The sequence below is a fragment of the Hibiscus syriacus genome, unplaced genomic scaffold (assembly GCF_006381635.1).
Source record: "Hibiscus syriacus cultivar Baekdansim isolate YM2019G1 unplaced genomic scaffold, ASM638163v2 tig00000132_pilon, whole genome shotgun sequence".
NCBI lineage: Eukaryota > Viridiplantae > Streptophyta > Magnoliopsida > Malvales > Malvaceae > Hibiscus > Hibiscus syriacus.
Genome location: NW_024061764.1, coordinates 1,240,064 through 1,312,152, shown reverse-complemented (window position 1 = coordinate 1,312,152; position 72,089 = coordinate 1,240,064). Strand labels below are relative to the sequence as shown.

Below are 72,089 nucleotides of genomic sequence, written 5' to 3'. Positions count from 1 at the left end.
CATGTTTGAAGAAGCCGGCGTTGTTCCTATACATCTCAAACACCATACCGACTTGTCCACCGTGCTCCAAAGTGTTAACAGCTGAAGCTAAAGCTCCTACAGCAGCTGCCATTATTGCTGCCCAAGGAGCATTGGACGAATCCATAAAGGCAGATCCTAGAGCTGCAATTCCAGTTAGTATGGGCCCTGAGGAAGCTAAAACTTTGTTCATCTTCAAAGCCTTGTTGCCTAGTCTGTCGTAATCTTCACTGTCTTTTCTCTTAATCACCTCAACCACTTGTTGCATTTCCATTTCCAGCTCCTTGCTCCATCCATTGCTGTCAACAACTTGTTTGTTTGTTTTCTGAGATTGGATCTTAGGCCACCAAACAGCAGGCTCTAAACTTTCCGGGAATTTTTCAAGCATTACGCCTATCAAGGGAAGAGGGTAAGCTTTATCAAGGGCCAAGACCTTCTCCATAGCATCTTTTACATCCTCTTTGCTTGGGGAGCCAATGGCAAGGAGAGTTTCTATTTGTCTCTGAAGCTGCTTAAACAATCTTCTCGCATTACGTTGCTCTTCCACAAGCTGCGAGGGTTGGATTTGGTTCATCAACACCAACATTCCCGTGGCTGCAGAGAACAGGAGAGTCGATGCAAACTTCAAACCCAAAACAGAAACCCCAGCGCCGCAGGTTGCCATAACACCAGCCATGGTAGCGGCGGTGAGAGTGATCATGTTGATGGAGTTAAGAAGAAGGGTGTTCCAGTTTTCCCGTTGTTGCCCGACGTTGTTGTGCATCTCCACTCTATCGGCAATAGACTCTAAGATAGCATAAAGTTGTATAGTAGCCATTGAAACCGATGAGCTTTCTTCAACCAATGGTGTCTCAATAACATTCTTTTGAAATGGGATTGTGTTGACGAACCCATCCCTGGTAGTATTCAAATCCACAGACAAACCTTTGGTTGGTACTTTGGGAACTGACAACCTAACCGATGGAAGCTTTGGCACAGATAGAGCTGCACGGATATGCTTTGAAGACGAAGAAGAAGAGAGTAAAAAACTAGAAGCATGTAAAGAAGCCATGTGACGCCGTTTATTCTCCAAGATATCGTCTGCTGGTGAATTTGTATAGGAAGTAAGTGATTTGTTTGCAGATGTAATGGATGAAGGGATGTATTTATAGCGGCCAACATAGCGAATAGATTTGAGGAGATCAAGTCATGCTCCGAATCGTTGACTGAGTGATTGAATTGACCTATTCGCTTTTTAGATTATTTCCTATTTGGGCTCGGGAAGTGGTAAAACAACTATTCATTACTTCAAATGAAATTCTCAAAGGCAAGGCTACTCCATTACCACATTTTTCCCCGGCCCGATGTTGCAAAAATTCCTATTTGATAAATTCGAATTAATCAAAACGAAACTTTAAAAAACTGAGAATAAAAAGAAAAACCTACGGTCAATAAACGTTTATGCATATGTTCTGCCAAGGCTTTGCTTTTGGTCTATAAACTCCATGGTTATATATGTTACGATGGCTCAAAAAGAAAATTAAACCTCAACAAAGACTTGAAAACCATCTTTTGAAATAATACTATTCTAAATTTCCCCCTTTTTGCATATAATTTGAATGAGATTAATTGATACCCCGATGGAGTTCTTTGGATAATATTTTGACTTTTTCCTTCTTCTTAAGAAAAAGAGAAAATCGCCTCAGTGACCAAAAAAAGTTATAATATACGATTTTAACCAAATTTTTTTGGATTTGCCAAAATGACCAACAAAATCGCAACGCGAAATAAAAATCGCAACGCGATCCCCAGAATCGCAAATCAGTTTCCAAAATCGCAACGCGATTCTTGAAAATCGCAATGCGATAGTACAAATTCGCATTGCGATTTTCCAAAATCGCAACGCGAATATGAAAATCGCAACGCGAACACATAAATCGCAACTCGTATCCGTAAATCGCAACGTGTATCCGTAAATCGCAACGCGTATGGGTAAATCGCAATGCGTATCCGTATATCGCAACGCGTATCCGTAAATCGCAACGATAATCCGTAAATCGCAACGAGAATCTGTAAATCGCAACGATAATCCGTAAATCGCAACGAGAATCTGTAAATCACAACACTGAAATTTTGGGTATATAACACTGAAATCATAAACTAAATCCCTAAATCGCAACTCATTCCATCTCCATCTATCACTCTCTCCGGCGACATCCGTTCCTATATCCAACGACATCCTTCCCAATCCGGCAACAAGTTTTAGTTTCGCAGCTCGTCTGTTTAGTAAATTAATTTACAACCATGAAATCATCTAATGTTGATCATGTTTGGATAGATTTGTGTTTTGGAGGGTCATGGGATAATGTTCATGGTGTTTTACAATATATGCCTTTACCCATGAATCTTCAACTAAAATTGTCTTTACAAAAGTTAACTTATGAAACTCTAATGCTACGTGTTTCAAATAAATTGAATTTAGAGCCCCTAAGTGGATTTAGGCTATCTTATCAGAGAAATGGTAAAGTTTATTTGTTAACCGACAATGAAGATGTTGAACGATTCATTGCTTACATTAGGGTTTCACAAGATGATGTTACATTGTATGTTGTTGAACCTAGAAGTAGTATTGTTGGGTCAGTAGCGGGTAGTAATCAACTAAGTTTTTCTCAAAACCCACAACCTTTCTCTAATCCAAATCCCAATCAACTTTCAGCACCAAATTCCGGTTTTCGTATTGACCAGTTAGACGATGATGAGCCAACAGAAAAAATTGTGAGTACTAGTCAGTATTCGAAATTTGGTCTTGGTCAATATCCAGACTTTGATATTGGTCAGTACACGGATTTTGATGATGTTTCAGAAGAAGAAACAGACCCTGCGTGTAATGATTTTGATATTGGTCAATACCCGAATTTTGATGATGAAACAGTCGTTGCCGAAGAAGATATTGTTGATGATAATGAGGAGGAAGTTACGACTGTGAATGAACATGTTGAACATCCATTCTGTAATTCATATAATCCTGAAGAAGAAAAAGAAGAAGAAAAAGTCCCCGAAGAAAAGAAAATGCCACGGGCGTATAACTGGAATATGCCAGAATTACTTCAGATACCGGAAGAAGAGTTGGTAAAGAAAGCAGTTGATTGTTACACAAAAGTTATTCGTATCAAGAAAGATGATTGTTTTGATACAAAGGAAGACTTGAAGATAGCTTTGTATACGAAATGTGTGGAAGATGGCTATCAACTAAAAGTTAACAAATCAAGCAAAGATCGTTTCGAAACAAGGTGTATGATTGACAAAAACTGTACGTGGCGTATGATTGCAAAGAGAATAAAAGATTGCAAAATGTTTCAAGTTAAGACTTTTATTGATAAACATACATGTTTAAGAACCCAAGTTTTTCCTCACCATAGACAGGCAAACAAAAAGGTGTTGGGTGGTTTTCTGGCTGAGTTAATGTTTTTGAATGGCAGGGTATATCGGGGACATGAAATTATGACTGACATGAATGCTCGGTTCAAGATTAGTATATCATATTCTCAAGCTTGGAGAGCCAAATGTTATGCCTTGGAATTGTTGAGGGGGTCGCCAGAAGCATCGTTTGCCCAACTGCCGGCTTATTGTCACAATTTAAAGCTGAAAAATCCTGGGTCGGTAACTCATATCAAAACAGATAGAGATGGACGCTTTGAGTTGCTGTTTATCGCCATTGGTGCTACGGTTAGTAAATCAATATAATTTTGTTGACTCATTTTTGTTAGTTACATGCATTTCACATTTAAATGATTATATTTCTTGTGTATATTATTTTGTAGATTCGTTCGTTTATTACTTGCATGCGCCCAGTTATTATAGTTGACGGAGCACATTTGAAAGGTCGATACCTTGGAGTAAACTTATTAGCAGTAGCCATGGATGCTAACAATGGGATATTGCCAATAGCTTACGGGGTTGGCAAATCTGAAACCTCTGATTCATGGACATGGTTTATGGGGCATTTTAGGGATTGCATAGGTCCTATTAGCAATCTGACAATCATATCCGATAGGGCAAACTCAATTGACAACGCTGTTAGAAGGTGTTTCCCAGATGCTTTTCATGGACTTTGTGGTGTTCATTTGTATAGAAATCTAAAATCAAGGTCTGCTGGTATAAAAAAGCACAAATGGACATACTGGAAGGCTGTAAAAGCTTATCGGGAAGTGGATTTCAATAAGCATATAAATTGTTTAAGACGTGTTTTGCCTCAGTGTGCTCAAACACTAGAAGATGTCGGGTTTGAAAGATGGTCAAGAGTACATCAACTTGGAGCAAGATATGGTTTCATGACGTCTAATAGTGCAGAATCAATCAACGCTCTAAGTCGTCATTCCCGGAAATTACCCATTACTATGTTAATGGAGTTTTTTCGAGCCTCTATTCAACAGTGGTACTACAAGAAAAGAAACCATGCAGGTATTATTTCTTTGAATTCGTAACTTATCATATTTATATATTTTACTAAGTATTGTTTATTTAAATTTACAGGAACATTGGAACATCGTGTTACACCATGGACTGAAAAAAAGATAACGAAACGTGTTGTGAAGTCAACGTCATGGAGAGTTGAACCATGTTCAAACACTTTGTTTCAAGTACTGGATAATAACTTAAATGGGCTAGTCAATCTAAATGCAAAGACGTGTAGTTGTATGAAATGGCAAACATCTGGTTATCCGTGTGGCCATGTTATAAAAGTTGCTCTTCATTTAAACCAAGATGATTCAAGCGCATACGCTATGGATTGCTACACTACAGAAGTTTATCGACAGACTTATGCCGAGATTGTCTACCCTATTCCACATCCTTCTGAGTGGGACATACCAGATGACTTACAAACAGTTTTGCCACCAGCCATGGACAGAAGGCTACCTGGCCGACCAAAAAGTCACGATCGTATACCGTCTAAGGGTGAAGAGAAGAAGAGATCGACATGTAGTCGGTGCAAGGAAAGTGGTCATACAAGGTTGACATGTGGATCACCAGTGCCATCAAAATCATCTTTTCCTCTACCAAAATATGGATCCTCATCAAAATCCAAAGCTCATATGGTGTCAAGCAAAAGGCAATCATCTTTAAAATCCCAATCACAATTGGCTTCACCTTTTGGGACTGTTAACTTAGGTGATTTTTAAATGCAAACGTTGTATTATGTGGATTTTATGTGTGAACTTTTAACATTTTCAGTTGAATTAATGACTCAGGCTAACCATTTTGACTTAACCAACTCTTGTTATTCAGTTGTTATCACTATTAGGCATGCATTTGACTATCGCAACACGGAAATTACAATCGCAACGCGAAATGAAAATCCCAACATGAAAATCGCAATGCGGAAATGAAAATCGCAACGAGAGAATCGCAATGCGAAATGAAAATCGCAATGCGAAATGAAAATCGCAACGAGAGAATCGCAATGCGAAATGAAAATCGCAATGCGAAATGAAAATCGCAACGAGAGAATCGCAATGCGAAATGAAAATCGCAATGCGAAATGAAAATCGCAAAGAGAGAATCGCAATGCGAAATGAAAATCGCAATGCGAAATGAAAATCGCAACGAGAGAATCGCAATGCGAAATTATAAACGCATTGCGATTCTCTCGTTGCGATTTTCATTTCCGCATTGCGATTTTCATTTCGCATTGCGATAGTCATTTTTGCCTTCAACATAATGCAGATTGAAATCAACAAAATCAACCATTACATTTCAATCAATTAAACAAGCACAAATAAGAATTATGTTCGCATCAATTACACAAATCAACTTTTACAAATCATCTTTTACAAATCAATTAAACAATCAAAAAATAAGCAATAATTCTTATTTCCGATCATCTACTATTGAATCAACTTTTACAAATCAATTAAACAATCAAAAACAATCAATTAAACTATTGAATCAACTTTTGCAGCCATACATCATTTTCACGCAGTTCACTTCTGAGATTAACCTGCAGAAACCAAACATTTGCTCAAACAACACTTTCTACACATCTAAAACCTACAAACAGCAAATTATTGAATTCTAGGTACTTAACCAAACATTTTCAAACCAAAAGTATATAAACTTACCAATTGTTTATGGACATTTTTATAACGCGGATGCAGGTAGGCAGCGTCTCGTATATATCGATTTAGCCATATAATGCCGAAACCACAAGCCTACTGCAGCTCTATCTCTATCGGTGGGAGGTAGATACTTGATGCTTCCCGTCGTCAAACGCTCCAACGCCAAGCATACGAGAGGACCACAATCTCCTCTGGCTCCGCTCGTTTGTTGTGGCGCGGTCTTGTCTCTAATAACTGTAATATTGAGCTTCTTTGGCTTCTTGTTTCCAGAACGAGTCCAATAATTGATCGCATCCAAGAATTTAGCCAAATGAGAGCTCCATCCCTTAATAACATCTCTTAAATCAGCCAATGATATGTAATTTATCATGCTGTCATACACTATTGTCTTAAGGGATGGGAGCTGAAGCTCGACGAGAATCCAATGTTTACGTTCCAAAACAGGGATAAACACCTGCAATCATAAGTAATAATTCATTCATTTGCGTACTTATTTCATAAAACCTTTAAACTCAATCTAAAATAAATACTAACCTTATCGACCTCCCACCATGCAGGATAAAGTTTAGCTTGTCCATTGCCCAAATCAAATGATTCATCTCGTGCATTCTTCAAGTGAACGGCGTGAAAAGACGTCGGCATAATTGTATATCGTATATTTTTATTTTTCTTAAGTTTTCTTATTATTAGAAGACGTGTCACCCACGCATCGATATGCTGTTTTACAAAAAAAGACATATATTACTGACTTACATAAATTTAAAAAAAAAATTAATCAAATTGAAATATAAGAAAAATATAAGACTTACCCCCCCATCGAAATAGCCATTGTCTTCAACCCCTAATAATACGCCCCACCAAGACCGATCAAGCAACAAATAGATATCATCGGTGAGCTTGCATATGTCAGTGAAACACCCCTGGCTCTGCTCATGTAGATAAAAATCAACAGCGGTCTTAGCCCAAAGGGTGTTATCCAGAATTGTGTCCGGTAGTTGTTCCCTCTCCTCTTCAGATACAGGTATGGTACTGGCCGGTAACTCATACGAGAGCCAACTTGAATCCATCATGTCCGGCACGTCAGAGGGTTTCTCAAGAAGCCTACATATGACGCCATGTGAATCGGGCTCTTGAATGGTGGAAGGGACCTCTTCAATGATGACAGTATTAAAGAATACACAGTTTAGCAGAATTGGCAGCAACCGAACAAATTTACTTTCAACCAAAAGACAAAACAAAGACAAATACTATTTCACAGTGTTAAAGAATACACAGTTTAGCAGAATTGGCAGCAACCGAACAAATTTACTTTCAACCAAAAGACAAAACAAAGACAAATACTATTTCACAGTGTTAAAGAATACACAGTTTAGCAGAATTGGCAGCAACCGAACAAATTTACTTTCAACCAAAAGACAAAACAAAGACAAATACTATTTCACAGTGTTAAAGAATACACAGTTTAGCAGAATTGGCAGCAACCGAACAAATTTACTTTCAACCAAAAGACAAAACAAAGACAAATACTATTTCACAGTGTTAAAGAATACACAGTTTAGCAGAATTGGCAGCAACCGAACAAATTTACTTTCAACCAAAAGACAAAACAAAGACAAATACTATTTCACAGTGTTAAAGAATACACAGTTTAGCAGAATTGGCAGCAACCGAACAAATTTACTTTCAACCAAAAGACAAAACAAAGACAAATACTATTTCACAGTGTTAAAGAATACACAGTTTAGCAGAATTGGCAGCAACCGAACAAATTTACTTTCAACCAAAAGACAAAACAAAGACAAATACTATTTCACAGTGTTAAAGAATACACAGTTTAGCAGAATTGGCAGCAACCGAACAAATTTACTTTCAACCAAAAAGAAAAAACAAAGACAAATACTATTTCACAGTGTTAAAGAATACACAGTTTAGCAGAATTGGCAGCAACCGAATAAATTTACTAAGCAATCTAAGTGAAATGGCTAATCTAAGTGAAATTACGAGTAAATTTATCATTAAGTTAAATATGGAAAATCTTAAACTTACCTCGTTGCGTAGAGTATGAACCTCATTCTGTAACGATACTATCATCTCACGTAGAGCGGCAACCTCACCACGTAAAGTTGACACCTCCACACGCCATGCACCATCGTTATCGCGTAGAGTACCGATCTCCTCACGCAAGGCATTGACCTCATCACGTAACTCCCTTGACTCATCCCGTTGAGGTGGAGGTGGAGAACAGGGAGATAGGAGTCGTGGCATCTTTGCCGGTCGCCTATCATGAGGTGATGGTGGAGAAGAGGCTCGATGATGTGACGAGATAGGTGATGGCTCTCGTTCTAGAGGTGTATAGTCGGGTCGATCGGGTGATGGCTCTAGGTGAGGTGATGGCTCTCGAATTGGAGGAAGTGGATGCTGCTCATCATCCGTGCCATCAAAAAAACTTTGACTAGCTTGCCACCAATCAGTGGCAAGCTCTTCCTCCGTGGGTGTCAGTCTTTGTAATGGAATGTTGGCCTCCTAAAATATAAAAACTCAAACAAAGTTAAACGTCTACTATTAATAACTTGTTTATATATTATATGAAAGTATTTGTGTTAACTTACATTATTTATTGTCGCATATGGTATTAAGTCTTCCCAATCCAACAGAGTTTTCCTCTTCCAGGAAATAGCCCTGGGAATATCATTTGACGTTTTTATTGCATATGTACGCATGCTGGGGAAAGCCTCGAATATCCAAATCTACAAACAATATAATAACAAAATTAGTAATTGTTAAATAATTAATTATAATTTTAGAAACATTATATAGAAATTCTTACCTTAAAGGCCCAAACAAAGCCTGACAAAGTGTATTTGGACCCATCGCCCCGCAAACTTTTGCGGTCATCAAAGGCAGACGACAACTTAGTCCAGGTAGCTTTCCATATATACGAACCCCACGGAAACAGATTCCATGCATTCAGGTCCTCTACCAATATTATTAGCTCCCGATGAATAGGTTGTCTGGCCTCTCTGCCTAAAAAGCCAGCATACACAAGTAGTAGAAGGCATACTCGGACAACATCGACGTCATCTATCCGAGTGAAACCAGCTTTCTTATTAAACAATTTCTTCAGGTCGTCGACATGTAGGTTCGGCTTCTCCATTGACTCATCCGGAAAAACCCGGGATAACCATGATGGGCGGGCGATATGACGAGTGTACCGGCCTACATCATCGTGTCCGAATCGTAGACCAGTGATTAAGCAGAACTCCTTCCGCCCAAAACAAGTATACGCTGGTGGAAAATGAAACCATATCTCTTCCTCACCACGTTGTATACTGTCGGGTAGATTTGATGTTATGGTCTGAAGCCACAAATGGGTCAAATTAGCATCTCCACCCGGATGCTGTACTCTCAGCCATGGCCCGAAGCAGGTTTCCTCAAACAATTGTCTTTGAGCAGGTGAAAGCTTCGAAGCAATTGTAGTGGCCAGGCTGACTTTATTTCTCAAGGTCAATTGAGCCGAAAAAAATTTCTACAAAAACAATAAACATACCAAGTTAGATATACCAAAAACTACACTGTGAAGATATACCAAAAACAATAAACATAAAAAGTAGTAGTTTATTCTTGAAACTAAAATTTGCAACACTGTTTTGTCTTTTGGTTGAAATGAAAATCGCAACGAGAGAATCGCAACGCGAAATGACAATCGCAACGAGAGAATCGCAACGCGATATGAAAATCGCAACGAGAGAATCGCAACGCGAAATGAAAATCGCAATGCGATTTTGGTTTCGCGTTGCGATTCTCTCGTTGCGATTTTCATATCGCGTTGCGATTCTCTCGTTGCGATTTTCATTTCTCTCGTTGCGACAGTCATTCTCTCGTTGCGATTTTCATTTATCTCGTTGCGACTCTTCTGCAAATTGAAACTTGAATGGATTGCATTACTTCAACCAAAAGACAGAACAAAGACAAAGACAAATACTAACTTGAAAATCGCAACGAGAGAATAGCAACGCAAAATGAAAATCGCAACGACAGAATCGTAACGCGAAATGAAATCTAAGTGAAATGGTTAATCTATTATTGAAATGACCAGTAAACTTATCATCAGTTTCAATATGAAAAACCTACAATAATGCAAACATTTCAAAATAAAAATAATTAAAAAAACTAACCCTCGGAGGTTGAATTTCCATTTCTGAATATTGTGAGGGATTTCTGACCGTGAATGGTTGTGAGGGATTTCGCCGGAGATGGGGACGGAAATCTTCGGAGATGGGGACGGATTTCTTCGCCGTAGAGAGTGAGAGATGGAGATGGGACTGAGTTGTGATTTTAGGTTTTAGGTTATGAGTTGCGATTACGGGATTTTGTCTTAATATTCGTTTTTGTAATTTGAAAATAAAATACGCGTAGCGATTATAATGGCGCTTTAAATATCGCGTTGCGATTTACGGATACGCGTTGCGATTTTATGTATTATCGTTGCGATTTACGGATACGCGTTGCGATATACGGATACGCATTGCGATTTACCCATACGCGTTGCGATTTACGGATACACGTTGCGATTTACGGATACGAGTTGCGATTTATGTGTTCGCGTTGCGATTTTCATATTCGCGTTGCGATTTTGGAAAATCGCAATGCGAATTTGTACTATCGCATTGCGATTTTCAAGAATTGCGTTGCGATTTTGGAAACTGATTTGCGATTCTGGGGATCGCGTTGCGATTTTTATTTCGCGTTGCGATTTTGTTGGTCATTTTGGCAAATCCAAAAAAAGTTGGTTAAAATCGTATATTATAACTTTTTTTTTGTCACTGAGACGATTTTCTCTAAGAAAAAATGTTTGACTTTTTCTACATGTTTGAAAATATTTCTTGTCAATTCAAAATAAATACCCTGTGACGAAGGGATACATTACTTGAAGGGAAGGGAAGGGAAGGGAAGGGAAGTTTTTCAACCGGAAGGAAAAACGGGGATTGAGATTTCTACGTTTTAATTTAACACCTCTGACAAAACAACAATGTAGATTGCTCCAAATTATAAATACCCGAAGGCCAGATACTTTCTTATTTGCGTCTTTTTTAGTGAAGATGTGTTTACAGGCCTAATTTCGATTTTTACCTTAAAAATTGTTTAGATAAAACTTTGTTTTTTTTAATAGATGAATACAACTTACATATGGTTAAGAATTTAGGAGATAAATAGACTTTAACTAGCTCCACAAACGATAAAGATATAAATAATTTACTATAAACGTAGATATCATAAAGAATATAAATATATGATATTTCATGTATCCCTCAGCCATGTATATACCAAAATACTCTTTCAATGTCCTTCAGCTATATATATATATATATATTAATTTTACATAAATTTAGGACAATTAGAAGAGTGAAAATAAAAGACCGAGATTAACTTTTTGTTTCAGTGAATATATTCTTATTTCCTACTATTAATCTCAGTATTCTATTTTTACTCATTCAATACTCTCAACCATTTGACAATCTCAATCACCCTTGCAGTCGCTGATGTTTGAACTCTTGACCTCTAGAAACAACAACAATTCATTTAACCATTGAAATAAGTTGGTTCGTACACACATATATATATATATATATATAAAACCTAAACTCCAAATATAACATAAATTTCAAAAGTTGTAGTGATTATAAAACTAATATATCTCTCTAAAATAATTCTTTATCATAATTCTAAATACTGTGACATATCCTCAACAAGAATTATTATTTTATAAAAAAAAATTAATTTAATAAATTTAATCATCAAATAATTTAATAAATAATAATTAATTTCTAATTACAATTTTAATGAACATCTAATACATATAAAAAGAAATGGGTTAAAATGTGTTAAAACTTCTCCAGGTTAAATTAGAAGTGTCATAGAACTTTGGAACTTCGTTGACCTTCCAAAATTCCAAAATAACCCTGGCAGTCCCTAAAAGCATCGAAACCGAAACAGCCCAAACACTGAAGGACAAAATGGGGATACCGAATATGCTAAGTAAAATACTGAACCGTTGGGTTAAGCCTAACTAATCACAAATTATATAGAGTACGCCGTCTCCTACGCAAGTATTGGTTGGAAAATATCACAATTTCTCAGCTGAAAACACAACTGAGAAATAATCAGCTGCAAAGAAAAAATGGGTTCGGTAGCAAAGGCAGGATTGCAGAAATACTTGTTACAGCTTCAACATCACCCTTTGAGAACCAAGGTTTCTTTTCTTTTCTTTTCTTTTCTCATGTGTGTGCGCTCTTGCGCGAAACATCTTTTGGGTTTTGTGGGCCAAAATTGAACAAATTTGAGGAAATTTGGTGCAGGCAATTACGGCAGCGGTTTTGTCAGGGATCAGTGACACTGTTTCTCAGAAGCTTTCTGGAATACCCAAACTTCAGCTGAGACGGATTCTTCTCAAAATGGTAAAAGATGCTCTTTGTTTCATTTTGCCCTCTTTTGTGTCCGAGATTTAACCAATAGAACTGATGGGTTAGAAACAAAGTTCGCCTTACCGTTCCTATGTTTAGAACATTTGAGTTAAAGGGAAAGATCAATGTAAATGAGTGAATTGTGAATTGGAACCACGGCTTTGTTAAGTCTTAAGAGATGTTTTAAGGAATTTGGGTAAAATTATATTGTAATTGGGAATTTATTTATGTAGCACCAAAGAGTTGGTAATGAGAAGAAGGGTTGACTTTGTAATGTTATGAGTTCATCGGAAGGGATAATATGTACTTTTCCATCATCTAATACTGTGATAGTCATATGCAGCTCTTTGGATTTGCCTATCTTGGTCCCTTTGGACATTACATATATATGTTACTGGATAAAATTTTCAAGGGGAAGAGGGACTCCAAAACTGTTGCCAAGAAGGTATGTTACTCAATTTATTTCTCCTGTTTTCCAATAAAATCCACTTTCAAATCCTATTGATTTAAATTCGGGGATCATATTGAATTCAATCTGTCAACTTGATTCTACTTGATAGGAACTATAGGAAAAGGGTCTAATGCTGATTAAAATTGTGTCAGGTGGTGCTGGAACAATTGACAACTTCTCCTTGCAACAACTTGCTTTTCATGATTTATTATGGGGTGGTTGTTGAGGGTAAGCGGCGTTTGGTTATGTACATATTCTTGGCAAGAAAAGAGTGGATCTAAATCATCTCTTGGAATTTGGAATAACTTGATTTTATGTTAATTTAATATTTGTGGTGAAATTTTTAGATATGATAAAGTATTTGTTAATATTTAAATTTTAAGAAAGGCAATTGGACTCGATTTAGTTTCATCGCTTCTTCTTCTGATAGTTTAAATGCAAACTTAAAATGCAGGAAGACCCTGGATGCATGTGAAATCTAGAATCAAGCAGGAGTATCCCAAAGTACAGATGACTGCATGGACGGTATAACTTTGTTTCCCATTCTGAGTTCTATAGTGTAATAGTTTATATATATTAATGTGAACAAGAGGAGCCTTCTGCCCGTACATATATACCTTAGAACCTGCCTGAATGAAATTGCAGTTCTGGCCAGTTGTGGGGTGGATAAATCACAAATATGTGCCTTTGCAGTTCCGTGTCATTTTCAGTAGCCTCGTTGCATTTTGCTGGTAAATACTTTGCTTCTTTCCCTCTTTACTTTCGACCTTCAAAATATATAAATTCACTGTTAAGGTGATTTTTTATTCCTTCAAACTTCATTTTTCAGGGGAATATTTCTGAACTTACGAGCAAGATCTATGACATTGCCCAAGGCTGCACTGCCCAAGAGTAAATGATTTGAAACCTTCCATGTGCTTGGATTGATTAAATAATATAATGTCCACATTCCATATCATATGCTCATTTTAATTTTTATGTAGCTTGAAGCTTGTTCTGTGCAACCATGAATTAAGTCTCATTTCCTTGATCTTAAGTTTAGTGCTTAGCTAAGCAATAAAATTTCAGTCTTTTTTTTTTCTACTCAACCTTACATGCTAGTACTAGATAAAATGCATGCCACCGAATTGTCAACTGAAATGGCAGGATGATGATTGTGGCCTAATATTATGTCACTGCTAGGAAACTAGTATCCATTACATTCAAGGCATCCCTGTGTACAATGTTGGGAGATTCATGAATTAAAACATGATAGCCAGCCACAAAAGTGAGAACTGGAATATTTGCAAGTCTTCTTAGTCTTATGTTGGAACTGCACCAGATTTTTGCTTCAGGTTCAAAGTTAAGTGATGAGTCACTTTAACATTGAAAACAAAACATTGCAGCCTTCATGATGAAAGTTTTGGTCGAAAAAGGAAAATGTGTAGAAAAGAAAGTTATAGATGCTACTTAATTTATTGTGTACAACATGAAAATTTGGGAACTTCAGCCAGAACAAAGAAATCCCAGAATACTTCTTTGAAGAAACACATCGAAGTGACAAAACCATGTCGGATTCGTGGTCCCAAAGGGAATAATTCTAATTTATACTCTCATGATATGATCCACATTCCACGGGTTGAGTTGTAACACCCCCAACCCGTACCCGACCCGAATACGAGTCTAAGGTGTCACATTGACTTTTCAAACTTTGACTCTTGACAAAATTCAAAGAAAATTTAAAATTTTCATTAAAATAAAAACGGATTATTTACATAATTGACCAAAATAACCAAAATCTATCAGAGCATATTCAACTCAATCAATTAGTACATGCCAACTATATTCAAATTAACCAAACACATTTAAATCATCTATTTTCTGATCTGAAATTGTATAAGGGAGATGCTGACTTGTCTTGCTCTTCTTCACTTCTCTTCTCGCTTCTGTAACCTACGCGTGAAACAATCACACGCTAAGTCTATGACTTAGTGAGGCAATAAACATATAATAAAAACTATAACTTGTAATCATGCATGAACAATTACTACTATCACATCATACCCAAACATATATCCATTCATATATATATATATCAAATACACACATGCATATAATTATCTTCTTTCCTATCATTATCATATTATCACCATTCATATTTCTATTCTCTTGTTTATATGATCCATTATGTTCATATCCTATATCTTATAACATATACAATAATCACTCATACACACATATCATATCATAAAATTCATATCACAAAACACATATATACATCACATACATTATATTCAATGTTATCTCTTATTAGTCCATGTACACCTGTGAGAATTGTAGATATGTGAGTCTATTGAGGCTGTGCACTATACTATCACCACAGCTCGTATGAGGTCCTACTAGGAGCTATGAAATTTTATCCTGAAGGACCACTATGAAATATCTCGAAGGATCATTGTATGTCCCGAAGGACCGCGTAGACCCTCGACTCTTGGCATACCAACTATACCTATAACTCTCGTATCATATAACATGGGTATTATATTCATATTACTTCACATATTCACATATACATTTCACTTTTCATATGATTTCATAATCATATGTCACTTAGCTTATAACACTTCTCTTGTGTTCATATGGCATGTAACTCATTGTCATCTCTTATTCTAATATAATTCTTATACCTCAAGTATATCACATTCATATTACATATTCGTATAGCACATACAAGAACAAATCAATTCATATAAACAATCATACACACACTCATATTAAACACAAGTTACTATTCATGAATTCATACACAACACTATAGGAAATAGACTTGTCGCAAGTCTTATTTCCATCATCTATCATATACTATCGAATATGCACTCACCTTGGCCTCACTGAGTTTCGATCTCCTTTTATGATTTCCTTTCTTTTGATCGAATCTTAACTTGATGATCATACCGGAACTTGTTCGTGTTCGATATCTACATAATCATACATTGATACATATTAGTATTCAATTAATATACTCTAATCTATTATTTCTTAGTCCAAAAAAATATCTATTTCAATTTCCCCTTGAAGTGCATCGATGCATTCTTTAACATGTGCATCGATGCACTACCCATGCATCGATACACCAATCACCTTCGATGTTTTCATTTTAAGGGGATGCATCGATGCAACAATTGCATTCGATGTTTCTTCTTTAAAGAGTGCATCGATGCACATTGAATGTGTATCGATACACCTTGCCCAGAATTTGCATTTTAAGCCCGAAAATCATTAATTCTTCATTCAATTCTTCTATTTTAAGCCCCTATTATGTCATTAAATTCAACTACCATTACCTAAACCAACTTATATCCATATAAATCATTTTTATCTTCCATATCTCATCATGATTCTTAAAATTTAAGAATCTTACTAAACTTTCAACTTTGTTATTAATCATTTCTAACTTCATATATCTTTTATTTTTAGTGATGACAAGTCAAATTCCTTCTCAATTTTCACTTATTAACTCTTTTCCAGAAATTCATTTAAAAACTCATTTTCTTTAATATCTTCTATATCTTTCATCTTGTTATTTTAGAACAAATTAAGCTTTCCTTAAGCTTAATTATCATCTAATAATCATAATCCAACCTTAAAATCAATAATTAATCAACAAACAAACAAACTCACCTTTGAGTTAAGCCTTCACGTATGAAGAAGGAAGAAGGAAGAAGGAAGAAGAGAAGAGAACTTTAGAACCTTTTCTCTCTTCCCACGTGATTTCCTTATCTTATAAGGAAAATAAAAATCTTCCTTATCAAATTACCCTTTTGCCCTTCAATTCATCTTATAATTACTAACAACTTTTATGATTTATTTCTAAATAAATCATTGAACTAATCCATGGTTCTACTCTAGTCACCAAATTCTGAAACTTTACAATTTGATCACTAACCCGGTATTGAGGATGTTACAAATCTCCTATCCTTTAAAGAAAATTTGTCCTCGAATTTTCACTCAACATATCAATAAGAACATATCTTCTAATGTTCTCATGCTACTTCCTTTACTTAATCTTTCCTTCCTTTATTTCTTCAATTGTCTATTTCCTTTATACATTTATCTACTGCCACTTATCATATAAATAATAACTAGTAACTTTAATCCATTTCTGTCTTTTCTCTCCTTCTATTATGCATTTTCCTTCCTTAAGGTTCCATGCAAATACATATCTCCTTTTCTACATCATAGCTATCTGATCAGAATATACAACTATATTCAGATTCACATCATAATCAATTAACTCAACTTTATTTTTTCCTCCAATATTATAACTCTATCACCTTTACTCTGACAACTAGTCAATAACATCTGTTCAATCTAGGGCACAAGCCATAGTCAACCAATCATATACATTCTTTCCAATCGAAATTATCTCAAAATTCGTTTAGTTAACTTGTCAATTTCACCTCTATTCTCATACATCCTGAAATTTCTGTGGTTCAAACTCAACATTATGACTTCCTTTATCTTATAATCTGATCATCGATATACTCATTCTTAAACTATTCTCATCAATCCTCAGCTTTACTCAAATATACAAATCCTTACTTCCTTTTCCTTTACTATATCACATTACTATGATCCAAATATACAACTGTATCCAGATCCATTTTATATTTGGTTATCATATCCTGACAATATCTTACAATCTTATACTTCCCATCACATATTCTTGTTAGCCAACTCTAATTTTTTCCTTTTAAAATGCAATCTCTTATCATATCCACTCTTTTTCTTATGTACAACACTATTCTTTGTTTCAACTCATAAACTTTGGCTTTCTATATCTTATACTCTTGTCACTGATGCATTTATTCTTGAGCTCTTCTATAAGTACTCACCATGTCATTTGATCTTCTTAATGTTCTTATGGTGACACTTGTTCACCATATTCTATCTTATCCACATACTAACAAAACTAATCCATATAACTTTTTCGATTCAAAACAATAAAGATCTTCTATCATTATTCTAATATGATTTCAACTTTTTGAAATCAACCTTTAATCTTATAAGACACTTTCTGAGGTTTTCGCTCTTCATCCTGCCTGGTCAGAGCAGGTGAATTGCTATCATCATCAGATTTGTCAGCTATTGATTCACTTCAACCATTTTTATAATGAATTCCTACTATATCATACAAATCTTATTCTATTAGCAAGACATCATACTCCTTACACTATCAGATCAGAAATTTTCACCTTTAGTTGGCATGTACATATTTGTAAACCTCATTTGACTTTGGTTTAAGCTTAAAATCGGCTAAACCTTAGCTCTGATACCATTAAATGTAACACCCCCAATCTGTACCCAATTCGAATACAAGTCTGAGGTGTCACATTAACTTTTCAAACTTTAACTCTTCAAACTTTGACTCTTGATAAAATTCAAAGAAAATTTAAAACTTTTATTAAAATAAAAACGATTTATTTACATAATTGACCAAAATAACCAAAATCTATCAGAGCATATTCAACTCAATCAATTAGTACATGCCAACTATATTCAAATTAACCAAACACATTTAAATCATCTATTTTCTGATCTGAAATTTTGTAAGGGAGATGCTAACCTGTCTTGTTCTTCTTCACTTCTCTTTTCGCTTCTGTAATATACGTATGAAACAATCACACGCTAAGTCTATGACTTAGTGAGGCAATAAACATATAATGTAAACTATAACTTGTAATAATGCATGAACAATTACTGCTATCACATCATACCTAAACATATATCCATTCATATATATATATATATATATCAAATACACATATGCATATAATTATCTTATTTCCTATTATTATCATATTATCACCATTTATATTTCTATTCTCTTGTTTATATAATCCATTATGTTCATATCCTATATCTTATAACATATACAATAATCACTCATACACATATCATATCATATAATTCACATCACAAAACACATATATACATCGCATACATTATATTCAATGTTATCTCTTATTAGCCCATGTACACCTGTGAGAATTGTAGATATGTGAGTCTATTGAGGTTGTGCACTATGCTGTCACCACAGCTCGTATGGGGTCCCACTAGGGGCTATGAAATTTTATCCCGAAAGACCACTATGAAATATCCCGTATGATCAATGTATGTCCCGAAGGACCGCGTAGACCCTCGACTCTTGGCATACCAACTATACCTATAACTCTCGTATCATATAACATGGGCATTATATTCATATTACTTCACATATTCACATATACATTTCACTTTTCATATGATTTCATAATCATATGTCACTTAGCTTATAACACGTCTCTTGTGTTCATATGGCATGTAACTCATTGTCATCTCTTATTCTAATATAATTCTTATACCTCAAGTATATCACATTCATATTACATATTCGTATAGCACATACAAGAACAAATCAATTCATATAAACAAGCATACACACACTCATATTAAACACAAGTTACTATTCATGAATTCATACACAACACTATAGGAAATAGACTTGTCGCAAGTCTTATTTCCATCATCTATCATATACTATCGAATATGCACTCACCTTGGCCTCACTGAGTTTCGATCTCCTTTTATGATTTCTTTTCTTTTGATCGAATCTTAACTTGATGATCATATCGGAATTTGTTCGTGTTCGATATCTACATAATCATACATTGATACATATTAGTATTCAATTAATATACTCTAATCTATTATTTCTTAGTCCAAAAAAAATATCTATTTCAATTTCCCCTTGAAGTGCATCGATGCATTCTTTAACATGTGCATCGATGCACTACCCATGCATCGATACACCAATCACCTTCGATGTTTTCATTTTAAGGGGATGCATCGATGCACTCCTTATGCATCGATGCACCAATTACATTCGATGTTTCTTTTTTAAAGAGTGCATTGATGCACATTGAATGTGCATCGATACACCTTGCCTATAATTTGCATTTTAAGCCCGAAAATCATCAATTCTTCATTCAATTCTTCTATTTTAAGCTCCTGTTATGTCATTAAATTCAACTACCATTACTTAAACTAACTTATATCCATGTAAACCATCTTTATCTTCCATATCTCATCATGATTCTTAAAATTTAAGAATCTTACTAAACTTTCAACTTTGTTATTAATCATTTCTAACTAAATATATCTCTTATTCTTAGTGATGACAAGTCAAATTCCTTCTCAAATTTCACTTATTAACGCTTTTCTAGAAATTCATCTAAAAACTCATTTTCTTTAATCTCTTCTATATCTTTCATCTTGTTATTTTAGAACAAATTAAACTTTCCTTAAGCTTAATTATCATCTAATGATCATAACTCAACCTTAAAATCAATAATTAATCAACAAACAAAGAAACTCACCTTTGAGTCAAGCCTTCACGTATGAAGAAGGAATAAGAGAAGAGAAGAGAAGATAACTCTAGAACCTTTTCTCTCTTCCCACGTGATTTCCTTATCTTATAAGGAAAATAAAAATCTTTATTGTCAAATGACCCTTTTGCCCTTCAATTCATCTTATAATTACTAACAACTTTTATGATTTATTTCCAAATAAATCATTGAACTAATCCATGGTTCTACTCTAGTCACCAAATTCTGAAACTTTACAATTTGATCACTAACCCGGTATTGAGGATGTTACATGAGTTATAACAGTTGTAAATTGTAATGTCCTTGTACAATGTTTTCTAACATGATAAATTAAATATTAGTATACATCTACAAAGTATTAATCTTTGTCGTTAGACAACGAAACCATGGAAATTATACTACAACGAGTTGTCTGCATGTCCATACTTGGAATGCATAATCACATGGTGAATATGGGTTCCATTTTCACATGGCCAAGGGAAATTATAAATGAGATTGATAAATAAATGGTGTTTTATCACACCCATTTGCTACCATGTGTTAAAACACAATTACAGATAAGCGAGGGTGTAATAGCCGATGGGATGGGCATATATATATATTATAGGGTAAAATCGAATTATCTAACCAAAAACACAAATGTTGATGGATATTTATAATACTCTCAAAATCAAGTTAGATTCGTTCTGTTTCACTTATTTCCTTTGAACATGTTTATAGAACTTGGATTCACTAAAGGAGACTGCAGAGTGGTAAAAAGGTGGATTAAAAAACACTTATCATTATAGTATTCATACATAAGATGTAAATTATATATTTACATGCTGCAAATGAACTTAATTTATGCATACTCTCAACGCTCTCGCTGTTAGTGGTTAAACTATTCTGCCCACTAATCTTTGTGAGATAGTAATCAACCACTATTTCATAATCCTCGCTCAGCCTACTTGTAGATTCATCGGCATGTAAAAGGTTATGGTCCAGTCTGTTGGTAACATTTCTACTTCCAAATTGCCATTGCTTCTCACAGTCACCCAATTTTCGTCGTACTCCCAACAGGGTAATTTTGATGACAAAACAAGATTGTCTTCACCCAATTGTCGGATCATTTCCATTAAAGACTTGTTGGAAGGAATCTGAATTGTATCCAACTCTTCCATGGAGTCCCACAAGTGTGGGTGCAGTACATTGTTGGGTGTCTCCAATTTAGAACCATCGGTTTCCTTGGATTCCTTAACAAAACCGTGAGAAAGAAGTTGCGTTGCCAACCATCTCTGGGCAGGGTCTCTCCTCAAACACTTGGTTAGAAAATCCCTTGCCTGTTTCGATATATTGTTTGGTATTTCCGGGACATCGTTTGATTATCCAATTCTGTACAGTGCAGAAACAGGGTCGCGAACATCAGACCACGGTGCTCGTCCGGTAGCCATCTCGATTACCGTACATCCAAGTGCCCACACGTCAGCTGAGAATCCTTGTTGCTCGCCACGCGCCACCTCTGGAGCCATGTAAACGGGTGTACCAGAAACCGACCAAGCGGCAACCGACGTCCCGTCAGCTCTCCTGGCACAACCCAAATCGGCGATTTTCACCCCATCATCGGTGACCAAAACATTCTGGCCCTTGATGTCACAATGCACTATTCCTCGAGAGTGCAGGAATTCAAGCCCGAGTAAAATCCCACGAGTGTACGATCGAACCATGGCCTCCTCAAGGCAACCACCGTGCTTGTGAATTGCATCGGTGACGGAGCCACTAGGGGCATTTTGCAGGAAAATATTGTCTTGAAGCTTACCATTCTCGGACGAGATGTCACACCCTTTATATGCTACAACTTGAGGGCAGCTTAACGTAGACAAAATGCTCTGTTCCTTTCTAAGAGATTCTGACTGCGAGAGCTCAGAGGACTTAACAGCAAATACATGACCGGACCGGCCAACAGTGGCGATAGAAACGGTGGCAGTGGAGCCGCGGCCAATGGTTCTGCCACGGGCCCAATCCATTAAGCTTGGAAAGGTCTGTGAAAACTGAAAGTTACAGTTGGGGAATTTGGATGGTTTGGAGATTAGTGGGTACTAAGCATTTATATGCAAAACTTGGACCGGCTTAGTTTGGTAAAGGTTCGGCTCTAATGCAAAAGAAATAAATGCCTCCTTAACAGCACATTTTGTTTCGCGGCCAATGGGCGGTCGCCGTTTCTTTCCATCTCGAACCAGAGATTTCCACCTCGAACCAGAGACTTCCACGTGGCAAAAGGAGGTTGGATTAAAAGCTTGGGCGGCAGGTCTCTTACTTGTTAAGCCGAACCATGAATCATACTGTTGTATGCTCACATTACATGAGCGGCATGCTTAGAGAGTTAGTGTAGTGCTAGTTGGTACAATGAGGTCCTTTGGTTCATCAACACTAATTAATTACATTAATCTAATCCGTAGTACTCAACTTCATAGAGCTGCCGTTTAATTAGTTACAACACTTAATAATGACAGACTAGGAAAAAAACTTACTACTATGATTAAATTTAGGGTTTGGATTCTTTAAAACAAAGTTCATGAACGAAACCATCATGCTATTCGCCCTTCGCTGACAACATTTTTTTTACTGGTTAGCATGTGAAAGTGTGAGCAAAGTACACTGTTTTCTTATATGTTTGAAATTTGAATTAGTTCATGTAATGTCTACCTGTTGAAAACATGGTGAAAGTGCAGTGTGGCACTCAACTGTTAGAACCAAATATAAAATAAACAACTCAATATCTATCATGACAAATTATCTGTTTATTCTTGCTGTAAAAATTCATTGACGGAATAAGAGTAATACAATTTAATCTATTTCTTAGGGACTGCCGTCTCTTTTTATAGAATGAATATTAGGTCAAGCTATTAAGTATTTATAATTTTGTCCCTCATTAAATTATAAATATAATTTATGGTATCTACACTTTAATTTCATGACACTCTTGTTAGACAAAATGCTAATCCGAGATGATGATGATGATAATAATAATAATAAACATATATTATTGTTTTCAAAAACGAACGAAGAAAACAAATGTAAATTTTAAATATAAGAATGGAACTTTATACTCGTATGTAGACAATGACCAGAGATATAAACCGAAGAAGAATTTTGTTGAGGCTTTGTTCATTAAGATAGATTCATCCTCTCCCCGGTGCTTTAAATAATGTTGGACGTTGGTCTCCCATGATACAACAACAAATGATCACAATAGTAAGCACAATCGTAATGATTAGTCGAACACAATCTTGCATTTCTCTATCACTATAAAGAACAAATTTAGAAGGAATTTTCTAAGTGTTTTCCTATTCCAAAGTTCTAAACTTATGTTGTGTTGTGTCTAATATTTGTGCCTCAACTAGCCTATATATAGATGAGAGAGATGGACCGAAGGGTTAAGACATTTGATGAAAGGACTTAACATTTTTACGAAAAGATTTGCTGAATAGGTACGAGTGAATGAGTACAACTTTAATCCAAAAATTTAAGTTAATTCACCAAGTGAAATTACCTATTATTAATTAGTTATAAATAGCATCAATTCATTTAATTATTTTTCTAACAACTTTAATACATATGACACATGTAACATAATTGGCCACTTAATTTTGTGTCATACTTTATGATAACATTATACATATGTGACTACAAATATAAATTTTAATCCAACATCAACAACCTGATGACAGGTACCTAAATAATTAGATAAGGTTAGTTACATTGCTTGGAATATTATAGGTACAAGGCAAGCAGTAAAAGCAAATAAAGGGTTGGTACAGTTGGAATTTAGTTGAGAGAAGGAAAGAGAGCAACCCACCAACCCCCAAACCAACATTTCTTGTCTCTTCACAATCACAAAACATGTCATAAGTTGGTTGTTTTGGCGAATTGCATGGCGTCGTTTCCAAGTAAAACCCAATCGGAGCATTGCTTTTCTTCACGTGGCAGCCACCAATTAAATTCCTTTTGGCTAATTGGTCGATTCAGCTTTCGGTAAAAAAAGGTTGGGGACCCCGCTCTGGTTTGCCTACATATGTTGCATGCCTTATGGTCAATCCTTAATTGATTGTGCCAATCATACCAATTCCCTTTTTCTTTTGGCACACATACTTGTTCGTGAAGTGTTGAAAGAGAAAGTTCTAAGGAACCGATTACACGTTTCTTTTCCTATGCGCAAGAAATGGATATGGAATTCCCCAAGTTCTAAAGCAAGTAAATGCTGTTTCCCAACATATTTATTAAACCATGGCCGTTGAAACAGAGCAAGGACGAAAGTGTTTACAACGCAGCATGATTTTATGTTGCAGCAACACAGTAATTGAAGTGGACAGTTTTAAGGTAGATATTTCAAGAGTAATGGCAGCTCACTGTCGAGTTGAACTAGGAAGCAAGAGCGCATGCTTGCATTAAAGTAATTGTTGGGTGTCTTAATTGTTCTTTTCTGGGTAGTTGAAAGTGGGGGGGTTAGAAACCAAACACAAAATAAATGAAATTTAGAGTTCCATCAAGTGAAAGCATTCGCACACTTTGCGTATTACTATATTTGTAGTTAAGGCTGACATTTAATATGGTGAACTAGAGAACTGATGTAACAAATGCACTTCCTTAATCATTAATCTTTTGATAGTGTTGGATTTTTGGGCCAATCACTCCAGGGCTGAGTACATCAATATCCTAATAAAAGTTTTGAGATTTATAGTCATTTTTGAGGCAAGCCTCCATGTCCATGTCAATGATCCAAAGAAGAGGGTCTACTAAGTTTCAATCTAGCCTATTTTTCACTTGGGCTTGGAGTGTTTATACATTTTCCTACATAAAAAAACCACTTGTATTGGCCCATGGAATGATTCTACTAGTAGGGATGTAAACGAGCCAAGTCGAGTTTGAATATTGTTAAGCTCAACTTGATCTGAAAAGTTTAAAATTGAGTTCGACTCTATTATAAAACTTGCGAGTTTAAAATTGTCAAGTTCAACTTGAACTCAAAATTTGAAGTGCTCGAAAAAAATTACTCAAAACATTCTTAGACTAAATTTAATTGAAACTCGAACTTGAATCTAGTGTTGACCGAACTTTAACCAAATTAAATTCAAATAGTTTACGATTTATCTTGTCTCATCATATAGAGCCCTAATAAAATAGAAACGTTGAAAGTTGATGCCCTGTCGAATAATCGAACTGTCATCTAGAAGACAAAGCTGGTGTTAAAACCTCTGATTTTTGTTCCACATTTGTCAAACATAAAGTAAAGGGGTGATGGGTTGAAAAGCCGTGAGCAAGTAAGTATTAGCTGTGATGAAATCACTTTGTCTGGGAAATTATTCACATTTGCCTTTTGAAATCCGGTGAAACTTTTGGGCAAATTGGGGCGGGGGGGAAACAAAAGGAACAAGCAAGTTTCCCACACAAATTTGTTGTGTTTACGAAGAAAGAAAATATGGATAGGCGAACGTGGTAAGTTGAAAAAGAAAGTCTAGAATGGCGGACCAATCCCTTAAAATCAGTACTACGTGTGTGAAAGGTAGCTTGGAATACCTTATAAGAAGTAATTCGTGTGGAAATTCTTTCTTAATGGTCCACCCTTCACCATAAAAACTCCATATTTGGTTACCCTTTTCTCTGTGTTGCAACCGTCTTTAAAACATGTTGGGGGAATTGGTTCATTTCCCTCTGTTAGAGATTTTTGATAATTCATTATGAAAATGAAAAATATATCGTTGTCGGATGAGTTTATAAAAATCCAAATTTTGAGTCCAGTATTTAGTCTTTTCTGTTGTTGGTTTCTCTGTTTCTTGCTTATATTCATGTCACTCCTTATCTCCTACATAATCAAAGACATTGTTTCTTTCAAATGTTTATCGCGCAACTTCACCTGATTGATAAACGCCAACAAAAACCTAATCGCGCAATCATAGTATTCTATTAATTCATTAATAGGGTTGCTTGCTCATTGGAGAATTCCGACTTTAAAACAAGCATGGAAACATCAAAAACAGGTGGGCTTTCAAATCTGTTGTCCCGCTTAATATTTTTCATGTGCAAATACAATCACAAGAGGGCTCATGTGTATAGTTGAGCAAGTATATTTGATCGGTTGATCAAATAATTCATTTTTATTCCCTCGTATTTTTTTAGATTATGAGTTCTAAGCTTATTAAGAACCTTCTCCTTTTTTTCCCTTATAATCTTTCTTTTATTTTCTTCTCTTCTCTTCTAGATAAGATTAAAATTAAATTTAAAATTTATTAATATATATATATATAGCTGTAATCAAGTTAATTAGCTATTTGTTTGACAAATCAACAATGACCGCAACTTCTAACTTGTTTTTACCCGATAAAATAATAAAAGGGTTAAATTATTACTACTTTTATTTAAACCTATTACTACTAAAACAATCCGAAGGGGTTATCGTCGAATGCATATGTCCAATGCATGCGTGACCAGGGCATATGTCCAATGCCCTTAGGGTCCAATGCATTTTTAATTATTTTAAAAAATAATTAAATTTAGTTTAATATATAAAAAGTAAAATAAAAATATTTTTTTTTACATATCTATTATTTTTAAGAAAAAAATTAAAATTTCAAATTCTCTTTTTTGAAGTTTTGGACATGTCACTATAAACGACTGTGTCAATTTGTCAACCCATCAAGAGGGTTTGAAATTAAGAGATACGCAACGTGTACGGAAACCTAAAAAACAACGAAATTTTTTATTTGTGATTAAAACAGAAATATTTAGCTTAATATTTATTATAAAATGTTAATTTATATTGTAGTGTGGAAAGTAAATGTGAACCATTCCTTGCAGCAATAGTAGTCATTAGGGATAAACATGGGAATCTAATCAGACGAATTTTGATATTACATAATCTTATAAGATCAAGTTATTATAAGATAGAGTTTTTCTATAAAAAAAAGGTTAAAATTAGAACTTTTTAATGATAAAGTTAAGTCAAGTTAATATACATGTGTCTACCCTAAAAGTTATTTTTAAATTTACTGTTGAGTTTAGAATAAAAAAATATCCGATATAAGATAATAGTATAATTCTTTTCCATATGTTTAGAGCTAAGCTAATTATTACAATATATATCTCTTTATATTTTTTTGACTGCCTCTATTTTTTTTATTGAATCTTCATAATTTATTGAATAAAAAATATTAATAATTATTAATAATACATATTCATATTTTCTAAATAAAAATGAAAATGAAAATAAAATATTTGTTTAGTATGGGGATGCATTTCAATTATAAAATACAGGTGGTGTTTAATTTAAATAAAAAAAATCATCCAATGTCACGTCGAATCAAGTTTTATAAAAAACTTTAAATGTTTTGGTCGATCAAAAACTCGATTAGATTCATGTCTATCAATAGTAGTCATAGAATGGCGGGTTGTTAGAATAATTTGATGCCATAATTTGTTTAGTAAAACCCATCTCTTTTTTTTTTCTTTTCCAAAATGTCAATTTTTCTCATTTCATATTTTCAGTCATGTTATATGTATTTTTTAAATTAAAGTAAAATAAAATAAAATATCGGTAGTTTAGACTTATTATGGCCTTTAACATTGAGCCACGTAGGGAAAGTAAAAAAAAATTAAAATCTAATTTGGATTATGTCAAATCACTTCTTCTACTGGATCTTATGGAGCCCTGTTGATGTGATCTTACTCATGCATCTTCTTATCTATTTCATACTTTCTCCTTGTTTGACAAGGACGAAAGTCCAGGGAGCATTCTTTTACTTCTTTCTCTACTTATCATCTACTTATTTTATATTAATTTGCTTTGCATATGCTATGATCATATTATATCTTATCATGCATTGCATTCTTTATTTCATTCTTTCCTAACTTATTATATGCATCTTATGCTAGGCTTAGTTATGGCATGTCATATTATGAATCCTTGATCTTTGCATAGCATATTATATAATTACACATCTTTAATTAGCTCATGATATGTTTATATTAAGTTAATTAGCTCATTTGCATGATTAGCGTAGGCAGCATCATTTATACTTAATTTTATCATTGATTTCATCATTTAATCTATTGTTTTCTTGATGCATATATGTGCACACTAAGCTAATGATGACTATGGCAACTTGTGGATAGCTCACTATATTTTTGACAGCTCGTGGGAGCTCAATAACATTAAAGAATAGCTCAATGGACTTAAAGGATAGCTAAAAGAGTTGAAGAGTAACTGACATTAGTTAGAGAGTAGCTGAAGAGTTGGAAGCTGAGCTAAGGACTTATGGCAACTGGAGGTAGCTGGAGTGACACTAGGAACCTATCTAGTTACTACATTACATAGCTAGCTACCTAAGCTATCTAGCTAGCTAAGTGACCTACCAAGCTACCTAGGAACCTTCCAAGCATGCTACATCATTCGACCATGTGCCAAGCACACCACCTTGGTCGAATCATCATATCAGCTGGTGTGGAGACATGCTTTCATGGGAGGAGTTGCAAAACTAGGCCATGTGCAAGCCATGTGCATCATTTAGGCACCAAGCACCAAAGGAAGCCAACCATTCAGCCAAAGCATGCAACCTTCTCATTTAGGTGCCAACATAAACCAACACTCTATCTATTCAGCCAAGCATCATTTCTCATCATTCTAACCAAACCAACACCATTGTTATTCATCTTTATTTTTTCAAACATTATGTATTTATGAAAGGCAACTTAGTTTGGCCGAAACATTTTCTAATTATTTAGCCATTCATTTTCAATTTCTATATAAAACCATTGCCTTGGCTTCTGTAAGGCATCCAATCCTTTGCATATCAATCTATTGTGAGATCTTCCTTTTTCTTAGTTCTCTAAGAACTTTATCGACTTATAAAGCACTTGTTGCTTGTGGCATCAACCTCATTCATTCCATTGATACTTGTGTTTCCTATTTGTATATAACTAGAAGGACCAAGTCCTTGTTTACCATCCACTACAGCAAAATTGTTCTACAGCGGCATTTTTAGCGGCGTTTTGAGAGTAAATGCCACTAACTTTAAACATATAGTGGCGTTTACATCCTAAACGCCACAAAATGGTAACTTTAGCGGCGTTTTTCTATAAATGTCACAATAGGGTTCATCTATATTGGTATTTTTTTTAACAAATGCTGCAACAGTTTAGTACTTTAACGGTGTTTTTATACAAACGCCGCAATAAGGTTCATCTATAGTGGCATTTTATCAACAAACGCCGTAACACAGTATTACTTTAGCGGTGTTTTTATAAAAACGCCGCAATAAATTCCATCTTTAGTGGCATTTTTTAATAAATACCGCAATAGAGTAGTACTTTAGTGGCGTTTTCAAAGACAAACGCCACAACAGAGTTTTACTTTAGCGGTGTTTTTAAAAACGCCACAACAGAGTAGTAGTTTGCGGCGTTTTCAAAGACAAACGTCGCAACAGGAAAAATTTAAAAGTTTTATTCCCGAAAAGGAGATTTAAGCAGAAGCTTGCATTCCCTACCTTCCCATTTATTTTTATTTCCCTTGTCGCATATACGGTACCAGAGTGCTTCAGCTCCTTTTTTTTTTGTTCTATGATGGGGTAGAAGAAAAGCAACCTCACGGCCACCGTAAATCGGTGCCGATGATGAGGTAACCTCCAAAGCTCTCCCTTTTTAATGCAAAACAACCCCTAAACCTAGAAGCTCATATGCAACCTTTACATCTAAAAGGGGTTTTTTAAATAAAATACCTTCAGATCTCAAGGCTTTGGCTTCGGTCCAAGAGGAACGATGGCGGCTTCGATGAAAGGTAGGTCATTTTTAGGTTTTCTCTCTGATTCGTTTCCAGAACCGAATGCCCCTTTTCTAACTGATCTCCCTGCTTAAATCTCTCTGCTTAAAATTTTAAAATTTTAAGATCAATGTCTTGGATGTTCACTTCTTTGTTTTGTTTCTCTTTAAATTTAAAATTTTATGAGTTTGCTTTAAAATCTTCAAAGGTGATCTTGCTTCGATATCCGTTTCCCAGCTGTAAGCTTCTATCTTTTTCTTATTTTTTCCTTTTACTTTTATCTGAATTTGTTTCCCCCCTTTTTAATCAGATGTTAGTTTGAATTGGGTGTTTGATTTTTGGTTGATTTGATGGAAAATGAAATCTGGGTTAATTATAGTTTTTGATTATGTGCTTGTTTTTGTTGCTACGATTCCGATTTATAAAGTAGTTTTCCTGACATGGGTCATCGTTAATTTTCCATGTATTAGTTGATTATGTGTTCAATGTTTAGGGTTTTTGGTTATTTAGTTTATGATTGCTTCAATTACATGGAATTTCGTTGACTGTGATGTTGGATTTGTGCTTATCAAAGTTATTTTAGGGAGGAATGTCATTTTGGTTTGATTTGTCAAAACCGAGTACTATTGAAATGGAACCCATCCACGACAGTGATCAGCTTGATCGGATCTTGGCTGTTGCTCAACAACTTTCCCAACCTGTTCTCATTGATTGGTTCGTTCTATCTTCTTCTAACTCTTTCCTTGACTGTTTTTTTCCAAAGTGAAAATGATGGGTTTTGTTTAATTGTTGGTAGGATAGCTGCTTGGTGCCGGAAATGCATCTATTTGAAGCCAAAGTTGGAGAAATTGGCAGCTGAATTCCATACCAAGTATATATATTTCCCCTCCTTTCTCTTCATCAATATGTTTAAATTCTAATACAATATTTCTTTTACTTTCTTTGGCTTTAATAAAAGGTTACCCATTAATAGATTTGGCATGAAAGTGGAAATAAAAATATATAAAGAAATAAATGCGAGAAGGGGAAAAGATAATGTAGATAGATGGATGGATGGATCATGCTACATTTTTAAATTTCCAATCGGCTCCCATATCTACAAAAAAGATTTATATTCACCGCTCTAATCTTTTCTTGAGATATAAAAACAAAGGGCATTAGATTCTAAGTTGTTTGATATTTGTTTTGTTTGGCTTTAATTTATTTTCCACTACCATTTAATCTTTTCTTCTTTTATGGTAATCGGATGTAATGAAGGTTTTTTCATTCAAAGGCAAATGCTAATTTTCTATATTATTGAAAGCCTTGCAAAATGCTTTTTTTTAACATAGTTGCTTTCTGGTTTGCAGAATGTTATTTTCAGTGAGCAAACAAAAGGTAAAGAATTCCCAAAGAATGCATCAGATCAGGAAATGCTTGAGATTGTTATGTCAAGGTGCAACTTTCTTTCTAATATTAATGTAATTCTAATCATGTTTGCACTTAATGACTTATGATGCACGGCTTATGGGTGAAATTTGAACCTGTTCTTGTGTTTGGTATTTTACATGTATGAAAGCTTTAGGTTCAAAAATTGCTCGACCTAAATGATAAGTAATACCAGTAAATGTTATAAATGCCAATACATCTGAAATAGTCTTGCATTCTCAATTTTCATGTTGTCATGTTCATACTTTGACATGATTCCAGAATAAATATGTTCCTTTTTTTCAAGTTCATACTTCAACATAATTCCCGAATAAATACGTTCCTTTGATTACTAATATGATATATTGCTTTAATTGAACTCCCATGCAGTGGTTTTTATTTCTTAGTGTCGAAAATTTCTTCTTCGAGTGGAACTCTAATTCATTGTGATTAATAATATAGATATGAAAAGGAACTTATCAACCCTATCCAAAATCTACTCCATGGAGAGATCGCTCGTGCTCTGCTCATCCAAGTACTGCACGTTATTTTTACCTTGCAATTGCCACATTTTATTCTGGTAGCATAGTCTCATGCCTTTTCCGTTGCAGGTTCAGAAATTGAAACTGGATATTGAGATGTGAGTTCAACACCAGCGTTTGCTCTGTCTCTTAGTCTGATTGTAGCCGTGCGTGCATGGTTTAGACAGGTCTGAACACTTTTAAACTATACGACATGTTATTAATTTTTTTAAGTAAATTCCATTTGTTGATTACTATAGGAAGGGACAATATACTAGGTTAGTGATGCCACTGTTTAGATAGTTATACAAATTTATGTTGCCACTCTATCTATTCAACCTCGAACTTCCAGCTTACGTGTTCCATTCTGTCTCTTGATCTTTTAGTGGTCATGCGTTATGGCTTAGACAAGTCTGCACACTTTAAAGCTATACAATATATTATCTAATTAATTTTCTCAAGTAAATACCACTTAGGAGGGGACAAGATGCCAGGTTAGTGATGATACTGTTCAGATGATATTCAAATTTATAGTGCCGCTCTATCTTTTCAACCTTGGCTCATGCTACATTTTTAAATTAACAAGCCTTGTGAATAACATAGTATCGTATTATGTGTCTTTGGATCTTGTTTTTTGTTACCCTTATTGTTGTGTATTTTCTATGTATTGTGCATTGTTCTAACAAAAGCATCCAACTAAATTGCAGAAAGCATTGTGTACAGAGCTACAATGTATTTGAATATCTGAGGGACAATGTTAGTCGGGTTCCTGATTATGGTCATGGCCATTCTAAGGCTGCTACTACTAATGATATTTTCTCATATCATTCTGCCAGAAAAGCTGCCGGAGATGATGCCAATGACAGTGATGAAGAATCTAAGAGAAGTAGAATCATAAGATGATTTCTTACTTCAGGCTGCTTAAAACTTTGGGGGCTCGAAGGAGTGCAAAGATATTCTTTAAAGCTATGAAAGTTTAGTTTGTTAGAAGTTTCCTTTACTTGGTAGAACTATAAGTAGAATGTCTGCTCAATAAATTCCATTATTTATGTTTCTAGTATATGTAACACATATGTATACATTTGTATGTATTTTTGTTATATTAATGTTTTGCACCCTTTATATTTCAAGTGACTTGTTTTTATTTAATATCTGCAATATATGCTTTGATTTGTAGAATTGATTATTACTGTGGGTGTAAAGAATGTCTTTAATGGTGTTTATGCAACTCATGCAGCTACTTCTAATAGTGTCATTTGCGGCGTTTTTAGATGAAAATGCCACTAATAATAGGCTTATTTGCGGCGTTTTTAATTACAAATGCACTAAATACACAGTTAATAGCGACGTTTATAAAGATAAATGCCGTTAAATACACAGTCAATAGCGGCGTTTATAAAGACAAACGCCACTAAGTACACAGTCAATAGCGGCGTTTGTCTTTGAAAACATCGCTAAATACACAGTCAATAGCGACGTTTAAAAATACAAACGCTGCTAAATACACAGTCAAAGCGGCATTTTCAAAGATAAACGCCGCTAAATACACAGTCAATAGCAGTGTTTTCAAAGACAAACGCCGCTAAATACACAGTCAATAACGGCGCTTTGTTATAGCGGCACTTCTTGCGGCGTTTTTGCAAGCGTCGGGAAAGTTTTTAGCGGCACTTATAAATGCCGCTATAGGGTTAAAAAAACGCCGCCAAAGGCTTTTTTTGCTGTAGTGATCCCTTGTTCAAACTTATAAGGAAAGGTGTTAGGATCTTTTATATCCTAGTTTCTTCCTTGTTTGTTCAAGATACTACCTTATTAACCATTCCATTTGTTCATAGCCACCACGACGCCTAAACCATTCAACCAAGTCTTCCGCTTCAAACTCTAAAATAGCCTACCCTTATCACCTACATCAACCTACCTTTAACCATTCTTCTTTGTGACCCTATCTTATTGCATGTTGTTTGCTCATTCACTAGAACCACAATCATAAGGAATAAATACCTTACATCACTTGTTTATATACAACATCGATAAGATCTGATCGTAGAAAAATTCTCTTCAAACGAATCAACCTATCCTTTGTATGGGATTTACACAATGGTTAGAACAAAAACACATTTGGTTGCGAATTTCAATGTAGCAGATAAAAACATATTTTTGCACGACCCAATCAATAGTTCAAGTCACTCACTCTCATAATTCATTTTCTCTTCGAGAAATTCCCTCAACCTCCTTATAGTTAACGAAAAATTTAAGTCAAATCTGTTTATTCTCCGATGATGATTTTGTATTAGTGTTAGGTTTTCGAAATATTTGGTAGTTTAGTGGGAAGGGGTGTTGACATTTGACCTGCTTTGTTGCTTGCTTTGTTGCTTGCGTAACCTTAACCAAAGCAACATACACATTACATTATTAAGGTCAAATTCTTGTTTCAATCCCTCTACTGTGTTGCGATTTATGATTTAGTCTTTAAGTTGAAATACAGCCTACACAGGCAACGGCCTTACCCCAAAATAGAAAAATCCAGTTTAAATCCCTTTAAAATTGCAATATTTTGGTTAATGTAATTGTAATATTGCCTTTTAACTCCAAAAATAATAAAACTACAGTTTAATCCCTTCAAAAATTATAAAATTATAAATTAACAATAATAAAATTGTATCATAATCTCTACAAATTTATAACTCACTGTCGATCCTTCAAAAAATAAAGTGTTGCTTCCTCTTTGGTATATATATATATAGTAAATAAATAAACTGCTTGTATTTAAGACTTTAAAGTGCAGAGGTTGAGTTTTAAAACTATTTTAGAAGTTGCAAATTATTTATATTAAAGACATAAATCACGAGCGTGGGTTGTCGTCGTTGATCTTTGAAAAACAAGGGTATTTTATTACCTACAAACGTTGACTACTTCTCTGATATTTTGGACTTGGAGAAACCCAAAAATCAAACAAAAATGTATCTTTCTTTTCTCATAATATAAAAGTTGACCCAGATTCAAACAATCCGTATGTATAAATATTTAATATTAAATAATTAAAAGTATGTAAATAAATAATGCATTATATTCACTTTAAATTTATCAAAATAAAAATTATTTGAATAATATTTATTTTTTAAAAATTAATATTTTTTCACTCGATAAGATAATAATATATCCGTACATATAATCGTGTAAATATATGTCTTCAGTACATATCACATAAAATAATTACAATATATTATTTATTCAAAAATCTTTTTAATTATTGATAATATACATACGAACACAATTAATCAAATCTAATTTTTTTAAATACTATTTTTTATATTATTGATATAAAATTTAATTACATACTGTCATACACTGTAATGTCAAAAAAACGCGCCCAATTAAAAGAGTTTTCTTAAAAGCGCATCTTCTCAAATTAGCAGTTACATTAAACAACAGAAATTTGACTTCAACTTTGATTTGCCATCATCCAAGAAAATGTTGGCGACTTTCAGACATTCAGTATGTTTTCCTCTCGCAAGATGTGCCTTTTCTTTTCCTATTTATCAATGAAGAATTTTACGATATTCATCCAACGTAGATGAGTACGATTAACGATGAGTATCATTAAATTAATTTATGAAACATTAAATTATAAAATAGTAAACGAGCATAGTTAAAGATAAATATTATTAAATTAATTTATAAAACGTTAAATTATAAAGTACTAAACGTATAATTATAAATTAGTTAAAAATCTTAATGTGGTTTAATTAAAATACCATATTTATTAAGCATTAGTTTTTATAATCTTATTTTAATTATAATTAGATCAAATATTAATTTAAACTTTTTATAAACCCTAATTTATTTTTATAACTTTGAAGCCATCGTCTCCGTCGTTGTCGCCATCGTTTCCGCCGTCAAACTAAAACTATTGTTTAAACATCAACATCATTCACATTTAATTTGATTTACCTCTATTAATAAAAAATTTCGTATGGAATTCACATAGTTCTCAGTGTTATTGTAATGGAAATAAAATATTAAAATTATATTTCTTTTTATTTCATATTAATTCTATTTTATATTAAATAAACATCGACTGGTACAAATTATTTCACTTTAATGAAAGTCTTAGATATGAAATTTTAAAAACATATTAACGTTCAATTTTTTATGAAAGTTTTATTATTTTTATAATTCTATTCGACTCAACGAGATAAATCTTTATATATATATATATAATTGAAAAGTTGGTACGTTGTTACTACACACGTAAACTTAAATAGTTGGCTTTTTTTACAATTTTTTAATATAAATTGTTGAATTATTTCTTGTTGTGAATCTCTTCCATATATACGATTGAAATGCTAATTTTTAAATTAGTGATTTAAATATAAATTCAAACCATGGTATCCAATTAGATTTTTTTTTAAATACAATGACAAAACTCTGTCAAATTATAAGTAAATAACTTAATTTTTCATTTTTTATAAAATAAGAAATAAAATTCAAATTCAAACCATTAACATTATACAAATATCTCGTGCATGGGAAGAAACTATGTCTCTCATTACGGCAATGTCAATGCACGCGAATTCCTTGGCACAGTTTGGAAAAAAACTGTCAATGCATGCTTCGTCCCGGGGCGGCCATTGCCCCTTTTTTCTATGGTTAAAAAATATTTTGATAAATCTTAAATTAGAGATTCTAATTTTAATTTAGTCTACTTTGTTTAAACATTTTAATTGTAGACTTTTAACTTTTTCACTTTTGATAATGTTTTTTATATACAGTTTGAGCTGAATGTTAACGTTCAACTTAAATATGTATATGTGTTTATATGTTATATGTATACATATATTATACATAATATATAATATATGTACACATAAAGCGCCTTTTTAAGAACGTGTTTGTTGAATTGAATGTCACATGTACAAAGCGCGTTCCATAGGATACGCATTATTACCACATAATATAAAAGGGTGACATTTTAATAAATATTGATGAAAGAGTGATAAATAATAATTTTTAAGATAATTTTTGATAAAATTGCCTTAAAAAATTAGAGTGAAGATTGAAATGAAAGAACTGCATATGATTCTTTAGTCAAATTAGTAAATGACTCTTTCCAACCGGTAAACAGTCAACATATTGAAACGTGGGAGAGTGATGCTACATGGGGCCAGGCCAACGACAGATCAAGCCACGGCTGCACCAGGTCGCCTGTCATACGAGACCCAATCTGTGAATTTCGTTGACTTGGTTTGAGATCAAATGACTTCTTTGTGCAATTAATGCAATCGAGTTTTGTATCAAAGCTTCGAATTTGGTTGGTTTGAATAGGTAATCTCAAAAGTGGGATTAAAATTTGAATTGTAACAAATATTTATAAAATCGAATTAACTTTTAATAAGTTTTATTTAATAAAATAATCCTAAATTAATAACTTAACTTAAAAATAAACTTAAATTTTAAAAACAAATTTTATTTAATTCAAATAAAATTATAAATATCATATCTCAAGTAGAATTAAAGGGTTTGGTAATTTGGTTTACATCATAAATAACATATTATTAGAATAGATGACTGAGATTGACTCATTATTTATATATATATAATTAGATTTTGTACCATTCTATTAACTAGGATTATTGGTGGAATAGTGTAGAGTTTATATATAAATCTTAGGCACAATGTTAAAATTAGCCCTCGATATTTCATTTTAGATTAAAAAAGGCTCTTATTTTGGAGTATTAATTATGTCTTAACTAATAGTTTTCATCTATAGAGGGAGTTTTTTACCCCAAAGCGAAACGATGGGAACCAAAGTGCTCCTAAGGGCCAAAATGATCATTTTGGTAAACGTTGGGGGCTAAAATGCTCCCCAAAAAAATAAGAGCCAAAATGATAATATTAGTAAATGATGGGGGCTATTTTTGACATGATGCCTAAATATTTTAAGGTTAATGTAGATATTGTAATTGACTTTGACATGCAATTTGGCTCATTGGTATAGTACAATTTGGCCACTTAATTTGACTTTGATTTGCAAATTGATCTATAGTTATTTTTTTGTACAAATTTAAAACAATGATAAAATATTTATTTAAAAATAAAAAAGAACCAAAGTGTTAATTTTCATATTTTAAAATTTAATTAAATACAAATTCAAATATTTACTTAGGGATTGGTTAAAAGGATGATTGTTATTCTTATAGGTCTCGGATTTGAGCACTAGAGACTGCAAGAGTCTTTGAGCTTTCGTAGTCAAATGATTAAAAATCTTTATAATAAATATTATTTTGTAATCACCCTATATTAATAATAAAAAAAATTAAGGATCAAATTACAAATTAAAACCGAAATTAGAGGGAAATTTGCATATCAAAATCAAAGTAAGAGACCAAATTGTACCAACAAAATCAAGGGTCAATTTGCATATTAAAAACAAAATCATCAGTCAAACTGCACAAAAGAAATTCAGAATTCAAATTGCATATAAAATCAAGGGGGGAAATATAGATTAACTCTAAATCTTAATAAACACGACTCCAATCTTTGAAAGTTTAACTTTTAGTTGTTTATTTAAAGAATATAAAAGAATAATTGATAAAAACATCATTGTGATAATATTAATTATAATTTAAAATAAAATAAAATAATAATAATAATTTTTACTTGAGTTGATATATAATTATTTTTTATTCTAAACTTAATCTGAATTTTAATTATTAGTATATTATTTATTTTTCATTTTAAAAGATAAATAAAATAATCAATTATAAATAATATATTTAAATATTTAATTAAAACGAATCATTATAATACACAATCGAACTATATATACTTTTGTAATAATTAAAGAGAATATAAAATTCAATCATTAAAAAGTATTAATACCACATTTTTTTCTTTTTATCTTTTCTACATAATAGTTTAAGCCAGGGTGTTCCCGTAACATATTTAAGATCTAATTAGGGATGAACATAGGTTGCTTCGGGTCAGATTTTCAGTCAATCCGATCAGATCCGAAAATTATACCTCCTCCACCTGGATCTGATCCAACCCAAAACAATATGTTTATTAAAAAATATTATTTTTATTCAATAAAAATATAGATTTAATTAAAATAATAATATATATAGAGGGACATTATCGTAGTTATGACTAAATATAAAGATAAAATTATATGTTTTTCTCTGGTCAGGTCGGATCAGGTATTTTTCACTATATACCCGAAATCGAATCCGATTTTTTTTTAAAAAAAATCTGACCCGATCAGGTCGGGTCGGAACTCGACGAATTTGGGTCTCATGCTCATCTCTAAACCTAATTAGAATTTATATACAAATTTACAGATTACCCACAAAATTCGAACTTAACCTTACAAACTTAAATGTAAGAAGTCAATTTTTGGACAAGTTCAACCTAAGTGAGAGTATCATTGGTTGAAATTTGGAACAAGCTTAGCTCGATTACAGCTCCTCCCATTTCCGCCGCATAACATTTGCTTGTAATTTTAATCACGTGGAACGCGCCGCACCCTTCGGGAGGGGGGTTTCTAGCCTTTCCTTTTTTTCTTTTTTCTAGTCCAAACCCTTTCTTGACGCAATCTATTGTTTATTCTAAGCTTCCAATAACTCCATATTTTAGGCCCTAACGTCTCAACCGTCTCTCTATTCCCTCTTCTACAAAATTCAATTAATTACTAATAAATATAAGTTAGTTCAATTGCTCATCTATTTATTAATATTTTAGTGGCCACTGTAATTTAATTAATGTTTAATTTTATTTTTCAGTTTTCAGAAGAAATAATGTTATGTCCAAAAATTTTATTCATTGGATCTACGTGTTCATTGTTTCTAGAATTGTCAGTATGTGGTTTATTGGCCAAAACAAATGGTAAGGTTAATGACTTAATGGGCAAAAGAAGAGTGGTGTATACCATTTTTTTTCAGTCATTTTACTCGTTGTCTTGTCCATTCTATATTAAGTTTCTCAATTGGTCAATTTGCCAGGTGGCAATCTGACGCACCGTCTGTCGTAACAATTATAGGGGGGGGGGAAATCAAATTCTGAAAAATCCAAAAATTGTGATACGCTGTGGCTAGATCTGGTCTACGTTCCAAACGCTTTTTATTAGCGATCCCATTGCACCGGTAAAAAGACTATCACAATACATTTGAAACGCCTTCCCATATCTCACGTCTCTCTTTCCCTTCCCCTATCCCTTTCAACCCGTCTTTATTTTCTTTTTCTTCTTCGTCTTTTTCCGATCGAAAACTTTGGTCTTCTTACACTTGTAAATTTATTTATGGACAAAGGATGGGGGCTTACTCTCGGTACTTCTGATCCTGTATCTAGTTTCTTCCCCAGCAAAACCAATTCCGCCAGCACTGGACCTTTCTTCAGGTTAAAGCAGCAGCAGCCGGACATGTTTCAGTTCCCTGTTAGCCTTGCTGGCTCCAGGGAGGACCACCGTGGAACTTCCTCTTCCTCCTCACCTGCCTCTTCTGACAACCGCCTGGTGGTCGATGAGGTTGACTTTTTCTCCGATAAGAAACAAAGGATTGATGATGATAACAAAACTAGTACTACTGTCACCGCCAATAAGAAAAATCCTCACGGTGGAGGCGCTCCAGGCTTTGATCATTTGGGTGTAAATGTAAGTGTTTTTATTTCTCTTCTCCTTAAAACCATTTTCTTTGAGTTACTTTAGTGTTGAACTGAATTATTGAAGATGATGTTTGTTTCGCTTTTGCTTTTGTTCTAACTCTAGACCGGGTTGCATCTTCTCACGGTTAATGGCGGGGTATCATCGGATACGGAAGATAAACGAGCAAAGAATGAGGTATGAAGATGATTCTAAAAGTGAAAAGTTCTTATTGTTTTGGTTCTTTAACTTTTTGAATCGGCGGCGGCGAGCTAGCATATATATATGCACTAGGCATCATTTCACACTGAATGATTTATGTTTTCACTTTAATTCAGCTGGAGGAATTACAAGTGGAGTTCAAACGTACGCATGCTGAAAATCAGAGGTTAAGAAACATGATTAGTCATGTCAGCAACAACTACACTGCTCTCCAGATGCACCTTGTGACCTTATTGAAGCAGCAAAGAAATCCGGGACCCAAAACCACCCAAGAACATGAGGTAGTTTTATTCTTCTTTTATCTATACCATAGGAACTGTATAATTTTGATTCAAATCGGTGACATCAATATGTTCAATGGATTCAGATTCAAGAAGTAAAATCCGAAGTGAAGAAATATGAGGTGGCAGTGCCAACACAATTTATGGATCTAGTCCCATATTCAGGCACCACAGAAGCAGATGAGATGTCGCATCCTTCATCAGAAGAAAGAACACGTTCAGGGTTTCCTCCAAACAACGTGGAAGTTGCATCCAAGGATTATATCAAAGGCAAAAGTGAGATTGCTGAGTTTAACATGGAGGCTTCTTGTTTGCGGGATGACAAGAGAATTGATAGAGAAGAAAACCCGGAATCTGATGGCTGGGGTCCTAACAAAGCTCAAAAGTTGAGTCCTTGTAAGCTGATCGAACAATCTGCTGATGCCAACACGAGGAAAGCTCGTGTTTCCGTTCGAGCTCGATCGGAAGCTCCCATGGTATGTTACTGCTTCAATCATTAATTGTGAAGATCATTCGGTTGATATGAAGTTGTTATATTGTTTCGTTGAATTGATGCAGATCAGTGATGGATGTCAGTGGAGAAAATACGGACAAAAGATGGCAAAAGGGAACCCCTGTCCTCGAGGTTATTACCGGTGCACAATGGCAGTTGGTTGTCCTGTCCGAAAACAAGTACGAATCTTTTTTTTAACTTTCCTAGATTTCATTGTTTGGATTCTCAAGGCCTGGAACTGATTAGTAGTATTCATGTTGATCGATTATCAGGTTCAACGCTGCGCTGAAGATCGAACAATCTTGATAACGACTTACGAGGGCAACCACAATCACCCACTTCCTCCAGCTGCCATGGCAATGGCATCAACAACATCAGCAGCAGCAAGCATGTTGCTTTCAGGTTCAATGCCCAGTGCAGATGGGATCATGAACCCGAATTTGCTTTCCAGGACAATCCTTCCATCATGCTCTTCCAGCATGGCATCGATTTCAGCTTCTGCTCCATTCCCAACTGTAACATTGGACCTTACTCAATCACCAAACCCTCTACAATTCCAAAGACCACCACCCCAATTCGAAGCCTCTCAATTGCCTCAAGTTTTTGGCCAAGCACCGTATAATCAGTCAAAATTCTCAGGCCTGCAGTTGTCTTCGCAGTTAGGCCACCAAGTTCCTCATCCGCAACTGCAGCCTCAACATCCCACCCTGGCTGACAAAGTAAGAGCCGCCACGGCTGCCATCACGAATGATCCCAGCTTTACCGCTGCCCTCGCAGCTGCCATCACCTCCATCATTGGTGGTTCTCACCCAAATAATAGTAGTAGCAACACCTCCAACAGCAATAAAAGCAATGCCATCACCACGAACAGCAGACAATAGATCAGTAGGGCTTCCCACTGGGAATTTATTAGAAAAGACTTTTTTGTTATACCCATTTCCCCCCTTATTTTTGTTGTTACTGTTCTTTAATTGTGGATGAGATGCAGATTACATGTTTATATGTTTTCTTTGTATCTTGTTGTTTGGGAGGGTTAGGTCACGTACACACACTCCATTATTTTGTTATTGTTGTTTCAGTGGAATAAATCCGATTCAGATTTCCCAAGTACACAGAAAAACATGAGTATAATTTTATTTTCCAATGTGTAATGCTCATCTTGTTTGATCCAATTTGCTTAACTTATGTTTTAAGAACAACATCGTCACGACAAGATAAAATGATGGAATGCAACATTTACAAGATTTAATCTTAGAGAACAGAAAACGTATTACTACTAACGTGTAAGACACCCAAGTATAATTCCCAGAAGACAAATAAAAGGAATAATTGTCTCAATCCACATGGAATATTCTTCTATTTTGTTATAAACAGTCAAGGAAATACGGCTACCACCGTTTGACACGTAAATCATTTGTACAGAGGAGAACCTGATGAGAACCGAGACGGTGGACTTTACAACGAGATTCCCAGGCAACAACTTGTGCCTGAGATTTTCTTTATTTTTCTCTTTCGGGTTGTTCAGAGCTAGAGGTCAAATTTGTTCAATGTAGAAGATATTTAGTACTTTTTTTTTATTGGACGAGTGAGATACAATTGTTGACTTTAGGACCGTGCTGCCCATCCCGTTCGATTGACATATGATCCAGTCCTGTCGTGTTCCATGGAAGGGGGAAACCCCCAACGTGGAACTTCGTGGTCATGGTGTGGTTCGCACCGTACCTCATCCACCGTACAATTCTCATCTCCTTTCAGTATTTCTTTCGTTTTTGTTTGTTTGGTTTTTTAAATTTAGAGCTTGCAATTTGGAAATTCATCACAGCCCCACATGCTTCCATGTGAACCGATCATTATTCTCCCCTTTAATACTTTCTTCTCGTTCCACGGACTTCTATTATGTGCGTATTTGCATTTTCTTTTCAAGGATATTTCATCGGTCTACTTCGCTTCATTTTGTAAAATAAATTTTAAAAAAAAATAGGGGAAAATGTGTTTTATTTTTAAAAAATAATTTTTAAAGTGGCATGTGTCATTTTATTAGTGGAGACAGGGCTCCACGTCATCTTTCGTGACGGAAGTGGGCGAATCCGTTAACGACAGAAAACACCATGTATGAAATCGAAAATTTTAAAATATTATGTATAAAATTGAGAATTTGATATACTTCATGCATGAATGGAGCAATTAATAAGTATTTTGTATAAATTAATTAATAAATATTAACAAAATAAGAATGTGAAATATGAAGGGAGATGCATTCAAGCCGCGTAGCTAGTACGGTGGAAGTATAATTGGTATTTCTTTCAAGTGGTGTGATCGGATGCATGATTATGATGAAATTATCATTGTCACGTGAAGTAATAATAATGTTTGAAATTGCGTGCATGAAATCCGTGTGGTGTGGGCGTTGGAGATTTAGGTTTCATTATATAATTGAACTAAGAGAAATAAAAGGCATCTGTCACGTTGTATGATTTCAAGGCTGTTGAATGTTGAAACTAGATTTGTCTTTTGTCATTAATTTCTCTATATGTATTTCCCTGCCATTTCCTCTTTTATTTTTCTCAGCTCAAACATTTTCCACGATTGAGGAACGTGAGTATAGGCTTAGCCCAATAAGCAATACGTTTCCAAGTCGTGGGCGTCAATGAAAACTGGACTTCATTTTGGGCACCATGAAATCGCCCAATCGTAAAGCACAAGCAGATCAAAAGAGAAGTGTAATAATAGAATTCACATTCATTACTTTCTTAGGCAAGTGTGCAAGCTCCATTCGAGTGTTACTTCATACGTATTTGAGCAAATTAAAACCAGTAATATATATTTAAACATATGCGAGCACATCAATGATGCTTCGCCCTTTATTCGTTACTTTTTTTCTTTCTCGGCCTTTATTCATTACTTATTAGTGATACACACAATTCTGCGCACCCAATTATTATGCATAACTGCACATCCCATATACACACGAGTTTCCTTTACCGCAGTTGTTGTTGCATCCTCCACAGTGCTTCTGGTTGGACAATGGGCTCACACACTTCCCTTGACAGCAAATCTTGGAGTAGTTACACTTCTTCCCACACCTCCCACAGTTGAATTTGTCCCCCATGATGTCCACGCATTTTTTGTTGCAGCAAAACGGTCCTTGGCTGCCCCTCGTGTTGCAAATTTCAGGGTGTCGGTCGCATGTGAAGGCGGGACGAGGTTTTTGGGTGAGAAATCGACCCGCTCCTCGAAACGGTGTTGGCATTTGGCGATCCGCCGGGGAAAGATGAGAAGTTTCACTTGTGCTGGCGGAGAGGGTAATGGCCGCCAAGGCCATAACCATAGCCAACATAAGGAGAAGCTTGAGGAAGTTCATGTCTCTCCGAATAAGAAATTAAGCTTATGAAGAAGGTGGTACTACAGATATGATTGGTTTGGATGGAGAAGAACGTAAGCATCCATGGGGTATTTATATAGAAGAAATGAAGCCAGAAATTTCAGTGGTAATCAAAATTTACAGCATTGCATGGTATATGGATCCATGGGAAGCTGCTTTTGGTTAATTAGTCGGTAGTCTAATCCAACGAGTACAAAAATGTAACTGAAATTAGGCCTCTTGAATTAATGAAAAATCATAGTTGAAAATTTTAGATATTGGTAGGCAAATTGCCTATCAATTTATCGTAGTTTACACTTTCCAGCACCTTGAATTTGATGTTTTTATAGGATATATAGATTTAAGTAAATTCCACAATTACTCATCACTCTATTACTTATTTATTATTTTGGTCATTGAACATTAGTTTTGCTTTCTATTTTGGTCATCTATATTTATGGATTTATTTTAGATTTTCCATGTCATTTTCTCTTTCTTACTCGACACTAATATGTTACCTTTTTTTTTACATTTTTCACTTGATTAATACAAAGAAAATAAACTAATACTGTGGGAGTGGAAGAGGATTACAGGAGTTCTATGTCTAACCACCAAATTAAACTTTGAAATTTGTTATAATTCCACCAAAACATGTATTTAGCTTCGAGCCGTAGTTATAGTTCGTTCTTCTACTGGATTTCATATAAAGGGTTTCTTATTGGTGTAAGTCCATTGGCCGTGCTTGGATTTTTTAGGTCAGCAATGTTATATATACCTCCAATGGCCGTGTTTCTCTCTTGAGTACAACGCTCTGCTCGTTCCAGATTTTTTGGAGCATACGTTAGACATTTGTAGTCCGTAGTGCCGGCTCTGCAATGATGAACACAACCCAGAAAAATTGCTAATTACTATTAGAGCATTTGCAGTTGTGTTCTTTATACGTATACTATAATTCTTTCAGGTTTTTAGATAGGGCTTATAAATCTTGCTATCTTTACCATCTTGTGGTGCCTGTAAAGAGTGAAAATGGTGTTTAAATTTCAAAATTGCGTTGCATCAATACTCATTTCTTGGATTTTTGGTGCATGCTCGTACGTCAACTCACGAGACAGACCACTTTGTTTATTTCTACTTGGATCAGAAAGTAGTTTTGCTCTTCCATCGTGCTCCCGTTAACTACATTCCATTGTTGTTTTCTCTTTACTAAAGAGATTGATTCAGGCATGGCAGTCTAACCTCAATTCGTTTCCAACTGTGAAATTGGTTAACGCTTAATAATAATTGTATTAAATAAATAAGTTTTTTTATCCCGCATAATATAGTATATATTTTCAAATAGTTACATGAAATCATTAGAACAATAATTAATTATTATTATTATTTAAATAACGACATAAACATATGCCAGCGGCTAATCATTTGAATATTTGATGAAATTATTATCGTAAAGAAGGGGGATGTCTGCCAGGGTTTCTAGGCATAGCTGCACATCCCGTACAAGCATTTACTTCCTCTGTCGCAGCCATTGTTGCAACCCCCACAGTGCCGTTTATCGGACATCGGATTCACACACTTCCCTTTGCAGCAAATCTCCGAGTACTTGCACTTCCTACCACACTTCCCGCAATTAAGCCTGTCCTTCGTCACATTCACACATCTTTTCTTGCAGCAGTCAGTCCCCGGGCTTCCCGGCACACGGCACACTCTCGGGTATTCATTACATGTTATCGAGGCCCGACGTTTCCGAGCAAGAAACTGGTTCGTAATCCCAACAGAAGGTGGATCGACTTGACTACGATCATCGTTATTGTGAACGAACAAAGATTCATCGGTAGATGGTGCGGCTGAGAGATTGGTGATGGCCAAGGCCATGAACAACGCAAACACTAGGAAGATCTTGAGAGCTTTCATGTTTGGGAGTTGGTCCAAAATGAGAATGCTTTGGATAATTGAGTCCGAAGAGAGAATGAAGAGTTGTAGAGGTATTTATAGGGAAGAATATGTTAAAGAAAAAGGAGTTTGTTTCTCGCAGAGATTGCCATTAGTGGGATGGTCCAATTCAACGTGAGTTTTTAAGATGTTTAAGTAAACTGAGTTAGGCGATCCAATGAAATTTATACAAAAAAATTAGGTGAGTTTCATCTGTTTTAATTTCAATTCCTAAGCTCAAACCAATTTACCTCATTAGTTAATCGTTGATGTTTTTAAAAGTTATAGTCGGGTTCGAGCATGCATTAACTATCTACAAAAGTGATTGAAGGTTTATTATCAAATGGTTGAGAGCATTTAGAACATATGCTATCTTTTATAGTCACCTTAACTTTATGGGAAATAATAATAATAATTTCTTCAATTCCTAAAGAAATTATCATTTTTTTTTCTGACCCATTGCACAATTTTGTAAGTAGCGTTTTCTGATAGATATTTAATTTTATTTGTTGTGTGGGGTTAATATAGGTGGGAGATTTTTAATTATTTTACGATTAATTTTTAATACATTTACATAATATTTGTAAAATACATTCATAAATTAAATAATTTTCATCCATTCACTTTTATTTTAAATAATACCATATAATTATATTAATTATTAATTTTGTTTAGTTATAGATTCAAATATTTAATTTTTAAATTAGATTTATCTCATACTCGAATTTTAGTAACGGAACTTAAATTAACTGTTACCAATCAAGTGATCTCGATGATAAAAGAATTGTTGTTATTTTTTGAAGTCACGAGTTTGAGCACCAAGACTGTCAGAGGTGTGAGTGTTTGATGTCAAATGATTAAAATAATTTTTGAACAAATATTACATTGTATTTACTCAAAAGTAATTAAAAAATTTCGAATAAATTATATCAGTTCTAATAGAATAGAAGTTTACTAGATTACAAAACATGACGTTATTGGATATTAATAAAGACCCTAATCGATTAGGGTTTGGGACCTTTGGATTTAGAATAACATAATTTAAGTTCGATTTATATTTTTTGAATACTCATATTTAATATTTTATTTATTTACTTTTAGATATTAGAGAAATGTCTAAATTTAAAGAAATTATTTGATTCTTTGATGTGTCTATTCCAATATAATCATTAGTAATATTATTATAAATTAACTGTACGAATGTTCCATGTATTTTTATTATTATTTTTTTATCAATGTGGTGTATATACTTTCTTACTGTAAATATGTCTTATATATTTTATTTTGATGTTCTAAAATAGCTCTTAAAAGTAATAACGTTAAATAATAATGTGATAACTAATAACGTTATATTCTTATGTTGTTATATGATATTTAAAAAATATTTAAAATTAAAATTTTTTGAAATAATTTGATATTCTTATTTTTCATGACAAAATATGACCATACGAACAATTCTTTTCTTTCTTTCTAAATAAATAAATAAAAAAGAATTATTCTTTTTCACTCCTTCCATACAAAAATCTAAATTATTTTTCTCCATAGTGGTCTCCATTATCATTAATACAGACAATATATTTTTATCATATTTATTTTATTATATTTCTATCATTTAACGTGGTTAATTTTAAATATAAAATTAAAAAATAAGCACATTACACTACTAAAAAGATATAAACATGATATTAATAAAATATATTCGTGTCATTAATTAATTATTAGAGGAAGGGAAATATAGAAGAGTGAAACAACGTGCAATAATAGAGGGGATTACAGCTTCCTTACAGGAGGCTTGTTGTTCAAAATATGTCAAAGAACTCTCCAATATTTCAAGCTTGGATGACAAGAAAAACCGTTATAGGAGCACTCAAATATATCGTAATTTAATAAATATTCTATGCATTGTCTTTTGTATTAATTATTCATATTTAAATTCAATTATATATGAAAAAAATTAGCAATCTAACATTTGTATCAAAATAATTTATATTACGTGTTATAGCCTTTTTCGATTCCATGATTTTTAAAGGATAAGAGTTTAATTCATGGATATTTAATGTAATTAATTTTTGGACGCATAAAATAATTTTTCATTTAATAAGATTCAAAAAATTACTCTTTAAATAGTTATTTTAAGGGTAAAGTATACAAATGATCCCTTGATTATAGGGTGATGCTTTGTTGAGTCTCTCGATTATTAAAAGTTACAAAATGGTTCTTCGACTATAGAGTGTTGCATTGTTGAGTCCTCTGACTATCAAAAGTTAAAAAATGATCATCCGACTATTTAGTATGTTTCAAACTAGTCATTTTTCGTTAAGAATTTGACAATAGTCTGAGCTGGATGTTAACCTGATGATTGAGATATGATAAAATATGATCTCATAATTTAAAAAAAAATTATCATATCTCAGTCAACAGGTTAACATCAAATTCAGACTGTTGTCAATTTTTTAATGGAAAATGACGAGTTTGGAACATACTAACTAGTCAGATGACCATTTTTTAACTTTTAATAGTCGAATGACTCAACAAAACAACATGCTATAATCGAAGAATCATTTTGTAACTTTTAATAGTCGTGGGATTCAACAAAGCATCATCCTATTGTTGAGATACTAATTTTGTACTTTACCCTTCTTTTAAATGATCTTTGTGATATAAATAATCTTTAAAAAACTATTTTTAATTGTTAAAATTCTATTTTTTAGTTATTTCTTTTAAAAAATTCTTTTAAATATAATACACGATTGGTTTTCTATTCTAAATTGAATTTGTTAAAGAAGCATTTTATTTTCTGGTATTTGATTTGATTGATACGCCTACATTGTATACGTCCATATATTGTATTGACTTGGAAATTTTCAGCTGTACTTGCTTGATTTTCTTTCCAGAGTGCAGCCGCTGCTTATGTCTTCTTCTATTCTAGCTCACATGAGAAATAATTATTTCGACTTTTACACAGGAAAAAGCATTTGAGGTCAGAAAATTCATGGAAACTAGGAATTCAACTATAATTCATGACCAAGAAAATAGCAGAAGGAGAAGAAGAGGAAAACCTATTCAGCTATCCATGGATTCACTCGCTTTATCCAACAATTTAACCAGAGGAAGAAATCATGTTAATCTTCCCTTTGCCAACTATATTTCCATGCTTTTAAACAATATTGTTTGCAAAAGAAAGGAAAAGAGAAAATAAAGTAGGTAAGAAAACAAGCTAGGAAAAGCAAAATCTGCTAAAGAACTTGTTTATTGTTCATTAAAGGTAGACATGATTCCCCATTTTGGTAAGAAAGGCACATATTCTGCAGACAACCCAACAGACAAGCTTAGTTTCCTTATAGTTTATATAGACCTACAAGTGTTAACATATATGTAACAGTTTTAACAATCTGCTGTTCTCAGAATTTATATATTTTTCCCCTACTCAACATATTTTCTATAGGTCACTTTAGAACCTGTAAAGATCATGTGCTTCTATTGCCTTGTAATTTTTACTCTGCTCTTTTCTCTGCCAATGCCAGCGACAATGGAGCACCAGCTGCAAGCTACATCGGTTGAGAGGACTGAAAGTGGAGTGACATCAGGCCTTAGACCATGGAAAGGTCAAAATAACTGGCGACACAGCCACCACCTAAAGAATGTATGTAAGTTTACTGAATCAGTATATGAAGTCACCAACGGATGCAATGAAATATGATTTGGTAGAGCTTTTTAACAGGTGCATGGGATTCTAAACATCATTGGGTGGGGGTTCTTGTTGCCCACAGGAGCCATAGTGGCAAGGAATTTCAGAAATTTCCCTTTGAAATGCGAGGAATGGTACCAACTTCACACGCTATGCCAAACTTCTGGGTACATAATTGGCACAGTTGGATGGGGCATTGGCATATGGTTGGGGAATTCTTCCAGGCAATACATTTTGAAGCCTCATCGGATTCTGGGAATCATTATATTTACTTTTGCGACTCTACAAGTAAGCTTTGAGTGCCTTTCGTTTCCATTCACGAAGATTACATAAGCTTGGATATCTGTTTTTGTGTGGTTCAGATGTTGGCACTGTGGTTGCAACCGAAGAAGGAAGACCAGTTTCGCAAGTTGTGGGAGATTTACCATCATGTTTTAGGGTATGCCGTGATTGTTCTTAGCGTTGCTAACATATTCGAAGGGATCGGCAATATCCGAAGCCATGCTGCTGAGATATGGAGGTGGTTTTATGTGGGAATGCTCATCGTTTTAGCTTTAACGGCTGTGGCATTGGAAATGTATAGATGGATCAAGTCCAAGAATCAACAGCAGATGGCATTTGATGACGGCCAAATATATGCTTCCCAACAAATTTAAATCGGCATCTTCTTTTGAATTTGTTGTGTTTTCCTTTTCAATTCTCAAGATTCTAAAACAGGAAAAAGGACGTGAAAAAACCAGAAACAGGTGTTCATCAGTCTTGGTGATGAACAGAAGATCTGAGGCACAACTTTCAGACGAGATCATCAAAATAGTGGGAATCAAACACCATCTGGATTTATGATTTTAGTTAATAATTTTTTTATACAAATATATACGACATTGAGAGAGAATTATTTGCTCAATTTGTGCATTTGTTCCATGCTCTGAGTAGTGGCAAACTAAAGTCTGAATAAAAGAACTTTGAAGTTCAATTAGATCTTTCTCTTCAAACTAACAACTAAATCATTTATATAAATGTAAATAAAGATAGAAAAAGGTGATTTTTAAGAATTCAAAGTAAAATATTAAATGCTAGAACAAGTATTGCAGAGAAAATAGTTAATTGCGGGGGTCATGGATTGGACTCAATATGCCAATGCCAATGCAGCTTTGTTGGATCATAATTGATCCAGAGTTGAGATTTGATACATCAATTCATGAATGGTAGTCCCAATTCGGTCAGAAATTAACTAGAAGAACATGATATTTCACCCTTTTCCATGAAATGGCAGGTCATGAAGCATGATTAAGAAATTGTGTGTTTAAGCATGTTCAAACTCACATTCTCAATAAATTGTTGCAGCAACAACGATACCGAATGAGTCAAGACTGAATCGACCAAATCTTTGTTAGTTAAGAGATAAAATGGTAAATTAGTTTTGAACCAAATCTTTGTTAGTTTGTATACCTTCTTGCTCCATCAGGTTTTTAGATGCTATGCATGGAATAGGGTTTATCAGTTGAGGACAGCTATTGCTATAAGTTTGGGGTTGTTAGATATTAGAGAACAATGAGAAAGAATAGTAAAGGAATTATTTGCATTTCACGTGTTTACACTCAAGGTCACTAGTCCTTATATATTGGAACAGTCACTACATACTCATGACAAACAGAACGTAAACAACCCTAACAAATCTTGACATCTCACTAATAAACTTTTGGCTTTGCAAACATCTCACGCAACCATTATTTGCTGACTCATATTATAACAGGGGTCCAACTTCGTTGTTTGACTCGTTGCTTTCTTGGAAGCCATTTATTATGAGTAAGCTCTACTATCGTTTTCAACTCACTTTGCTATAGTTATGATGTGTAACACCCTCGTACCGATGCGGGTGACCCGATTTGATCTGAGGTGTCACATTAAGTCCACCGGAGCGATCCACAGTAAAAATCTAAGAAAATTTAAAATTTTTTGTTAATCCATTTAAAACCGTAAAATAATTTATATATAAAATACAAGTTCAGAAAAATCATTTATATATATTAAAATAAAATCCACCAATATCCAGTAGTAAAACAAGTTTCAGACTCGAATATAAAAACATAATACAACCTACATGCACCACCGTACTCCGCAAGCAATACTGGTGGAACTCCTTTACTGATGTCGATACGAACACAGGATCAAACTCTTTAACTTGAAATAGTAAGTAACATGGTGAACTTTGGAAAGTTCAATAATACAGAACTACCAGATTAATGCAATAGGTCATCATGAATATGGTAAATCATAGCTTTCCTTAGTGGGACATACATCATTAGATTTTATCGGTGATTTCAGATTCCATCAGCTAAGTCTTTAGTTACAACCAGGAATATACGGTCCGAAGGAAGAATTCTAAGAGACATATTCAGAATATTGAATTGGGGAGTCTAGTGTGTTCCAACAAAACAGAGAGATGTATACAGTTTCCTTTAAAAATATTAGTAGTTTAAAACATATTTTAAAACCACAGTAATACCCTCCAACCGAACACTGATATGCAGTTTCTACATAACTGCATCCATAAGGACTTACCCTAAGAACATAGCAAAGGAGCCACCCTAAGGGGGTACCTTGGGGACTACCCAAGGGTCTCCTTAGGTCCGTAAGGATTTACTAGCTTGATTAGAGTTGAACCTCCGTACTCCAAACTCCTACCCATACAAATTCTAATAGAAATCATATTGAGCAGTAACTTTAATATCAAAATCATGATCCAGTAGAATGTTGTAAAAATGAAAATGTAGTTACTTAAATCACTTGAATGGCCTCCATTCGTACACCAAAATATAGTCCCATACTAAGGGAGTGCTTTGGGGTCTTAGAGCCTACCCAAGGAATACCTTAGGTTCATAAGTAATTACCAGCTTGATCATAGCTGAACCTCCATACTCCAGCCTACCCAGATAGTGTCCCAATAAAACAGTTCAAGTAGTAACCAGTAGATTCCATGATCTATAAATCAGGAACAATTATATTTTCCAGTGAAAACATGTAACCAGAGAACATATCAGGTAGTCATAGTTCATAAACAATAAACCAATACATCAGTAAATCAAATATCGAACAATTAAAAGATTTAGTCAAACATCAACTTCAGTAAATCACATTTCTGGACAGATAAAATAATCATATATCACATAGGGAACACATTAGAGGATCCAGTTATTTTTCAGAGGTACTTAGTATTTATCAGGTAAGGAGCCACGAAATTTATGCAAACTGATTGAATTTCATAATGAGGTCCCCATAAAAAGGGAGTTTGATAGCTAACAGATTCATCAGTCATTTAGGAAGTGATTTATCAAGATCATAGTATTCAGACATATCAGCAAGGTATTCAAGAATTATTGCATCGGAATTATTTAGGATTCATACATTCCTAAAGTGGATCCATCATTCAAACTTATAAGGGCATATTAGTTATTTACTTCATGAGAAATTTGATAAATCTATTTAATAAGGGTCTATGGCGATTTAAAAAATTCCATATTCTTAGCATCTTAACAGGTTTTCAATTTCGATCGTACTGTACCATTCCTAGCAAAGGTGACACTTATCAATTATACAAGTAGAGAAACTTCACGAATATTCATTTCTTAAATCTGGTTGAACTATAGAATCGAACTAATCACATTCATAACCATCTTGGGAGGATCATGATGAGATCAACAGGTATTTAAGCAGCATTTATTTACTTCTTGTATTATAATAGTATTAGGGATGATCAACTTACTTAGGTCGTACTCTATAAAACCTCAAGGGCGTTACAACATTTAAAGCTTTGTCGGTATCTTCAGAAGTTATCCAAAGGCATTTGCTTAATCCAAGTCATGGGGGTATTTAGATCATTATGGTATTCGAGGTAGATTTATTCATTCCATAGTTTAAAGGTATTCAGTCATTTCAGGGCTTGGGGGTATTTTAGGTTATTTCACACTTCAGGGATATTTTGGTTATTTTACAGTTCAATGGTATTTCGATCCTTTCTTTTCGTCCAGTTTTTCCATTTAATTCAAACTTGTCATTTATTTCAGTCATTTCAAACAATTCTGACAATAAGAGTACTTTCGATAAGTTATTCTTCGGGTGTATACTCATAATCAGAAATTCTGGGTCTAGCGTCTTCTTAGAGGTTACAAACTATTTATCTGAAATCTACTGAACAAAATAGTAACTTGACAATTAAATCCATAATTTATCGGATTAGATATGAATTCCCAGAGTACTTTCTCAATTATAATTAAAGGGTCAGATGAGATATTTTTTTTATTAATTTAGCATGACACATCACCTCTTTAATGATAAATAATGGTGTTGTGCCCATTTTATAACAAAATCTAAAATTTAACAGGTATTATATAACTTTTGAAAGTTTTGTGTCAAAAAAGATCATTTGAATATAATTTGATATCCATTTATAAATTTTACCTTATAAAATTAGTGAATGATATCAATGTTCATTATAAAGTTTTTCATTAGTCTTCCATCATTATAATAAAAAAAAAGTTGATAGTTACAATTTTGTGAAATAAGTTGTTAAAATTTTATAAACTACTTGACAATTAGGCATTTGTTAAACACTTGCACTTATAATGTATTTTTGTCATTTAACATATTTTATACAGGTCAATTCGGACTATTTTTACCTCTCAAGGGTAATTATGTAATTTCTCTTCTAGGTATTTTCGGTGTTTTGATTTTTTAACAAGAGTAATCAAATTTTAAGGGTTATGAGGTTGAACGCTTCACTGGTTAATCATGAAACTTGAAATTGTTCCTTGTAAATCATTTAATTTCTTATACGAGCCATCAGAGTTTTATTCAGTTATTTACTTTTTACCGTATTCGAATTGATTTTAGAAATAATTTACTATACATATGAGATGAAACATATTCATCCATGCACTTAGCAATACCAACATGTATTGTAACACATGTATAGGGTAGTAAATTATTACCTCAATTCTCGAGCTACATCGATAGAACATTCAAACTCTATTCGATCGCTCTCCAACTTGAATCCAACGTCCAATAATATCTCGGATACATATCAATAGAAATTACATAAGAAGCGAAGCTTAATTGCGAAAAACGGATCGAATGTGAGGTTAATCAGTGAAAAATAGCTTATTGAGTTCGAATTTGGCAAAACAAACTCAAGACGTCGAAAAACATTAGGATATGTGCTCTCGAACAAAGTCAACGATCGGTCAACTCCTGGTCAACAGCTTGGCTCCGCTCGAACAACTCGATTCTTTCACACCCTAATTTAGGGGTCAAATTATAAGTTTCTGAAAATTATAGTCAATTTTAGAACGTGTAGGAAATTCAGGGATCCAGTCCTGAATTTACCTATTTTTGTTAGATGTTGAAAAATAAAACCTCCCCCGAGTAATCTGATTTTCTCCATAAGCTTACCCCAATTTCCTTCCCCGTTAAACCCCCTTTGTCACCCCGATTCTCCACCGTTCGTCGCTCTGACACCACCAATAAACTCACTATCGAACGGTGAACAAAACCCAACCTCTATTCCGTCGTAAATCGGTGTCATTCACCGTAAAACTCAATTGGAAGCTTTGTCGGTTTTAATTCAATCACCATTTGTTTTCGTCGATTTCGATCGATTTGTCCACCCGTTCATCACACCGCCTGCACTATCGGACTCACCGTCACCATGTGCTTAAAAACCGACCAAAATCATCACGTCATTGTTGTTCCGACGTCGTCACTCGCTTACCACCGTTGGAGAAGTTGGTACGTTTTAAAATTATACAATCCATTATGTTTCATTGAAAAATAACACTTGCCCGAGAATTTTGAGGTCCCGATCTAGAAATCTGGAAAATTTCACGCCGAACCGACGATTGGAGCCACTGCACACTTCGCATGCGCCACCCCCTGCGTGTGGGCTTTGTCTGGCAGCTTGGGGACCGGTATGAACCGCCTGGATTGGTCTGAACCGAGCAGACCAAACTATATGAACCGAGTCGACCGATCCGTCTGACCGAGTCAAATGAGCCGAGTTGACCTATTTGACCAGTGTTGACTGTTGACCAGTCGTTGACTTTTTCTGGGTACACCAATTCTGATTTTTTCGATGTCCTGAGTTCATTTTTTAGGTATGTTTTAACAAATTCGAAGCCGATAAGTTGTTTTTCACTGATTAACTATCCGATTCGATTCATTTTTCACAATTAAGCTCCGTTTCTGATGAAATTTCTGTTGTTATGTATCTGAGGAATTATTGGAAGTTGATTTCAAGTTTGAGAGTAATCGAATGAAGATTAATTGGTCGATCGATATGGCACAAAAACTGAGGTAATACATTACTACCTTTTCATGCTTTGTGGAACATGTTGGTATTGGTAAATGTATGAATGAAAACGTTTGGTCTTATATGGGTAGTTAAATAATATATAAACTCGATCAGAGTGCTGTAAAAAGTCGGTAACTGAATAAAATTTTGATGGCTTGTACAAGAAATTAGAAGTTTGATAAGGAATAATTTCGAGTTCAGAGATTATTTGGAAAAGCAATTAACCCTAGGATCTCTAAATTCTATTTATCTTTGTTAAGAGTTCTAATACTGAAATTACTTGGTTAAGAAATTACAAAAATGCCCTTGAGAGATAAAAATAGTCCGAGTTGACCTTGAATGAGAAAGTACCCTGAGAATTCCTACCTAACCCATTAAATTACTAATTTAATTATTAATATCATACTTTAGTATAGAAAAATCCTGATAATCCGTTTGTAACATTTGAGAAGGCAATTGACCCGAAAATCTCCGAGTTATGAGTAAATACCTTAAGAATAATTTATCGAGAGTGCTCTTTTGTCAGAATTGTTCGAAATGATTGAAATAGATTACAAGTTTGAATTAAATAATAAGATCAGACGGAAGGAAGACATTGAAATATCCTAGATCTATAAAATGACCAAAATACCCATGGAATGCAAATGATCCAAGAATATCACCCAGCCTAGGAAGGATTGAAACCCTAGAAGGGCAATAAATTAACCAGTCGACAAGTATTAGTTCTGGGAGTTGTTCAGCTCGAGTTGTTCGATAATCCGATCGATCGACATAGTTAGTAAATGTCCTGAATCTTCGTTCTCCCTTATCAGATCAAATGCACAAGTAACTCAGATGCAAAGGATTTCTGAATACCCTTTTGATTACTTAGTTCCTATGGAAAACGTTCGAATACTATATGATCCTGATAAATCACATTCTGAATAATTGATGATTCCATCACCTAATGAACTCTTCTGGTAGTGATTCTAACCTCCGACATTCTATTAGTATATTGAAGATTTGTGTTTCTCTGGTCGATAAGATTATCCAATATCTTCGAATCATATATGGAACCTCTAGTGTGTTCCCTGATCACATAAATATTTTCTCTGATTTCTATTCTGATCTCTGCTCTGATTTCTGATATCTCTGTTTACTGAATGAAAATGTTTTATTTGGGATACTTTGAGATCTGTTGTGAAGATTCTGGCAGGTTCAGTCGCTGCGGTTAATTTCTTTTATAGGTTCTGCATCGACTGATAATTCCTTACGGACCTAAGATGACCCTTGGGTAGGCTCTGAGGCCCCGAGAATCTTTCTTGGGTAGGCTCTCAGGCCCCAAGGTGGCCCTTTAGGTTATGCAGTTTTGGGGAGCTGCATATGGCGTTCGGTTGGAGGGACTACTATGGTTTTGAAAATATGTTTTAAAATGATATGTACATTTTCACTGGTTTTGTGGGAACACACTTGACAACCTATTCTGATATCCTGAACCCAATCATCCAAAATATTTCCCTCTGAACTGAAAGTTTATTGTCTGTTACTACCTGAGATATCAGTGGGACTTTAGCTCAACCTAAAAATCTATAGATGTCTGAACCAATAAGGAAACCTATGCTTATTTGTTATCTGCATGTTCTTCAGCATCATTTGGTAGTTTTATATTATTGAGCTTTCCAAAGCTCACTATGTTACTCTCCATTCTAGGTTAAAAGAATTGTACCAGTGTAGCTATCGACATCAGTAAGGGAGTTACGAGTCTGAAAATCTTTTTTATTTCTGAATACTTGTAACATATTCAATACCAGGTTAGTGACTAAATTGAAATATTTCAGAATTTGTTGGTTAAAGTAAATAAATTGAATAGTTTGGGGACTTATATTGTAAATTTTTGTATATGATTAAATATCAAAGTAGGAAAATAAGGTCAAAATGGTCATTTGACCTATAAATGAATTAAAAATGGGATATGGTAAGTATATATACACGTGGGGATAAGCTTAAGGAGGGATTTCTCCGGAAAACTCTCCCTTCTTTTTTTTTTCTATTCACCGTGAACCCCAAAGGCAAAGGTGAGTTCTCTTGTTAGTTAATTATTCATTAATTTAAGTTTGGGTTATGATCCTTAGATGCTACTTAAGCATAAGGAATGCTTAAGTTATCTTTAAATCAAAGAATGAAGGAGTTAGGAAACTAAATGTGACTTGTCAATGGTTGAATTAAGAGACATGAAGTGATAGATTGAATTTAGAATAAGTAGAAAATTTAGTATGCTTCTTGAATTCCATATGGAGGATAAAAGTTTGAGGATAAAGATGTGATAAATGAGTACAAATGAGTTTAAGTTAATGTATTTGAGTTAAGGATATATAAGGGGATGAAACATGAGGTGTTTAAGCTAATAAGAGTGAATTTTTGGGCTTAAAAAGAAAATTTTGGGCAAGGGGTATCGGTACTGCTTCATTAGGTACCGATACCTCAAGAGTAAAAATAAAGAAAACATTCAAAGGGTATCGATAACTGGGAAAAACAGTATCGATACCCAGGGTACTAATACCTTAAGGAATGTATTGATACTATTTTTGAACGAAAATTACAGAATGCAATATGAGTATCGGTACCATGGTACCTAGGCATGGTACCGATACCATAGATATGAAGTATCGATACCCTATGGGGTATCGATACCATTGCAAGAGAAAATTTAGGTGAACTCTTTCTTCTAGCTTAAGAAATTAAGGATCGAATCATAGTATTTAGAATGTTGATATGTATACATAATTTTATAGATATTGATCGAGTGCAAGTCTGGACAAATCGACACGTAATAGTCAACGAGAAGAGATAAGAGATCAGTATTGACTAGTGAGGTCAGGTGAGTGCATATTATATAGTATATATGACGTTTGATGGAAATAAGACTTGCGACAAGTCTATTTCCTATAGTGTTATGCATGAATTTATGAACAAGAACATGTGTTTAATAAGAGTTTATGTATGCTTGATTATATGAGTTGATATATTCTTGTATGTGTTATGTGATTCATGTAAAAAACTATTACGTGATAATAGGAAAATATAAAGTAGGTTATGAAATTATATGAGTAAAAAGATAAGTTATGTGATAAGATCTATGTAATATATGGAAATGAAATATAAGACTATGCGAATACATGATATGAGCTAAGTAAGCAAATGTAAAGGTTATATAAACAATAGGAATGTGAGTTGGGCAAGTACATAGTGGTATGATCATTTATGTGAAATAGTAAAATAAAAGTATATGATTAAATGAGAAGTGAAATAAGCTAAATAAGATTGACCTATAGGATGATATGAGAATAGTATATCAACTAGGAGTCTTGAACATAAGTAATGACATGAACATATAAGATAAGCTAAATGAGAAAAATTCATGTGCTTAAATAAAATTATGACACATGGGTTATATGATAAAGACCTATGGAGTCATATGAGAAGGTTATAGGAGTTATATGAAATTGAACTAAATAAATAGATTAAATTAGTACATGAATAAAATAATAGAAGTGATATATACTTATAAGTATGAAATAGGTTACGTGATCTATGTGACTATGTGTGAAAAGGTATAAATTATTCTATTATAAAGTATGTGAACATATGCATATGAGATAAGCCATGTGAATATGAGTTATGCGCTTATAAGTGATACGATCACATGATATGATAAGAAGCGATGAGAAAATGTGTTTATGTAATATGATTATGTGAAATAAGATAAATGATAATGCTCATGTTATATGTCATGAGAGCTAGAGGTATAGTTGGCATGCCAAGAGTTTAGGGTTCTACGTGGTCCTTCGAGACATATATGTATTTCTGTGGAACATATATGTGGTACTTTGGTACACTTATTTGGTCTATTGTATTATGTATATGATTCTTAAGGAGTGGTCCTTCGGGATATATGTGATATGTGGTCCTTCGGGACATAGTAGTATTTCGGGATAAATTCTAAGTGCCCCTAGTGGGATTTGTACGAGCTGTGGTGACAGCATTTGTGCACAACCTCAATGTACTCGCATATCTTTAGTTCTCGAAAATGTACATGGGCTAATAAAAGAAATAACATAAAGAAACCTCTTGTAATGTTATATGCTCAATTTGTGAAATGTATGGTTTGAAATGCTACAAAGGTTAAATATCAGATTATATGTTCTAAATGGAGTAACGATGGTGATAATGACAATAATGTGATTAGGATAATGATGATAGGTGCGCCTATATATAAATGGTTAAATGAATCATATGATAGTTAAGAAAGTTAAGTGTAAGAATAAATAATTAAAAGATATGAATGAATATAACATTGCTACTAATGACCTGATTTGTGTATGTGTACATTTGTTTATAGGTAATGTTATATTATTTTGGGTGATAGCATTGTATGATATGTTCATGCATGGTTAAGTAGTTAGAGTTCCCTTTATAAGTTAATGCCTTACTAAGTCATCGACTTAGCGTGTAAGCGTTTTACACGTAGTTTCCTTGAAGCAAAAAGAGGAGTAAAGCAATGATAAGCAATGCAAGACATGTCAGCCTCTCCTTTCCTATGATCAGATCAGAAAAGAGTTTGGAATTATATGTATTTTGTTTATTGGAAATAATTGGCATGTAATTAATGTTTTGAATTATATACGCTCTGATCAGTTTTGAAGATACTTTATTTGTAATAATATGAATTATGAACTTTTATTGAATAAAAGTATATTTTTTTTATGTTGGTATACAAATATAAGTTTTGAAAAATCAATGTGACACCTCGGACTCATATCCGGGTCGAATACGGGTTGGGGGTGTTACAATATTGGTAAAGTTTACCTTTGTATTTATAAATGATTTTACATGTTTTAATAAAATTGTAATTTTTTCCGAGATTTTTATGGTGGGTCTCTCCGGTGGCCCTAATGTGACACCCATATCGTATCGGGTCACCCGTATCGGTCTGGGGGTGTTACAGGTTCAGACCGGTTCAACCGGTCAACAGACCCCCTGGTTGACAGTCGACGCTCACGCGCAGGGGTGATGCATGTGGCGGCTCTGGTCGTCGGTTCAGCGTAAATATTTTCAGTCTTGTAGATCGACACCTTAGGAGTCTCGTGCATATGTTATTTTTCAACGAAACATGACGGAGTGTGGAATTTTAAAATGTTTGAATTGTTCCAATGGTGATCGGCGAGTGACAACGGTGGAGCAACAACGGCGCGATGATTTTGGTTGGATTTTGAGCGCACGGCGATGTCGAGTTCGATAGTGCAGGCGACAATGACGGTGGGTTATAAGTGAACGACAGGTCAAATCGATAGGAATCGATGAAAATTTGAACGTCGGGGTGGATTTTCTGGTGATGCTTCGAACATTGATTCGCATCGATTGACGATGAATCACGCTTCGCTAGTCCTTGGGTTTTGGTCGTCGGTTGATGACGAATCGAATGGGAGTGGTGGCAGGCTGAGCGATAGCCTGATTGTGAAGAAATCGGCGGTGTAAAGGCCGACTGCTAAGGATTTTGGGGTTAGGAATTTGAAAAATTGAGGATTTTGGGGAATAGATTCTTTTATAACCTGAATTAAAACTACAAAATATATATTTATCTAAAAATAGCACCAACAGTCCCTAGCCTAAACGGTTAGGGCATGGGTTATTATGATGGGGATAGGGGTACTAACCCTCCATTCTTTATTTTCTTTCACGACAAAAAAAGGATAAACTCGGGTCTAAGTCCCTGAACTTTCCACAGTTTCTAAATCGAAATACAAATTTCAAAAGCTGGCAATTTGATCCTTAATTTCATTAAATTTGGGGTGTAACATGATGTGCATCTGCGTTGCTTTAGGTACTTGTAAGAGGCTGATATGGTTAGATCGATGGAGAGAATGGATACTTGTTTTATGTTGAATTTAAGAGCAGCATTAGGGATGGGGATCTGGGTTGGAGCCTGTGAAACCCAGCTTGCTTATGACTACTATAGGATTTCATGTCCCAATGTGGAGCACTGTGAGAAATGCTGTGCTCGGCGTCGTGTTCACCAATACTACTGCACCGGCTGCTTTCCTTAGGCTCTTGTTTCACGATTGCCAAATTCAGGTATTCCTATCTTGGACCCAGATTTATTTTTTCAGCATAATTCCGATGATGTAAGAGAACACATGTTTCTGTATTATATCTTGCTTCCTTTTATGATACAGGGATGTGATGCATCCATCCAGTTGGATTCTAAAGCACTTAAAGGCAACTCTGAAATAGCTTCTGGTATGAATTCTGGGATTAGAAAGCTGGAAACTATTCACCATACAAAATACAATCTAGGAAAGTGTCCAAGGCATGTCTCATATGCAGATACTATTGCCTTAGCAGCCAAGGTATCAGTTGCACTGTCTGGAGGACCCAATATCCAGATTCCTCTTGGAAGAAAGGATTCCCCCATTTCTAGTCGCCAAGCAGCTGATGTGATTATTTCTCCACCGAACATAACAGTCGGTGCATTGCTCTATTCGAATCGAAAGGCTTAAACCTCGGGGAATCTGTTGCAATCATGGTTATTAATCAGCCAGCACGAAGGAATTTGAAAAGCTTCTCGTTTGTTAATGGAGTCTTTACTGTGTTTCTTGCAGAAGCTCGTACTTTAGGAGGAGGACACTGCATAAACATTGTGGACAGTTTATTTGATAGGCAGTCTGATGACCCAATTAATCCTGGCTTTAAAGCCATGCTCAGATTACTTTGCCCTACCAGAAAACCACTGATGAATCTCACCATTGTGCCAAACGATAAGACCCCCTTGGCTTTTGATAATCACTATTATAAAGATGTTTTTTTCTGGGGAAAGGCCTCTTCACTATTGATTCAAGGATGTCCATAGATCAACGAACTGCACCCATAGTCACTCAGTTTGCTGCCAACAAGTGCAGTTTCTTCCAGGCATTTTCTTCTGCCTTCGTGAAGCTATATCTTCATCAAATGTTCTTACCAATGAGAAAGGGGAAGTTAGGAGGAAACGAAACCAAGTATAAACTAAGAAAATTAGAGAATTATGTTCATATTTTCATTTACACTTTCTTCATTCCTCGCCATTTTTAATTGTAGGCAATATTTGAAACAAGTCAATTCCCCAAAAAGAAAAAAGAATAAAAAAGAGCATTACAATAACAGAGTTCTTACACTAAAAAAATTGTATAAAAATATCACAAGTTTCTTATCAGACCTCCCCCTTCACATTGCCAAGCTTCTCAAAATATCACAAGTTTCTTATCAGACCTCCCCCTTCACATTGCCAAGCTTCTCAGTCAAACTATCATGGGATATACCAATCCCATGTACAAGAGCTTCCTTGCAAACAAAAAGCATACAACAGCTGTACACTAAAAAAATTGTATAAAAATATCACAAGTTTCTTATCAGACCTCCCCCTTCACATTGCCAAGCTTCTCAGTCAAACTATCATGGGATATACCAATCCCATGTACAAGAACTTCCTTGCAAACAAAAAACCTACAACAGCTGTAGAGTTTGTTCATTTAATTTACAGAGTATTTTGTTTTACAGTTCCATCCTTTACGCTGCATGGTTTTTGCTAAGAGTCGAACATAACGGTATAGTGGCAAAACCGGTTCGCAGTTGTTACCTAATTTAGGGTATTGAATGTTCAGGAACAGTCTCTGGTAAGGATGGTGAGGACGCACCACTAATTTTGCTAGGCACCGGTGTGTTCCTTCGAGATTGGCGTTTGGTGGGTACTAACACACTCTCGTCTTCTAGCTTATTGCTAAATACCTCCTCTTCATCGTCGTTGTCTTTGAAAACTGGATGGATATATGCATTTTGAAGATAGGGTTTCAAATTGAAGGTAGGCTCCCTTGCACGTTCCAAAGTATCTTTCATCATTGCTTCCTAGAATAAACAACGCACAAAGTAAAGATTATGATCATGTAACTAAATTCTTCAGATAATGATTATGATGAGAATATCAGATTATGACGTAGCACTTAAATAGTAATGGACCAGATACTAAAGTTAGAGAATGAAAGCTTTATGTACGAATGAATCACTAAAGACATGGAAGAAACCATTAGCTAAATATGCAATAAATCAATGAACCTGCAAAGGGAGTCTGACAAAAGCAGGTTCATATCGGGCTTTGCAGAATCTGTAAAACCAGATTGTGAGGACAGCAAGTGCAATGAGAAGTGGTGCTGACTGAGCCAAATGCTTTGTACTTAACAATCCAATGAGAGCGATATGTGAGATGAGCAAAGCAATTATAATGCGTCCATGGACATCAGGCCAGAATGCTGCAGCACTTTCATACTTTTGATTGTAAACATTAATGATCTATATTTTTCAAAGCAAAATAGAGGGAATCAGATAAAGCTAAACAAAAGATTCATTTACTATAATACTTGGATATTATGTATCGAAGTTCTTTACCTGGTGACGGAAGACAACATAAGCTAGCCCGAAGAAAACTACAATGAAAGGAAGTAGAGCAGGTGTCACAGTAGCATAAACCATGCCAAGTAAAAAATAGAGTTGTATACGAGGTTCTCCAGTGTTGAAGCCCAAACTTCCTGGATCCATTGCCTCCTCCCTGTCCTTTTCTGTTTTCACCAAGAAAAAGTTCTTCAAGTGGTAAAATATAAGCGGTTTCAGCATCAAAATCTCTGCTGCTATTCCAGCCCATCCATCAACCATGATGTAAGTAATAAAAAAAGTCGCTCTCATTGGTACAGCCACACCAATTGTTTTAGGAATTCTGCACACACAAAAAAAGGTAAAAAATGTTTAGATCAAAATGAAAAGCAAATTTAGTCACCAAAATCATTATAGAAAACAAACTTAGCTACGTATGCAACAAAATATATGGAACAACACAAATAAGATACTTTCCAAATTGTGAAAGGGCATCGTAGAAACAATTGTTAACTTGAAAGTCCAACATAAGGTCCGCAACAAAAATCCTTAATGGTTTTATAAAGATCCAATTTTATGCGTAAGATGTAATCACCCCTTAAATTGTCACAGGGATAACATTCTATAACTTCAAGATGACTTTCCATATACCCAATTGGTCCGCAAAAGAATCACTAAAAATTTTATAGAGATCCGATTTTATGCATAAAGTGCTTATCCCTTAAATTGTCACAAGGATAACATTCTCTAACTACAAGATGCCTTTCCATATATCCAATTAAACATATCCAATTTGATAGACAAATCAAACTTAAAATCCCACTGATTGACTAAGAACCTACATCAAAAGCACACCCTATGCATAAACAGAAATTGAATCTCTAAAAGCAGATACACAGAAGAAAATGGAAGGAATACATACTCATTTGCCGACTGCTTAAGAAATGTGTCTAGCTGGTCCATTGCACTGCCAGCAATTACACTGCAAAGGAATACGTTCACTACATTGAAAAGATAGTATCTAGTTGCCGATCTCCTTTCTAATGATGAAATTGATGTGAACCCTTCAAACTTGGACATAATCATCAATACAGTTGGCAGAAATATGAGAAAGAGCTTCAATACAATACCAGGTAGAAAACCTTGGATAACTGATTTAATAAATTTTCTGCAAAGAGAAAACAAGCCAAAATTAATGATTATAGACATTATTACAATCCAAATAACAACACAAGATTACAAAATAAAAATGTAACTCACATTTCAATTAGGGGCTTCAGGAATGGCAATGCTTTCTCAAGGCCCTCAATAGTGGCCATAGCTTGTACGGATGCAATCGGGATAATGAAGAAGAAAGTCAGGAAGAAAAATGCTACAGCCATGATTAGCCTCCTAACAGCGATAGAGACGTATGGAATTGCCAAGTTTTGCCAGTATACATCCCGTGGCTCAGGTGCCCAGTCTGTTAACATCAAAGTTGGATTCCTGGTTTGTTGGGTTTGAGCACAAACAGCTGCACCCCATCGAGACTTAAAGGAAACAAATGCTGCGGGCATTATGGCTTTTGGGTCTTTTAGGACCCTTTCCCTCTCTTCAGCTATCTGAATATTGAAACGTGCAACCCACATCAACACATGTTGAAAAACACCAAGTGGTGGAAAACAAAATGCAATAATGATACCACTCCGTCAAAAGCATCTTTTGATATTGTCTTGAGATAATAATACTCAACTAAGCTGTTCCATAATTTAAAAAAGCCTATCCTCAATAAATTAAGTCAATCTAGAAAATGGATGCGGCTTGGATGCAGCATAGGAGAACAGGTTTGAATCTTTTGATTGAATGAACAAATAAATCATTCTAAAGAGAATGTGCAAGTTGAAAAAGAAATACTTACTTCATTGGATAACTTCTCAATTTCAGATATGTGATGATCAATTGCATCCACTTGTTGACCCCAGAGCCCAAGAAAACCAGTCTGGTAAAGAGATAATACACTTGTCAAGAAATAAGAAATATATAAATCAAAGCTGAACATCAGCAGGAGACAGGCTATTAAATCCATGACAGACATTAGACAGCAGTAACTTACCTTCATAAGAGGCCTTTTTGCATTATTTCTGGAATACTTCAACTGATAATAATCAAGCCAATTCTGCATACTTTTCTTCTTTTTCACCAACTTCGCAAGCTTGTTTGCATTGCATACTACCTGATTGTAAGGAGAGCTATAACATAAACTGCATTCTATAATAATCTTGAACTTGGACATCATTGGATGAGAAATACATAGTAGAATAGCAACAAACTACAAGAAGATAATATCAATATTATTGAAACAAATGCAAAGAGGAACCCACCTGATGTGTAAGATAGGTATCTGGGTGATTGACCAGGAAAAAATGCTCCACAGACTCACTAACAGATTCATCTGGATCCGGTGGTACATTTCTAACAAGCACCTAAAAAATAAAATTTCATTCAGATGCAATTTAGTAAAAGATGTCAATCCGAAAATAGATCAAGGGTGTAGTACTAGCATATAGGAGACTTTCATGAGCGTCACAGGTCTTCCTTAAGAGAACAATACAAAAATAAAGTTACATTTGTAAACTGAACATGTAGTGATAAACTTTCACAATTCTATGGAAACAAATATCTATGGAAAAGACAACAAGTGATTTCACAATTCTTAGACCAAGGGATAAGTCTGCTAATTAAAGTTATACCATCAGCCATATAGCTCAGCGGTTGATCTCAATTTGTTAAACTTCCAAGACAAGCACTATAGTAATTAGCAGTGCATGAAAAAATACTCCAAAATGGAATAAACCACACTTTCCAAAAAAGTGTGTGCTCAAATAAAACAAAATTCACAACTATCTTCAAAGATACAGCAAATAGCGAAAACCTAATAGATGAACAGACATTTAAAGTCTTTAAAAATGCAATGGACGATATTTTGTTCCCAATTCTTTCAAGAACTCACTTTTGTCAACAAGTTCAAAATTGATGATAGGTAACTTAAAATGTTAAATAAACAATTTCATAAATAGAAAATCAACTTGAAACCCTATCTCTTTAAATTATGATGAAGACCAAAGATTACATGAAAATAATAAATAGAACTAGAAGAGTAAATTTAAATTCATTTAGAAGATAATGCAAAGAATACATCTTACAGTAAATTGATCTGGCCGGCGTTTTTCTGACGCAAGAAATTGCAACCGCATATTCGCAACTTTTTCATACTCCTTTAGTAACACAAAGCATGTCCAAAACGTAAAAGCATAAGCCATTACAATATGAGTCCAAAACCTACAACATAGAATTAAATATTATTCCACTGTTACCTGAAGACAGGCTCAGACATAAGAAGTTGGCAGTGTCAGAAGATTTCCTACCTATCTGATCCATCTGGAACGTTTGAAATTGAGAGCTTATCAATATTACTTGAAGTAACATTCTTCAGTTGCAGCTCCAATGTGTTATTAGTGTAATTAACCGGCACTAGGATTGTCCATGCAAGGAACGTGATAGGTACAAAAATCTTTAGGCTGCATACAGAACAATAAGAGAGCCTTCAGAGCTTATGAACAAACTTAAAAGGCAGAGAACTAAAAAGGTGATTCAATCGCTTAATATTATCGAAAGCATTTCATAAAAAAAGCATAATCTTAACCAGGAAAAGAAAAATGGTTTAAATACACATAAATACGGAAACCTACAAACATATAGGCAGAAGCAAGACTTAACGCATAAGCAACAAAGCAATAAAAGTGAGAGAAAAAATGAACAAATAAGAAATTGAGATGGCCTGCAGCATACCCAATCAAATAGATACGCAAATAAACTGCTGAATCCAATCCGGCATGATCGATGAGCTCAAGTTCTGGCATTTTGAGAGCCTCTGGCATCCAATTCAAGAACCTCAAGTAGGAACGGAAGTCCAAATTGACGAATTTCTTCACAAATGCTCCAGACCTCGAAGGACTGCTTCTTAAACCCTTGAGATACCATTTCGGAAAATAAACCCTATCGTTGAAAGGTTGAAGCCTTAATATGGCAAACGCGATGAAGAATACAAAAGCACTTAGCAGATTTATGCCTGCCGCAACCCCTATGTCAACTAGTGTCGCCATCTTTATAAATCTCCTCTGCACACACAGAGAAAATTCCCAAATCAGAAAACCTACATTGATTAAACGATCAAACTATTATGTTGCAATATATTCCTGCTATAAGAAGAAACCTCACAAGACAGCTGACTTCTATAAACATAAAACTCACAGAAAAATCATTGTTTTCAATAAAAACATAAAGAGGGAGGAGATAATTTCAAGTCCTCTCAACATGAGTTAACTTCAATCACAAACAACGCAAGTCTAAACAAATTCTTACCAGTTTGTGTTTGTGAATCTTCAAGTGGAACAAAAAAGGGAACAATATCCGGGCAAACTAAAAGGCCAAAACAAATCACAAAGAAAGTACTTTTATCTTTGGCTTTTGGATGATGGAATTAGGTGAACGTTTGGATTTTCATCAAGAAGTCGATAAAAGCAAGAACATTCCTCCACTACTTAGACAGGAGAGTGAAGCGCACGCAACAATGAAACGAATTCCCAAAAAAGGAAAACCCTTCGTTCTCGTTGATAATGGGAGCTAAAACCAGAAAGCAAAACGAACAAGAAATGGAATATTACTTTAATAATTTAGTGGGGGTGTGATTTGTTGCTATTTTAAAGATATAGGGAAATGGTTTAGTTCAAGTTGGCAGTTGGGGTCGATGTCAAGTTTTGTAGGGTCTTCTTTCTTTCAAATCAACGGGTATGAGTTTTTTTTTTTTTATTATTATTATTATAATTATTAATTAAAATACCTGAAAGCGTGACGGTAGCTTTCATTGTCGGCATCCTGCCACGTGGGTGTTGCAACGGCTACTTGGGAGCGTTGCGGTTGAGGTTTGGTGATGTTGCCGCGTGGATATAGCGTAAGATGCGTGGCGGTGGCATGGCGGTCACTGTTCATAAGATTTGTTTTCGCAAAAGGAACAATAAATTAAAGAGTAAACTACACTGGTGATCACTCAACTATTGTATTCTTTCATTTTTACCACCAATATCTCGATTTTATCAATTAAATCACCTAACTATTTAAATATTTCAATCAAACCACTCACGGTTAATGGAGGAGATGACGTTGCTGTTAAAAATTTTGTATAATTAATCATTTGGTCCTTAATATTGACACATTCTATTAATTTAGAGTTAATTTTATTTTTTTAATAAATTTAATCATCTAATCAGATAATGATATATGTCATCATCTAATTAAAAAAAATTATTAATTTATTTTAAATGATTTTTTCTTCCAAACATAGTGTTAACGACACATGTCATTATATAATTGGAGGAAAATAGATGATATGAATAAAGTAAGGGGAGGCTTAAACCTGTGTCCCTAGAATAATGAGAAACAACATTACCACTGGACCAAACCTCAAACATGTGAACTTGGTTTTAACACTCTATATACAACTCATATTAAGTTATGCCAGGAAAATAAATAAATATGATTTTGAGGATTCGAACTAAGGCTATCTGAAGAGTTTAAAAACACCTAAATCTCTATACCAAACCTAATAATTAATAAAAATAAGATATATTTTAATATATATATATATATTAAACTGTAATTAATATAAGATTAAAAATAAAATGAATTTAAGGTTTTTTATTTTAAAAATTAAATGTAATATTTTTTAAGATGTTAATCATTCCGAATCTATATTTGATAAATTATTTTTTAAAATATTTAAATGAATAATTTAAATTTTAATTAAAATACCGGTTCAAAAAAGGTAACCATTCGATATTTATCCGACTAGAAGTTATCCCATATAAATAATGAATATAATAAATTATCATATATAAATATCAAATGATTAACTTTAAAAATAAAAAATACTTTAATTCATTTTTATTTTTAATCTTATATTAATTACAATTTCAAATATATGTAATAAAATCTATCCAATTTGAATCAATTATTATATATCTAGTTCAAAGGTTCAGGTGTTTTTAAACTCCTTAGATGACCTTGGTTCAAAATTCCTCAATCTATTTATATTTCTTTCTTTACTGGCATAACTTAATACAAGTTATATACATAGTGTTGGTATCAAATTCACAAGTCTAGGGTTTGGCCCAGTGGCAATTTTGTTTCCTAGCATTCTATGGGATGTATGTTTGAACCCCCTTTTCTCAATTCATAGCATGCATTTTTCTTCCAATTATATAATGATACATATCATCATATGACCGGAAGAAAAAATCATTTGAATTAAATAAATTAAAATTAATAAAAATATCTCTTTAATTAGTTTGTGACATGTACCACTATCTCGTTGGAGAATTAAATTTATTAAACAAAATGAAATTAGTATTAAATTAATAGAATTTGTAAATATTGAGGACTAAATGAATAATTATTCCAATTTTTTAACAAACGTCAAATCCCCCGCTAAATGTTAACAACAAGGGATTTTATTGAAACATT

The 72,089-nt window shown here is 34.2% G+C and overlaps 7 protein-coding genes and 2 pseudogenes across 8 annotated transcripts in view; 4 read left to right on the top strand and 5 right to left on the bottom strand.

Moving 5' to 3' along the window:
* The window catches only part of LOC120131716 (probable F-box protein At4g22030), a 1,262-nt gene extending 193 nt beyond the window's left edge, over window positions 1-1,069 (bottom strand). Inside the window, exon 1 of the mRNA XM_039148671.1 lies at window positions 1-1,069. This exon is cut by the window's left edge and continues 193 nt beyond it. Within this exon, the coding sequence (XP_039004602.1) occupies window positions 1-1,069 (1,069 nt within the window).
* Window positions 1,070-12,215: 11,146 nt separating this feature from the next.
* On the top strand, window positions 12,216-14,044 carry LOC120125350 (peroxisomal membrane protein PMP22-like). Its single transcript, XM_039143814.1, has 7 exons — window positions 12,216-12,363; window positions 12,470-12,568; window positions 12,918-13,019; window positions 13,178-13,253; window positions 13,480-13,550; window positions 13,671-13,756; window positions 13,855-14,044. Exons 1-7 carry the CDS (start codon window positions 12,292-12,294, stop codon window positions 13,922-13,924), a joined length of 576 nt encoding a protein of 191 aa, XP_038999745.1. The 5' UTR covers window positions 12,216-12,291; the 3' UTR covers window positions 13,925-14,044.
* A 7,325-nt stretch (window positions 14,045-21,369) lies between these two features.
* Window positions 21,370-22,465, bottom strand: LOC120123858 (annotated as a pseudogene).
* Window positions 22,466-40,384: 17,919 nt separating this feature from the next.
* Window positions 40,385-42,918, top strand: LOC120131418 (probable WRKY transcription factor 31). Its single transcript, XM_039148441.1, has 6 exons — window positions 40,385-40,790; window positions 40,905-40,976; window positions 41,117-41,281; window positions 41,368-41,757; window positions 41,840-41,953; window positions 42,047-42,918. Exons 1-6 carry the CDS (start codon window positions 40,440-40,442, stop codon window positions 42,653-42,655), a joined length of 1,701 nt encoding a protein of 566 aa, XP_039004372.1. The 5' UTR covers window positions 40,385-40,439; the 3' UTR covers window positions 42,656-42,918.
* A 1,792-nt stretch (window positions 42,919-44,710) lies between these two features.
* Window positions 44,711-45,181, bottom strand: LOC120131515 (stigma-specific STIG1-like protein 1). Its single transcript, XM_039148518.1, has one exon. It carries the CDS (start codon window positions 45,133-45,135, stop codon window positions 44,713-44,715), a length of 423 nt encoding a protein of 140 aa, XP_039004449.1. The 5' UTR covers window positions 45,136-45,181; the 3' UTR covers window positions 44,711-44,712.
* Window positions 45,182-46,608: 1,427 nt separating this feature from the next.
* Window positions 46,609-47,046, bottom strand: LOC120123758 (stigma-specific STIG1-like protein 1). The gene has a single exon (XM_039142614.1). It carries the CDS (start codon window positions 47,044-47,046, stop codon window positions 46,609-46,611), a length of 438 nt encoding a protein of 145 aa, XP_038998545.1.
* Window positions 47,047-50,593: 3,547 nt separating this feature from the next.
* On the top strand, window positions 50,594-51,408 carry LOC120123663 (cytochrome b561 and DOMON domain-containing protein At4g17280-like). Its single transcript, XM_039142528.1, has 3 exons — window positions 50,594-50,707; window positions 50,786-51,040; window positions 51,115-51,408. The coding sequence occupies exons 1-3, from the start codon at window positions 50,594-50,596 to the stop codon at window positions 51,406-51,408; spliced, it is 663 nt and encodes a 220-aa protein (XP_038998459.1).
* Window positions 51,409-62,989: 11,581 nt separating this feature from the next.
* Window positions 62,990-64,223, top strand: LOC120123563 (annotated as a pseudogene).
* Window positions 64,224-64,239: 16 nt separating this feature from the next.
* On the bottom strand, window positions 64,240-70,034 carry LOC120131284 (calcium permeable stress-gated cation channel 1-like). Of its 2 annotated transcripts, XR_005516910.1 has the most exons (13): window positions 69,933-70,034; window positions 69,360-69,688; window positions 68,936-69,088; window positions 68,714-68,849; window positions 67,892-67,993; window positions 67,624-67,743; window positions 67,429-67,509; window positions 66,792-67,132; window positions 66,454-66,699; window positions 65,550-65,874; window positions 65,220-65,453; window positions 64,380-65,012; window positions 64,240-64,326 (listed from the first exon to the last, which is right to left on the bottom strand). XR_005516910.1 is itself a non-coding variant. In XM_039148327.1 (12 exons), exons 2-12 carry the CDS (start codon window positions 69,671-69,673, stop codon window positions 64,752-64,754), a joined length of 2,313 nt encoding a protein of 770 aa, XP_039004258.1. In that variant the 5' UTR covers window positions 69,674-69,688; window positions 69,933-70,034; the 3' UTR covers window positions 64,240-64,751. The 2 variants fall into 2 exon arrangements, 1 of the variants encoding a protein (XP_039004258.1); XM_039148327.1 differs by having other exon boundaries at window positions 64,240-65,012.
* Between the last annotated feature and the right edge of the window lie 2,055 nt (window positions 70,035-72,089).

Excerpts from the sequence above, each read along its gene's own strand:
- LOC120123663 (XM_039142528.1), top strand. The coding sequence starts at position 50,594 with ATGGAGCACCAGCTGCAAGCTACATCGGTTGAGAGGACTGAAAGTGGA. Across the intron at positions 50,708-50,785 it reads ACAGCCACCACCTAAAGAAT|GTGCATGGGATTCTAAACAT; the intron begins GTATGTAAGTTT and ends GCTTTTTAACAG. Across the intron at positions 51,041-51,114 it reads TTACTTTTGCGACTCTACAA|ATGTTGGCACTGTGGTTGCA; the intron begins GTAAGCTTTGAG and ends TGTGTGGTTCAG.
- LOC120125350 (XM_039143814.1), top strand. The coding sequence starts at position 12,292 with ATGGGTTCGGTAGCAAAGGCAGGATTGCAGAAATACTTGTTACAGCTT. Across the intron at positions 12,569-12,917 it reads GACGGATTCTTCTCAAAATG|CTCTTTGGATTTGCCTATCT; the intron begins GTAAAAGATGCT and ends AGTCATATGCAG. Across the intron at positions 13,757-13,854 it reads AGCCTCGTTGCATTTTGCTG|GGGAATATTTCTGAACTTAC; the intron begins GTAAATACTTTG and ends TTCATTTTTCAG.
- LOC120131418 (XM_039148441.1), top strand. The coding sequence starts at position 40,440 with ATGGACAAAGGATGGGGGCTTACTCTCGGTACTTCTGATCCTGTATCT. Across the intron at positions 40,977-41,116 it reads ATAAACGAGCAAAGAATGAG|CTGGAGGAATTACAAGTGGA; the intron begins GTATGAAGATGA and ends ACTTTAATTCAG. Across the intron at positions 41,282-41,367 it reads AAACCACCCAAGAACATGAG|ATTCAAGAAGTAAAATCCGA; the intron begins GTAGTTTTATTC and ends CAATGGATTCAG.
- LOC120131515 (XM_039148518.1), bottom strand. The coding sequence starts at position 45,135 with ATGAACTTCCTCAAGCTTCTCCTTATGTTGGCTATGGTTATGGCCTTG.
- LOC120123758 (XM_039142614.1), bottom strand. The coding sequence starts at position 47,046 with ATGAAAGCTCTCAAGATCTTCCTAGTGTTTGCGTTGTTCATGGCCTTG.
- LOC120131284 (XM_039148327.1), bottom strand. The coding sequence starts at position 69,673 with ATGGCGACACTAGTTGACATAGGGGTTGCGGCAGGCATAAATCTGCTA. Across the intron at positions 67,744-67,891 it reads ATACCTATCTTACACATCAG|GTAGTATGCAATGCAAACAA; the intron begins GTGGGTTCCTCT and ends CCTTACAATCAG. Across the intron at positions 67,133-67,428 it reads TTGAGAAGTTATCCAATGAA|ATAGCTGAAGAGAGGGAAAG; the intron begins GTAAGTATTTCT and ends TTCAATATTCAG.